The sequence below is a fragment of the Xylaria bambusicola genome, assembly GCF_022495145.1.
Source record: "Xylaria bambusicola strain CBS 139988 unplaced genomic scaffold F5B22scaffold_22, whole genome shotgun sequence".
NCBI lineage: Eukaryota > Fungi > Ascomycota > Sordariomycetes > Xylariales > Xylariaceae > Xylaria > Xylaria bambusicola.
Window position 1 is genome coordinate 341,476 of NW_025953575.1, and position 65,876 is coordinate 407,351.

General features: G+C 48.2%; 13 protein-coding genes across 13 annotated transcripts; 6 read left to right on the forward strand and 7 right to left on the reverse strand.

The window, feature by feature from the left end:
• The first annotated feature begins 3,765 nt into the window (after positions 1-3,765).
• F5B22DRAFT_195394 (uncharacterized protein) lies at positions 3,766-5,765 on the forward strand. The gene is made up of 4 exons (XM_047969549.1): positions 3,766-4,250; positions 4,324-4,525; positions 4,576-4,776; positions 4,845-5,765. The coding sequence occupies exons 1-4, from the start codon at positions 3,940-3,942 to the stop codon at positions 5,550-5,552; spliced, it is 1,422 nt and encodes a 473-aa protein (XP_047830579.1). The 5' UTR covers positions 3,766-3,939; the 3' UTR covers positions 5,553-5,765.
• Positions 5,766-6,559: 794 nt separating this feature from the next.
• F5B22DRAFT_195433 (major facilitator superfamily domain-containing protein) lies at positions 6,560-8,951 on the reverse strand. Its single transcript, XM_047969550.1, has 8 exons — positions 8,516-8,951; positions 8,243-8,435; positions 7,967-8,118; positions 7,888-7,904; positions 7,672-7,834; positions 7,385-7,618; positions 7,116-7,327; positions 6,560-7,063 (listed from the first exon to the last, which is right to left on the reverse strand). Exons 1-8 carry the CDS (start codon positions 8,672-8,674, stop codon positions 6,655-6,657), a joined length of 1,539 nt encoding a protein of 512 aa, XP_047830580.1. The 5' UTR covers positions 8,675-8,951; the 3' UTR covers positions 6,560-6,654.
• Positions 8,952-12,656: 3,705 nt separating this feature from the next.
• Positions 12,657-15,212, forward strand: F5B22DRAFT_195680 (cytochrome P450). The gene is made up of 4 exons (XM_047969553.1): positions 12,657-13,475; positions 13,532-14,257; positions 14,309-14,390; positions 14,453-15,212. The coding sequence occupies exons 1-4, from the start codon at positions 13,094-13,096 to the stop codon at positions 14,859-14,861; spliced, it is 1,599 nt and encodes a 532-aa protein (XP_047830581.1). The 5' UTR covers positions 12,657-13,093; the 3' UTR covers positions 14,862-15,212.
• Positions 14,932-16,590, reverse strand: F5B22DRAFT_195500 (uncharacterized protein). Its single transcript, XM_047969551.1, has 3 exons — positions 15,638-16,590; positions 15,449-15,547; positions 14,932-15,372 (listed from the first exon to the last, which is right to left on the reverse strand). The coding sequence occupies exons 1-3, from the start codon at positions 16,424-16,426 to the stop codon at positions 15,160-15,162; spliced, it is 1,101 nt and encodes a 366-aa protein (XP_047830582.1). The 5' UTR covers positions 16,427-16,590; the 3' UTR covers positions 14,932-15,159.
• Positions 16,591-17,184: 594 nt separating this feature from the next.
• F5B22DRAFT_195564 (uncharacterized protein) lies at positions 17,185-19,222 on the reverse strand. The gene is made up of 6 exons (XM_047969552.1): positions 18,696-19,222; positions 18,347-18,642; positions 18,129-18,196; positions 17,952-18,073; positions 17,334-17,810; positions 17,185-17,276 (listed from the first exon to the last, which is right to left on the reverse strand). The coding sequence occupies exons 1-5, from the start codon at positions 19,034-19,036 to the stop codon at positions 17,501-17,503; spliced, it is 1,137 nt and encodes a 378-aa protein (XP_047830583.1). The 5' UTR covers positions 19,037-19,222; the 3' UTR covers positions 17,185-17,276; positions 17,334-17,500.
• A 1,922-nt stretch (positions 19,223-21,144) lies between these two features.
• F5B22DRAFT_196141 (uncharacterized protein) lies at positions 21,145-23,710 on the reverse strand. The gene is made up of 6 exons (XM_047969554.1): positions 23,652-23,710; positions 23,559-23,591; positions 22,663-23,493; positions 22,475-22,543; positions 21,847-22,410; positions 21,145-21,738 (listed from the first exon to the last, which is right to left on the reverse strand). Exons 3-6 carry the CDS (start codon positions 23,435-23,437, stop codon positions 21,557-21,559), a joined length of 1,590 nt encoding a protein of 529 aa, XP_047830584.1. The 5' UTR covers positions 23,438-23,493; positions 23,559-23,591; positions 23,652-23,710; the 3' UTR covers positions 21,145-21,556.
• A 1,258-nt stretch (positions 23,711-24,968) lies between these two features.
• Positions 24,969-28,659, forward strand: F5B22DRAFT_196298 (uncharacterized protein). The gene is made up of 10 exons (XM_047969555.1): positions 24,969-25,281; positions 25,348-25,387; positions 25,435-25,921; positions 25,975-26,006; positions 26,066-26,381; positions 26,478-26,531; positions 26,796-26,985; positions 27,128-27,792; positions 27,859-28,016; positions 28,079-28,659. The coding sequence occupies exons 1-10, from the start codon at positions 25,145-25,147 to the stop codon at positions 28,103-28,105; spliced, it is 2,106 nt and encodes a 701-aa protein (XP_047830585.1). The 5' UTR covers positions 24,969-25,144; the 3' UTR covers positions 28,106-28,659.
• An 843-nt stretch (positions 28,660-29,502) lies between these two features.
• Positions 29,503-32,535, forward strand: F5B22DRAFT_196415 (condensin complex subunit 2/barren). The gene is made up of 4 exons (XM_047969556.1): positions 29,503-29,808; positions 29,910-30,513; positions 30,567-32,144; positions 32,223-32,535. The coding sequence occupies exons 1-4, from the start codon at positions 29,720-29,722 to the stop codon at positions 32,493-32,495; spliced, it is 2,544 nt and encodes an 847-aa protein (XP_047830586.1). The 5' UTR covers positions 29,503-29,719; the 3' UTR covers positions 32,496-32,535.
• Positions 32,536-34,914: 2,379 nt separating this feature from the next.
• On the reverse strand, positions 34,915-36,838 carry F5B22DRAFT_646858 (uncharacterized protein; the record flags this gene model as incomplete). The annotated part of the gene is made up of 6 exons (XM_047978786.1): positions 34,915-35,915; positions 35,973-36,206; positions 36,270-36,324; positions 36,400-36,576; positions 36,631-36,664; positions 36,723-36,838. The coding sequence occupies 6 exons, from the start codon at positions 36,836-36,838 to the stop codon at positions 34,915-34,917; spliced, it is 1,617 nt and encodes a 538-aa protein (XP_047830587.1).
• Positions 36,839-40,048: 3,210 nt separating this feature from the next.
• On the forward strand, positions 40,049-42,142 carry F5B22DRAFT_607877 (uncharacterized protein). Its single transcript, XM_047975031.1, has 3 exons — positions 40,049-40,679; positions 40,821-40,840; positions 41,604-42,142. Exons 1-3 carry the CDS (start codon positions 40,572-40,574, stop codon positions 41,761-41,763), a joined length of 288 nt encoding a protein of 95 aa, XP_047830588.1. The 5' UTR covers positions 40,049-40,571; the 3' UTR covers positions 41,764-42,142.
• An 818-nt stretch (positions 42,143-42,960) lies between these two features.
• On the reverse strand, positions 42,961-47,030 carry F5B22DRAFT_646860 (putative histidine kinase group protein; the record flags this gene model as incomplete). The annotated part of the gene is made up of 5 exons (XM_047978787.1): positions 42,961-43,371; positions 43,426-44,916; positions 44,977-46,070; positions 46,130-46,162; positions 46,214-47,030. The coding sequence occupies 5 exons, from the start codon at positions 47,028-47,030 to the stop codon at positions 42,961-42,963; spliced, it is 3,846 nt and encodes a 1,281-aa protein (XP_047830589.1).
• Positions 47,031-53,866: 6,836 nt separating this feature from the next.
• Positions 53,867-59,459, reverse strand: F5B22DRAFT_607888 (uncharacterized protein). The gene is made up of 3 exons (XM_047975032.1): positions 56,122-59,459; positions 55,493-56,074; positions 53,867-55,435 (listed from the first exon to the last, which is right to left on the reverse strand). Exons 1-3 carry the CDS (start codon positions 58,756-58,758, stop codon positions 54,527-54,529), a joined length of 4,128 nt encoding a protein of 1,375 aa, XP_047830590.1. The 5' UTR covers positions 58,759-59,459; the 3' UTR covers positions 53,867-54,526.
• A 1,118-nt stretch (positions 59,460-60,577) lies between these two features.
• On the forward strand, positions 60,578-65,293 carry F5B22DRAFT_607890 (uncharacterized protein). The gene is made up of 6 exons (XM_047975033.1): positions 60,578-60,950; positions 61,114-61,247; positions 61,321-61,662; positions 61,725-61,791; positions 61,845-63,201; positions 63,251-65,293. The coding sequence occupies exons 1-6, from the start codon at positions 60,887-60,889 to the stop codon at positions 64,566-64,568; spliced, it is 3,282 nt and encodes a 1,093-aa protein (XP_047830591.1). The 5' UTR covers positions 60,578-60,886; the 3' UTR covers positions 64,569-65,293.
• The last annotated feature ends 583 nt before the right edge of the window (positions 65,294-65,876 follow it).

Below are 65,876 nucleotides of genomic sequence, written 5' to 3' on the forward strand. Positions count from 1 at the left end.
GCGCCTCAATCTTGATGGAGCGGGGGGTTACCATAGTGGCTTTGCAAACAGGCATTGTGCACAAGCAATTGGTATGCATTCTGTCCATGGTGTACTTGTACATGTAGTCCCGAGATACTATAACTGCCTTCTCATACCGTGCCTGCTTTACTGCCTTAGGTAACCTAGGTATATCAACGACAGAGACAAAGATGCCAGTTCTGGGGAGCACGGCAGTTGAGACTCTCCCATGACACCCATCTGGATGGAGTGTGACTGCATCGGAACTTGTAGGCGCTCAGAGGGTCGAACGCAATGTCTTGCCCATTGATCCAACGAGAAGGTAAACGGCGAACATATGACGATTTTCGTGCAATCTGATTTGTGTGACCACACGTTTAAATCTAGTACAATACAGATGTGTGTGTGTGTGTGTGTGTGTGGCCTTGCGTGGTGAAGAGGACTCTATTCGAGCCACTACGAATAAATGCTTGTAGGTATGTACCTAGTCACCGAGGTACCTAAGTAAGCATCTTACAGCCAATCATAGCACTGGAATAATAGGCCTGACTACCCCAAACGGCAATACACCCACCACTAAACATGGCGTGCGTGCCTACCTAGGTATCTACCTACATACTTCCAATACCTTTAGGTAGGTAGGGGCTCTGTAGTCTAGCACAAAGTCCACTGAACGCTGGGCGCATCACGCAAACCATTGCAGTAGCAGCTATTGTCTCTCACGAGACAAGCACCTGCCTCGTCGTAAAATATATTCGCAGGAGAGTGAATATGATCTTGGCCGATACTGAACCCGAGGTATCACGAGCCGGGGAAGGTCTATATGCAGTGTTCCGAAGTACAATCGCAAAGCTGCAATTGCCCAGGACAAACATGGGGTGGCCAACGCGGGCCTCTTTTGGGGCCGACGAGAGGGACGAATTCCGGGCTTCCTCGTTGGCCGGCGGCTCCGACTCGGCGGCACAGAGCCTTCGTGCATCGACTGCACTATCACTATTCTCATTATAAAATAACAATTACCGTTGTCATTCTTCTTTTGAACGAGGCGCGATGATTGGTCTGAATATTGTGGTGGAGGAGTATGCGGTGTAGCAGACATCACGCATATGTAGTCCCTTGTGCATGTGTGTCTGCGCGTATATGCGCTCGCAGCTGGAGGGTTACAAGCCTCGATGGCTGGTGATAGGTATTAAGGAGACAGATCATTAGATGGTATATTGGAAACCCAATAGGTAATCAACTGTATCTCCTACTTGGTGGAGTGCCAGTAAAGACTAACCTAGATGCTGAGGAATTTGCTTTTACCCCATCATCATTGACCAGTCTGGGCGCTGTAGGTAATGCGAAGTCAGGGACTTAGCCTACCTACCTAGGTACCTATCTATCAATTACTGGTAGTGCTGAGATGGCGACATAGGGCCATCTACGTCTTAACATTATTATTTTCATGTTTCTGTTCACGCCTATTCCCTCTTTGAGTGTGGCGAGAGAAACGTGGGAAAACATGGTGAAAAACGACTCCCAATTTTCAGACAGCTAGGTGGTGCGTAGTGGGTTAGTTGTACAGCTGCACTGACGAGCGCAGACGAGCGCAAACAAACGAATGTGCGGAATGTCCCACGTGCGCCACGAGGCGTTTGTCTCTTGATACTGCAGCCCAGTACGTGTCACCGAAGATACAGGCTGTGTTTCTTTCTATCTTTCTTTCTATCTATCTATATGTCTGTCTGTCTCAGTTTGCATCTTTCTCGAACATCTTATCCTGGACTCGACGCCACTGTGCTCTACCGTGGTATATATCCCATGTCTCAAGTCTTGCGACACTGGTATCCCCATTCTTCAAGATGTCGTTCGTCCTTCAGTAGGTAAGTACCCAAGTAAGTAGGAAAGTTATGTAGGTAGTATGTAAGCATGGCCAAGAGCCACGGCCAGCCAAGTTGGTACAGACTCAAGTCACATGCGACTGAACGCAAGCTCCCTTGCATGGATTATACATAGCACCGTACACGTCGCCCTGGTATGGCTTTTTCTTCTTCATCATCAACATATACCCATCTATTCCCACGTGGACATGATGTGCTGTCCATCGTCACAAGCAAGTGACAGTCTTGATTCAACAGAAAAATACCTAAAAACGACTACTTTCTTGAGAGATGTTCAGAAAAATACTTTATGTAGGTACCTACATACATGGAGCTGACGAGGTCTGGACGCGTTTAGATATCGAGATGTATCATATCATATCCCCTTGAAGGGAACTCTTTACATCCTAAACCTGTACGTACAATATAATATAATATGTACGTACTTAACCTACTACAGCAAGGCCCTTGCCTGTATACCTCCTACCTGCATTATTATTACCTATACTTACCCAGATACGTCACCTTGTTTGAGCACTGCATGTAGGAGGTAGGATTCAGGTAGGATGTAGGTTGATTGGTTGGTAGGTAGGTACTCTCTCTCCTGTTGAGCTTCCACTCTGCCGTTCGATCCAAGGCTGTCGTTGCTGATCTGGTCCTGTCCACGCCCGCCTTCCGTGGTCTTCCGTGGTGAATGTCTCGGCGAGTGTCCGACACTTACTTGACCTACTGGCCTCACGCCAAACTCATCTGCCCGGTCTCACTCCCTCATTTCTGTTCGTCTCTGCTCGTCTCTGCACTGGTGCCGGTGCTGGTGGCATACCTAATCCTTGTGACTGCTGCGATCAACCAACTGTGTTTTTGTGTAACAAGATACCTCCATACCTACCTACCTACCTAGTAGGTAGTATGTGTGCGTGTATGTGTATGTATGTGTGTGTATGGATGTGTGTGTATGGATGTGTGTGTATGGATGTGTGTGTATGTATGTGTGTGTATGGATGTGTGTGTATGGATGTGTGTGTATGTATGTGGGTGTATGTATGTGGGTGTGTGTGTGTGTGTGTATGTGTGCGAGTAGACGCGTACCTAGCTCGCCCAGTGCAAAACCACCACCATCACCACACCACGCTTGAGCTTTGATATCTATCCCGAATATATATTCATCATTAGGCCATACCTCACCTATAGATTGATGACTTCTACCTCGAGATCGGGTCTATGCGTTACTACGACTACCACTGTTTGTTTGTCCCTATTGACATTGTCGTCGTCGTCATATCCTTCTCTTTGACCTAATTGTTTTCCTTCTCCTTACCCGCCTAGTCTCTGGCTACAAATCAACAGCCTTCTGACAGCCACTCTAAGCTCTCTTTTTCTTTGCAGGGGAGCAAGACGGCTGCTTGCATTCTCGACCTGCCTCGTTCTCGTCGTTCGCCATTTGAGTAATTTGGCTGAAGCACCTTGTAGGGACTCTGCATGCATCGTTTCTGCCTTCACCATACAATAACTCTGTTATCTCACGCGGTCCTGCCAATCGACAATCCGACTCTCTGCATGAGCCATCTCCCCGCCGCCGTCTTCTTCGGCAGTCTTCTCAAGCAACCAGCCAGCGTCGGCATCACCACATCAATCATTATAACCCCTACCTATTTTACTTTTCTTTCTGATACACCCCGGCATGACCCGTTTAGCTGCGCATCGCCCTACGGCCTGTATTTAACATGATACTAATCTTTCCTACTTTTCATCACTCTCGACAACATTGAAACAAGGCGCCACTCTTTCAGGATCTTATTCAGAGTGAGACGATCTGCGATTTCACGGCGGAATACTTGTTCGTGTACCAATCTCCACTGCACGCCTGGTACCTTCAGCCTCTACATTTCTTTTACCGTGGCAAATACAAAGCATAGCCTGTTCTACAACATCGCAAATTTTCTCGTACGCGATTATATCGAATTCGAATTAAGCTTCAGGCTGAGACGTTGGGCCCAAAAGCACCTCCTGCTTCTGGAACCGCATAGACGCACATGTGAACTGCCCATGAAGGACTCCATACTTCGAATATCTTGCCATGTCACCCGTAGCATCGAACAGCAGTTTTCACGATGAAAGCATTCCTCAAGGGGCGCCGCATCACTCAAGTCACCTAGAAATCATTGTTCTCTTCGAACGCCTAGGTGCGGCTCTCTCTTTGGTCGGAGTTATCTCTATATTCGTGGCTTTCGCTGTGTTCAAGCGACTTCGAACCGTCCCCAACACCTTCATCATCTTCGCATCTGTTGCCAACTTAGGGGCCAGTATCGCCTGCTTGATAGGGTACTCGGGTCTCCTCGCCGGCCCTTCTAGCCGTCTATGTCAAGCACAGGCCTTCATGTTCGAACTGTGAGCCCCCTTATACTTGATATGGACGGCATCTTATTGGGTAGCCAATGTGGCCGCAACTGACTTGACCCAGATTTATGCAATCAGATCCATGGTGGTCCTTTGCAATGGCTGTCAATGTGTACATGGTGTTCTTCTTTTCAGCAAATCCCAACAATTTCTTACGGTATTGGTATGCCTACTTCATTGTTTGCTACGGCATACCATTTATCCCGGCCCTGTGGCTGCTCTTGGTCCGCGATGGGAATGGCGGAAATGTGTATGGTGATGCTACGGTATATCTATTGTTCAAGTGATGCTTCCACATATGCTGACTATCTTGTAGATATGGTGCTGGATAGATAAAGATTGGTCCGACCTACGTATCTACACATACTACCTGCCAATATGGGTATGCATTGTCTTGTCGACGTTTATATATATAGCAGTTGGATATTATGTCTTTCAGCAACGTAACCAACTTCGAAATCTTTCGTTGAGCAACCCGACGCGCGACTCACCCCAAGCTCGGGATTCTGGAGAGAAGGTCAGTTCTTTACGCACATGCCACTCGATCTCTCACAACTTCATGGGCTGACTATAGTGCCTGAACAGAATCTTTTCGCGGATGCAGCAGTCATGGGCACCATCAATCGCGAGGTTCTTCAGGTGACGACGATAAACACTGAGAGCGAACGAGTCGCACGACCTCTTTCAGGAACAGCCCCCCTCAACTGGTTTAAGGGCTCAGTCGAGGAACAGTCCAACTTGGACCGGCAGGCAAGTGTCTCAACTCCAGCACCGATAGCCATGACGACAACGTGTATCTCGGCCGAACCACGCGCAAAGAAATCTGTATGGGGACATATGCGAGCTGGATTTGACAAGTGGTGCAGCAAGTTCAGTCACATGGATCCCGTGAAGCTAGCGTATCTACGCACTTCTTTTGTGTTCGCCGTTAGCGTGCTCATCACTTGGACTCCAAGCAGCATCAATCGCGTGCACGACATCGTTAACCCAAACGACTTCAATTATCCGCTCAACCTCGCAAGCGCCATTGTGCTACCCCTTCAGGGCCTCTGGAACGCCGTCATATTCTTCTCGACCAGCTGGCCGTCATTGAGGCAGGAAGTACGCGCTATGCTAGCTCAATTTAGAGGCGTCCCAAAGGGACAAAACACGGCTGATGCCGTTCGTGTTGAGCGTGAACGGGTCATCGAGTTAGAAAGAAGGGTCACTCGTCAACGAGATGATTCGAATAGCGAGATCAGTGTCACCACGACTATTGGCCTTGGTGGCGATGATCAAAGAATAATAGCATGAGATGCGTAAGAGCCTTCACAACAAGTCTTTAGAAGCGGGATGAGCCAACTTGTTAGCTGGAACTTATTAGTCCGTCTGTCTGTCTGTTTTGTCCTTAGAGATTGAATATGGCCAAGGTGCTGCGCGGTAGTAATATCCTGTTGTTTCGCAGTCACTTCTAGCCTACAATTTATAATTCTCTCTGTTTGCAGTAGCAAAACTACATGATTCAACTTGCGTTCTATACCAATGCTCAACATCTCGTATTCTTAAGAAAGTGTTGACGGATTACTGTGTGTCGGGGACGAATATTACATCGCAAATCATCTATCTGTTCTATAACCTAAATCATTGGAGGTCTCATACCGTAGTCACTAATATTACAATTCAATTACAACTCAATTCAGTAGTTATTCTAAGGTTGTCTAATTTCAACACTCTCATCTAAGCGTTTCCCAAGTCAAGAACCCACGAGCTCACCATACCTGTGAACGCGATATATGCTATCATCGCGCTCATCACAAGCAGACTTCGAAACCGTTCCTTCGTCAAGGGCTCTCGGGAATACGGCTGTACGCTCCTGATCTTGATAAACCGGAACTTGATCAGCACGAGAAGGATCGTGTTTGCGCTGCATAGGAAGAATAGCCCGAGTTCGGCCAGCCAAGCTAATGCGTAGATCAGCTCTGTGGCTAGACTTGCCGTAATTACGGGTGCCATGGTAGTATGGCTGAGGGAATGATGATGGTGTATCTTACTTGAATTTAAATTGGTATTAGAGAGTTTTAGGGGGTGTCTATGTGAGCATTGAGTCGAGGGGTTGTGAATAGCCTATGGTTTTATAGCTGAAGTGTTGGATGGCATTGTTTGACTCTACCAAATAAAGAGGGTGTGGGTTGTTTGAATACCTAGTGATTGTTATTATACGTTCAAAGAGCGGGCTTGTCTTAGCCTGCTCTTAGATGGCGATTCGAACAAAAAAAATTAGAGCATGAGCAATTCTCATCGCACGAATTGTCTGGCTGAGGTTTGGCCTTTGAAGTCTTCAATTCAGCTAAGCTTTGCCCAAGCTTCCGATGTTGGGTATAATGGTTATCTACGTAGTATAGTGTACACACATAGCTCAATACACATAGCGGAATGTCACTGCCCTATCACCCTGCGCAGACAGTTCTTCCGGCGTGAACTCGTTATGTCCGCCTTCCCTTACAATCTTTGCCCTCTTCTTATTGATACGCATATAATTCACGATAAGTATACCCGCCGCGACAAGGCCAACGCTCGCAAAAGCTAACTCCAGGGCGTGTCCAAGGATGTATCTCGGGGAATCCCTCTGCCTGTAAAAGTTCGACGCGAATGCCCCGCCTAGGTTGCCTGCCCCGATCTGAATCGCCATACCTGCACTGCGTTTATAGCTTCCAGCGAGATTATTAGATAGCCAGGTGATGTTTCCTGCAAATGCCGGGTAGATGCCAGCTGCGGCTATGAAGACACCAGCGTATACGACGCCGGGAGTGCCAGTGGAGATGCAGCTGGAACTAAGTCAGTTGCATTATGGAGATGGGAATGAGAATCGTGGCTTACAGGATGTATCCAACAAGTATGACAATCAGACATCCAATGACGAACGGACTTCTCTTGCCCACCCTATCGGAAAAGTATGCCACAACCACGGCCAAAATCGACGCAGTGACGTAGATCGGGACTGTGAGGAGCTGTGCCGTGGATGAAACGTAGCCTAGGTTCTTGATAATGCTGGGTAGGAAGAGACTAATTCCGTAGAGGGGACAGACGATCTAGAAAAGTGAGTCAGAGGGCTAATCTAGTTAAAGATAGTTAATACGATAACTCACTCCCCAATAAACAAAGATATTAACCCAGATTTGCCAGTCTTTGAATGCCGCCCAAACATATTTCCACTCGAAGTCTTCGGTTTCAGAAACCCGTACGTTACCTTCTTCCTTGCCTTCTGTATGACCTTGATACTTAAGTCGGAAAATGACAAAAGCTCGCTCTTCTTCAGTGAGAAATGTCGCCGTCTCTGGAAAGTCGTAGAGAAGGAAGAATGCGGCAACAGCAACGACAACCTGCTTTGTTCAGTGAAGTGATTAAGTTAGGAACTCGAACAGAATCTTCTTACCGTAGCGAGACCTTCGAGAATGAAAATCCAGCGCCAGCCCTCGAGGCCACCGAGCCCATCTAATTTTGCAATGGCAAAAGCCAACAACCCACTAAATGCCCCCGCAACCGATGCTGCTGAAAAGAACATTGCTTGTCGAAGCTGCAGCTCCTTTCGACAATACCTGTAGTCGATCATTTAGTCTGGAGCCCCGGTTATCGGGCTTCTCAAACGCACCACATCGTGAGATAATACTTGATATTTTCATTAGCCTTTTGAGTATGTCACGTGTCTAGGCAGGACTTGCAGAACTTACAGCACACCCAGGATATAATCCTGCTTCAGTAACACCAAGAAACAGCCGCGTACTGAGAAGACCTTGAAAGTTCTGCACGATCCCCATCAGCGTCAAGACAGCTCCCCATGCTACCATAATCGAAGGTAGCCATCTACTCGGACGAAGCTTTTCTGTTTACACGCTGGGATTAGCAATCGCGAGCGAATGGGGTAAGAAATTGACGCATATTTGGGAGGATGGAGGACGATTAAACAAGCCCCAGGGGGTTGGGATGAATTTCGCCGGGAGACTAACTTAGAAGGAGATTACTCGGCACCTCAAAGGCAGCATAAGCGAAGAAGAAGACAGTAAGGCATAAGTTGTATTGGTCATCCGTCATATTCAAGTCCTCTTGCAAGCCTTCGATCTTTGCGTTTCCGATATTTCCACGGTCGAGGAAGGAGAGCAGATATAATAAAGCCAGCATCGGTATCAGACGAATATCCATCTAGTGTAGGATGTGAGCGACGTTGTCACTAAGAGACAAGCTTCGACAAACTCAATCCCTTATAATCCATGTAAACTCACCTTCCTCAGAATCTTCTTTTCATCCAGATGCGCGAATGATTCATAAGTAACCCCAGGCGCAGTGGCCATGGCATCGATTTGGCCGATTACATCTTTCTCTGTCCGACCGCCAGCCTGATCAATCTCGATCACATCCGGCTTCTCAAGCGTAGCACTCATCGTAATATACAAGCAAAACTTCGGAGACAAGATTCTTGACGTTGAGATAAGAAAGGCAGAAATAAGATTGTACGAAGACGAGCTTTGTTATCTCTTGGTCTCCGGCACTTTATGATGAAGAGACCAGCCACGCCGCTTATCTGGTATAGGATTACAGCGCGCGCCATCATTGATTAGTCGCTGACCGTAACTTGTGATCCTCGGGAATCCTCCGCGCTCACCCCTCCCCCGCATTTGCTATACACTAGGCAGGCCGGAGTCGCTTGGCAGATGCGGGGAGAGCGGTGTTAGAGAAGCAGCTAAGCTTTCTTTGACCCTCTCGTGGGAGGGACGAATTCCCCAGACACTGAACCAAATCAGTAGGCTTCTGGAATTTATGACCATTAGTCATGACGTGAAATGCCACTAAAGTCAGCGGCAATGAGCCTCGATATTCTGCTCAGCTAGTATGCTGTGAAGGGGAATAAAGGAACCAAATAGTGTCACCTGACAGAGAATCTATCTGGAGTAGACTAGACTTAAAGCTGTGCTCAAATTGGTCAATTCTCCAATCCTTCAACGTAGGCCCTTGCTAGATGGCCGCAGGGACTCAAGCCGAAGGATGGTGATTGGTAGACTCAGCATCCCGGACCGACAATTGATCATGAACAAGAAGCAGCCGATATATGAAATTGTCCGTTTGGCCGTATGGCACACTGCTGCCAAACGAGAGATCTGGCAGGTAAACAATGATAGGCGGCTGCACCACTCACTCCATCCTCTTAGCTTGAATACCAGTGATGCCCGGTGAAGCCTATATACTATGATCTGCCGCTTTGCCTGTATGAAGGTTGCCTTGAGCCTCATTTAGCTCTGCAAACACATCAATATCCAGAGTTTTGGACGTGTTTTGAACCGTCAGGCGCTGTCATTGTAACAGCTTGTCTCTGGATCTGACGATTTAGTAAAGTTGAAACCCAGTCCTCTAATCCGACGATTATCCCCTGCAAATAGGTGTCTTTGAAATGACGATTATCCCGAACTGGCGGCACTCGATTCAGCCATACTACTCGGGCTAGGGCAATCTAAATTGCCTTTCTGAATTTCTGAAACCCGAGACCCGAGCGTTGCTGTCAGAATGATGCCCTTCGCTTCGCAATGCACATAGCCTACATGAACAGGAAGAAGGATATTCATGATAGTCGAGAAGGGAAGGTGAGACGAAGATAATCACGAAGGGACGGCGATGCGCTTGTTGTCTCCTCCGAGCCGGTTGTGCTGTCGCTACGGGATCAGACTGGTTTTGTCTTTTTTGTTGGCATATTTCTTTTCCTCGGCCCCTCTCGTCTTGAGCTTTTACCAGCCAATCAGCGCCCAACACACGGGTGCAACACTGCTTGCCTGGTTCTCGTCACGTACGAAGTAAGGCAGCCAGACGGGATTACTCATGACTAAGGCTGAAAATATATGAACTGCACACCACGACTGTCACTGCATTATCAACGGCGCGTTTTGAGGCGCTTTCAAGCCATACCTCTTCAGCTGACTAAATCCACAGTCCCTAATAGCGGTCGGTCGGTCGGTCGATCGTCTCGTCGGCCTCGCTGTCCTGGTGGATATGAACAACGTGATCTAGGACAGCTAGTTGCTCACATCAGGTTTCGGATCTCCCCACAAGAAAATGCTTTTCTTAGACATGACTCTAAAAAGGTATCGGGCTTCCCCAATACTTAGTGTGTAAGATCAGTCTCGATTATGAGCACTGAAGCTCAGCTGACGGAGGGCGATTTCGCAGGCTGCACTGGCGGGGCCGCTGGTTCCATGCCGTGAAGAATGTGAGGCATTTCCGGGACGGAGGCCGTTGACGAATCAAGGCACGGTATATGAGCGACGTATTATATATCATAGGTATGGTCGTCCTCTTCTTGATGCTTAGACGCTAGATATGAAAGAATACTTTGGCTCATGAACAGGAGGATGTTGATCGAGGTAACTTGTAGATAGCCACTGATCCCACGGATCTCACCGTTGGCAAGGGGGCTTCCCTACCTAGGTATCTACATGGTAAGTGCATATAGGTAGCACTGTGGGGATTTGGTGGGGTACACAGGCGTTGTAGGTACCTAGTAGGTACCTAGGGTACTGACGTAGGATACCTACACCCACTGTAGCTAAGTAAGTAGGCATGCAGCCTCAGGGCTCTACTGCTCAATGAATGGATACAGTATTATTTGGTAGGTAGTACAGATGTATTATGAATCAACCTATACATAGCATGGCCCTCACATGACTATTCATGTAGGTGCTAGGTAAGTACCTAGATAAGTACGGTAAGTAGGCAGAGGCCACACGCTGCCTGCGGTGCGGTGCTTGAGTGAGAACGAAATCGCGAGCATCGATATCACGGTGCCTCGGAACATTGAAGGCCACACTTTTTCTCTACAACGAGGGAAGAGATGACATCATTACCTATTTCCGTGTCCGAGTGAGAATAATGTACGATGATGGGGCACCGACATGTAAGGAGGTAGTCCTCGTCGTTCTTCAGCAAACATCAGTGAGTTGCAGGCTAGGGTAAAACGCCCTATTGTGCAGCCTATGTCAAGAAGAAGATCGTAACAGTAGAAGCCTTCCGTCTCAAGTATCTAGTCTCTGAACAGTATGGGAGAAACTCGCGATGCTGCTCAGTAAAACGGTGATCAATATCATCCCTCCCTCCTCCATGTTATAGTTGCCAAAAATCTTAAGCATGGGATAAAACATCGTTATATCCGTTAGAAGGATGTCAGAGCCCGGGGATGTTGGATCAATCGATATGAACGCCTTTTACGTGATCCAAGCTCATACTCCTTGGCTTGTCCCGTTCCGGAACACATTTTCTCGTCATGGTATAAAAATAAAAGTGTTTGTGTGTGGTCTCGGTCCTCAGTTCGGACTCCACGCTTTAAAGCTCAGGTCCGACGTAAGGGAGTGATCGGACCGGATACTCAATCCCTTGGTCTTCCTTGATAAGATGATGGCGACCAGTGTCGTTCGATAATCACGCTGAACCACCACGCATAATACTGTGTTAACTGCATTGGTTCACGCTCTCCGCCATTCGCGTGTTTGGATCGGAAACGCGCTTGCATCTACCGGTTTGTTCATACACGAGCTGCTCCTACGAGGATCTCGGAACCAACCTATAAGTGTATATACTGTACGGAGTATATTCTGTCAGAAAATGACTGCTTAGCGTGAGACATGCCTACAGCAATACATTCCCCTTCCCGCTCTCAGCTTACACTGCCAGAGAGCTATAGGCAACTATTAGGTAGATGTTCGCCATCATCGGATTTTGTGGGATCGAGGGCGCCCGTCTGACGCCCAACCTAAAACGCCACAGGCATCACTCGCCCTCGGCATATCGCGTCACGCGAACATGGCTTGCACTCAGCACAGTTCATCTGAACAACTCAACTGGCCAGCATCTGTCAAGCTGCTCCTGCGGTGATGGTGCCACGCCAGAACATCACCAACGTGTCTTCTGGCACGCCAATGGAAATGAAGGAAATTCCCGACCGTAACACACGGCGAGTCGGCACCTACCGGTAAGCAGCATATCTGAGAGAAATACTCGTAAAGGCCTATGCATAGGACACGTGAATCCAGTCAGATCCACGCGGATATCCCCACCGAAGCTCGATCCCTGTACCTACTTCCTCAGTTGTGCGAGGCTAAAGATCGCGAGCTGTGATCTCTAGCGTCACGTTGCACTACAGCACGATGAGCCGCAAGTAGTGAAACCTACGCTGCATGCCCCTTGTCTTACATCGACTGTCTTAGAATCCCCTGGGTGTCTGGGGAGAGCTTATGGGTGACGATACCGCTAGAGATGGAATCAGATCTCCATTCCACTGCCACTCAGCTGTTGGGAATATGTGTTTTTCCACACAGCTAAGCAGGCGTCGATAGTCTGACCACCACCGGCACGCCGTTGGGGAACTTCACACACCTCGGGCAAGCCCAAACTAAAGAACTGATATAGAACTACGAATGGCTAGATGGCAGTGGCTATATGGGGCCAGAAAGGCCGGCTGCCTGGTGAAGTACTGTCCGGAACAAGGGAAGCATCACCATCAGTAAGGGTGTTGCTCGCTAGGTGCGTGCTGGGTGGGAGCTTGTCTTGAGACGTTGTATCGACTTGCAAGTGTCGGTAAGACCAATAGTCTGCATCTTGGCATTAAGCTAGACAGATTCCCCCATAACAGTCGCGGTGTTGTGGCTGTGGTGCGACCTGAGGATATCCCTCACGAGCCCCTGGAGAGCTCAGGGTGCATAGGATTTATATCAGAGCCTTCCACCCGATGTTCGGGCTCATGATGTTCTGCCTCTTAATTACCCACGCGCCGGTTCCTTGCATAGTACCCCCCTCTTTGTGACCGGCCACGCGCTCTGAATATGGAGAACATACCCCTCCTAATACTGTACCTAGCGGTACCAAGTCTTCTCATATCTGTATTCCGCCAATTGCTGTCATGGAGAAAGAACGGAGGGAGGTCTGGCAAGGTATTCCCTGGCCCTCAACAGTTCCCGGTCATCGGTCGAGTCCATGACCTCGATAGGTTTTCCATGTGGAAGAAGTTCAAAGAATGGGCAGACATACACGGGCCCATTTACCGCACCAGTATGTTAGGCCAGCAATTCATCATCATCTCCGATGAGAAGATTGCCGAAGAGCTCCTCGTAAAGCGAGGGAACAAATATTCTGGTCGGCCGCAGATCCGCGCTCTCTTCGACCATAAGACTGGCCCTGGCTATGTTGCATTGATGGACCGTCATGGTAAGCTGCGCATTATATGACATTTCCAGCCTGCATACTAACAAAAAATTTTGCAGACTATTGGAAAGAACAGAGAAAATGGGTCCATGCTGCCATGGCCGACTTTCATCGGCACCACTTCTATGGAGTGATCGAGTCTGAAGTACGGCGGTTCCTCGCAGTTCTCTTAATCGACCCGGCCAATTTCCACGCTTACACGAGAGAGCACTGCGGGCGTATCATGAGCCGCCTCGCCTGGGATGACGCTACCCAAGGTAAAGAAAACGGTGAGAGTGCTGACTGCACGCTGGGTTGCATGTCTGTCTCCGGTCCAATAGTAAACACGATGACCCCTCTTTGGCACATACCATGGGCCCTGAATCCGTGGAAGAAATTCGAGCGCAAAAGAGAAGACACGCAGAGAGCATGGTGGCTCAACTCTTTCCAGATCGCCAAACAGAGATACTTGCAAGGTAATCTGCCCGAGAATACGTGGTCCTACCGATACTTTGCCGGCCTTCAACAAGGCGGCAACGCCACCCTCCAACAAGACGCGAAAGATGAAGAGTTCGCGAGCTGCATGCTCGGATTCCAGAACCTAGTTGGAGTCGTCACTATTGCCGGTCCTATGGAGTTCTTCCTCATGGCGATGTCCCTGAATCCTGAGTGGCAGAAGAAAGCGCAAGAGGAGATCGACAGAGTGTGCGGGGATAGGCTGCCAACAACCGCGGACTTTCCTGATCTCCCAACGGTGCGGGCATGTCTGAAAGAAACGCTTCGGTGGCGATCTGGCGTTCCTCTCGGTGAGTGTATAGCCCCAAGTGTCTGTTGCCGCAACACTAACTAGTCCCCAGGCGTCCCCCATCAATGCGAAGTTGATGATGAGTTCCGTGGCGAATCAATAAAGAAGGGCACAATCATCCTAGCATGCGAATGGTAAATAGAAACTATTGTCAATGTCATTCGCCCATCTAGCAAGCTAACGAGGAGTGATACAGGGCAATAAACCGCGTGCCGGAGAAGTACCCAGACCCCGAGAATTTTCGCCCTGAGCGGTACCTCGAGAAAGGCTGGCCGACGTATCAGGAGCCACTATCGAGATATCCAAACATGCGCGAGGGAGTCGGCATGCACACTTTCGGCTGGGGTCGCCGGACGTGCCTAGGCCAGCACATCGTCGACGACGAGATGTTTGTCTCGGGTGCCGGCGTACTCTGGGGCTTCAATCTCGACAGGAAGAGGTGTCCTAAGACCGGAGAAGTCATCGAGTTCGACACAGAGGCTACTAATGCCCATGTCATTCTGGAGCCACTGCCCTTCCCCTGCGACATACGGCCACGTAGCCCCGAGCGCGCTGCTCAGATCCTCAAATACTATCAAGACGCCAGAGAAGACCTACGAGTGTAACCAACATTACAAATTGAGTTAGTGAGCGTTGAAGAATCAGTGATCTTTATATATATTAACAGAATTGCTCAATACCGATGAAGCAGGAAGATTGCATTTGTCATGCCGCTATGATGTACTCGCTCGTTCGGATAAGCAAGCGGCGCAAGAATGGAGCAGGATGCAAGTTTGATATGATAGAGATAGAATATGATTGCACCATAGCGGGGGCTGGTTATTATATTGGATGACCATACTGTACTGATAGGTCACCACACAATGTGACTCGACACAGTTTCACCCATCCATCTTTCTTTTCTTACAATATAGCTAAGGCATTCGGCGGCGATGCTATTCCTGAGACGACGTTGAGGTTCTGAATGGTCAAGAAGAAGTTCCATCGGTTGCGGCTGTGCATGGCCGGTACCAACTCTTCAAGGTATAGAAACTCGACAATACTCATGCCCCAGCCTCCAATGAACACCTGATGCAGATTACGCATGGCGCCGTCGATCTCGGCGATGAAAGAACTCTGCCAGTAACAAGTTAGTCTAAGGTAACAACGGCCTCATATACTTGTCCGTCTGCTCATCTGTCTGTTTACTTACTGACTCAACGGCGGGATTGTCGGCCCCTATCAATGATAGTTTCTTCTCCCATAGCCACCGCAAGGTTCGGTCACTAGCTTCCAAACCGATATAAGGCCACTGCAACCGCTGGAGTCAGTAATTGCTCTCGCAGGTAAAAGTTTCGGTAGTAATTAGAATAGGGAGAAAATGACTCCAGAGGTTACATACGTTTTGAACGCGGAGCAGTGCTCGCTCAGTGATGTTGAGCGTATTGTACTGTCTAACCCAACCAGTGCGGATGATGAGCATATCCCCAGGCTGCGACCAGTCCTCTGGCATATTCTGCCAGTCTGCAACCTCGTCCAATTGACCGGGGTTGATTTGGAAGTCAGTGAACGGGTCAAATGTTTGATTGGTCGCGTCCATCCAGCCCGCAAAGTCGAACAGTACCGCACGCACCGCGATTCCCTTCTCAGCAGACACCTGAAGCCCGAGGGCCTCGGTAGGCTTTGGTCCTATCACGTCTTCGTAGTCGGCGATGAGATCGTTATACCACTGATATGTGTAGACGCTGTTGTTCGTAGAATAGGGGTAATGGCGAAGGCCATCAAATTGAGTCGATATCTGGGTATTCATGACCAGAACATCGTCTGTGTAGCCATCTTGAGGCATATAAAGATGGCTCAGAGGTTTCCGAGCAGCATTGGACGGCGGATCGGGAACGTCAAGCCTTAAATTCAGCGGAAATGCTAGCCCGTCCTGAATGGTCTGGGAAGCAGCGAGGATGGTGTCATTGGTGATGTGGTTGAGAGCGCCGAGCTGATCATCAGCGCCCCATACGCCCCATGCTGCTTTGGTTGGGTACGAAGAATTCAAGGGCAGTTGGTCGTACGACGGCCAATCAGCGTATAAGTCAACGCTACGATCAAATATGCGCGAGACTCGTTCGTACGGCCCCATGCTGGGATACGCAGCTGCTGCCACGGCCAACGAAAGGACAGCCCCAGCGTTCTTCATCTTGGCCACGTCGAAATTCAGGATATTGTTGATGCTGTATGGATGAAAGATATATCACCTGAGATTCGTCGAAAGTGCCTACTTTATATAATACTATCATAGCTGAGCATGAGTAGCCAAATTAGATCCAAGCCAGACTCAAGCGAACTTGTTCACTCATCCGAACAGCCGCTGTAGTCGTTCGGTGACACATCTTGGTTAATTCCGAATCAGACTTTGGACGGGGATCGGATGTAGATACTCATTAGCTAGTTAATGACGCTCTATTGCCGAAGGAGGTCATCGGATCTAATGCGGGTCGCAAGAGGTTTTGTCTACTTAGCACGCATCTACCCGCGTTGGCGATAGGCGGTAATGAATAGCTCGTGGGCCAAGCTCCGGCCATAAGCCGCTGTGAGCAGAGCCGCAGACCTGTAGCGGAGAGCGATCCGAAGGGGATGCAAGTCGGCTGACAAAACAATTACACACTTATCCATACCAGAAGGGAAGTGTGCTAGCATCAGCAAGCATAACAGTAAGTTGGCCGTCAGCAGACCGAGTCACTCCCCCGGGTGTAAGTACAAGGTAGCTTGGTTATGCCTTCACAACTGGGCCGATGATTACCTACCCGCGTCTGTAACGTTTAGCATGCCAATCTTTCTGGAGAAATGCGTTGGCATCGTCCATAGACGACAATTTGCGAGTTGAATCAGTCAGTCTACCCCGGACTGCTCTGGGCACTTACTTAACAGAGCCTAGGCAAGTAAGTACGAAAGCTACATCGAGTGCCTAGTGCACTCTATACGGCGTATAGTACTAGTGAGCAAGAGCGTTGTCAGGGAGTAGGCATCTTCATGTAATTATACCGTACCTATGATCCCAGCATTAGTTAAAGCTACCTAGGCTAGGTACATACATGTGGGCTGACTTTGACGCATCTGTTGACTCATCCGTATGGTGGTGCTGGCTGTACTCCGGAGTAGCTCGTTATCATTAAAAGGAATATCCGGCATACGAGCCCAGGTACCGAACACACGAGCCACGGCCCAACGGAATAAGAGATGGTGGAGGAGAGGGAGTGGAGAGGTTTTACGCCTATACGAGCCGCTGCCGTTTCCTCGACCCGTTTGAGTTCTTCGAGATGAGGTGTTCTTGGTGGATATTACCCACGACAACATCTTCGTCGTCGACCATTTCTCGGTTCATGTGCGCGAGGAAGCTCTCCTGTTCCTCGAAGAACCGCTTTAGCTTCTTCGTAGCGACTCTTCTACCTGCCGCAGAAAGGTCACGAATCTCTCGAAGCTGCATACGGATTCTCTCTTCAAGAATCTGCAGCCGATATTCGGCAAATTGGTTGTACAGCTCATTAATGTTGGATATGGGTCGTACAGTGGTCAGCACGGTGCTATAAACCCCGACGTCAGTAATCGCCGAATGGGGTCTCGAAAACGTAGCTGTCTTCTCCGATACACTTGTAAAATGGGGCCGTATTTCGATATAGAAGCGGTAGTGAAAAACACGAAGCAGTCCCTAAAAAATCACTTACTCATCCTTTTTGAGGGGATCACGCGGCCTAAACGAGGTCACCATTGTGATTCGCTCCGTTGTTCCAAGAGTCCGAAGAGCTTCGTGCTCAATGTATCGGCCTTGCAGCACGACAGCGCAGCCCTGTAGAGGAAGTCTTAGCTTGATGGGAAATACAGCGTCAGAGCATGTGACTTGCCATTTGCGGTCCTCTCACTTTCATGATATCGCCGTTGCCGGTGCGCAACGCTGTTTCACCCCCAATCACTGCGACCGCTGGAGTCAGTAACTACTCGTTCGGGTAAATTTCCGGGAGTTCTGTGCACTTCCCGAGACACGCTTGTGTCCCGGATAGGTAACTATTGCCTCCGGGAGTAACTAGAACAGAAAGAAAATGACTCCAGTGGTTATACATACTATCCGTGCAGTCACTAAGCATCGTCACGCAGACGAACGGATAACTGTCTGTGTGCCAGCCGACAATGGGCTTGTCGTCCTCCCAAGGACAGCCAGCGATACCCTCGTCGGCTTCGTAATTTGCCCTTTCGGCTACAGCCTCCAGTTCTTCCCTCTTCTCCTCTTCCGTTTTCACCGAGATGTTGATGTGTGCTATCTCCAGGTCCATCTCTGGGATCAGATCGATCCCGGCGATCTTTGACACGATTGCCAGGGTTTCTGGGTTCTTCCACACATCATATACAAAGGGGGCGTATCTATACTCTCAGGTAATGAGAATAGGGTTTAACCTCAACGCAGATACACTTACTTATTCGCAAAACCTCTCAGATAACAATGAGCAAGGTTACTGGAATATTGGCAGTTCTCGAATACCTCAGGAGAAAGGACTTCTCGCCTCATCTGCATAACAGCTTCCTCTGTAAAAAGCCGGAACGGCTCTGAGACAGCAATAGGCGAGACGCCCGTAGTTTCCGAGAACCCCAGCTCCTTCATCGTGTGCACCTTTGGCATTTCCTTAAACGCCAAGTGCCTAGCGGGTGTAAAGACATCGTGGTTGATATCTAAGACATGAGCCTGAGAGATTATTGGAGTGAAGTTTGGTTTTGTTTGCGCCGCCACGGGCTGGGACAGGTCTACTCTTGTCGCCATTGGGGTGATGACGATACCTAATAACTAGGATCAGCAAGCGTCTATAGATGGTCGTGATAGCTGCTGAATTAGATCGTTGAGATAATAACACCTGATGTAGAGTGTACTTGCCGCTCGATAATAGCGGCCGTTGGTCACAACTCGTTGAGCGGCCACGGATATCTATCAAGTCTTAAATATGTATGAGTGGTGCGCTAGAGCTAGGCCTTATCTCCGCCGGCCCTTTCACATTGAAGTGTGGAATAGTGTTGTATCACCACAAGTGTCTCGGCAGAATTTCCCGGTTCCTTCTCAAGATCCCTATCGCGTGGTTTGGAAATGATCCCAGTGTAATGATTGTCGACCCATTGGGGAGCATATGGTAAAGCAGCAATGAGTCTAACAGCAAATCGGCTACACAGCGCACCCAACCTAGTCTCGTTACTTAATCTGCATCTTTATCTATACCTTCACCTCTTCCCGTCCCGAGTGCGTATCGGGGCGGGGCGGCGGAGAGGTGTGGAGGAACGGCATTACAGCGTTCTCAGCCTAGGTAAAGCAGCACTGCCTGATATCTAGTAGTGACATTCGAGATTTTCCGCCGCCAGCGACGCGAGCTCCGCATGGTCTTGCGTCTTCGAAAGCACAGGGCGAAAAACGAATGCTAATTATCCTGTAGGTTAAAGAGGCGGTAGGTATAATGTCGATGCATCATCCCTGCCTCTGAACCGAGGCGAAGGGGCGGATTGGGACTCAATCGCGTACCGGTGACTACCTGCCAACGGCACAATCAGACACAAGGTCTTGGAGAGGCTATACATACCTTGCTGGGTATGGGAAAGTATTGATTCCGGAGTTCCTGGATGTATCATGGCTCGAAGCATACCCTGTTGCGGGACCGTCCGTCATCAGTTTTGTCATACCCCAGAATCCCATTGCCCCAAATAGCTAGCTATCTTGACATACCAATGGTGCCGAGGTAGCAGGAAACGCCAGGTATGCCTATTGGTTCACGTTTTGCGCTCCGCTATCTAACGTGTCGTTGATGTAAGTACCTAGATTAACTAGGTATGTGGTCGTTTATCTCCGTTATCGGAAGCGAAACCCAGAAATCATGCTTCCTGGGGAGCTATGAGTTGGGCAATGTGATTATAGATATTGAGGTTGTTGTGTGGAAAAATTAGCCCACTAAAAGGAATGCACCGTGAGGGGTATATGGCCACTCTCTCGTGCCTCAGGACATCACCAAGAGTAACATTCGCGGAGCCAACCCGGCTGGAGCTTAAAAGCCCACGATTATTATACATCCACGTATGAATACCACTAACCGGTTGATTCCCATATGCTGGGATGCCAAGTGATGTTATAATTTTTTATTCTCTGTTAAGGTTGGTAGCGTGGCAGACGTGTGCCTACTTAAATAGGATATGGTGATGATAATCAGATTGAGAGGATCTATGCTGTAACAACATGGTCGGAAAGCCTTGATTGGGCGCTTCTAGTCCCCGTACAGCAGGCTAAGAATATAAAGGCGGACGCCCACAGCACACTCTTCCTATAGGAGGCAACCAGGCACTAGGCAGGGTAAGCAAGCCGGATTGTAAATGTCACATATATCCCTTCTTAGTGCAAGGACGCCAACTTCACGGAAGATAAGGACAAGATCCACTACCTACTTATGCGACTCTTTCTCTCCTAGATCAACCAGAAAAGTAAGGTCACTGGTAGCGCCGTGCTGCTTGATGCTTAGGCTGCACTGCTATACGGAACTTGACCCTTGTCTATATCTTATACGAGAACTCCCGGAAGGATTTTGCGTGAATACTGACCTTATTGTGACAGATTAAACCCAGTAACATGGGGGGCAAGGGAGTGTACTGCGTTACATACAGAATGGGATCTCCGCTACCGGCTGGAGTATCCCGTCTTAGTTTGGTTTGGCTGAGTGAAGATGGCATGACTGGGGATTTACTTTCTTTCTAGTATAACTAGCTTGATTTGAGAAATGGGAAATACCCGAAGATGGTTACAACACAACGTTAACTAGAGAAAGTTGGCCCAACTGTCCTTGTCAGTTGTTAGAAAACAGTGCAGAATTTACTAGTCACAGATACAAGGGAACCTCGCACAAGGGCATGAATACCTTCAGGTCAAACTGTATTTCATTGAAAGGGTCCTAGTATTACACGCAGAGCAATTCCCACTTGCAAAGATATCCCTCTGGCCAACCTGCCGAACAACTTCTCCTGTTTTTGTTGCAAAACATTGGATCATGATATAGCTATTATGACAGCACTAATAGGAGAATGAGAGGTCTCTTTGAGCTTCCGCAGCTCTTGTGTGATCATATCAAAGTATCTTTGGTGATTTCCACCTTTTGCTTTTTCTTCTCCTTATTTTGTTGCATGCAAAAGCACAGTCATTACACTTGACTGTACCTGCTGAATCGAGCTGCGAACGATAAGCCGCCAGCATCCATGATGGTCACGCCTGCTTCCATCCCATATCGTTTTCAATCTTATTGTTTTCTAGCTTTTCTCCTTACTTCTTTCGGCAAGTTAAGTTCTGCACATTAGCAGGGTTCGAAGAGGCTCCAGTGACAATAGTGACACCTGCACTGTCAACGGTTTCTTTGATCTTGCCATCGATGTGGTCGATCCACCATTTCTGCATGTCGGTTCCGTTGCCCTTAAGTCGATCATACTCCTTGGGGCTGATCCAAACTGTATACATCTTAAGGGTTAACATTTTCACTGATTGAGAATTCCGGGGAATATAAAGATTTTCGGAGTAGGAAGGTGAAGTATTTATGGGCCAAAAGAATGACTCACGTTCTTTGAGAACATCTTCAAGTTCACCGGCAATCCGAACATTAAAATTTGGGGCACCACACACCCAAAGGCGATATTTGTCCTTGCGGCACTCGTCCTTAATTAGCAGGAAGATTTTGTGGCGCATCATTGCTCTGATCTCGAACTCTGTTCTGCCAAATTCATGTTGATCAGCTTTCAGCTTTTTTCCTAGGTCCCGCAAGCTATGCAATTCCTTGACTACAGCTTCCATTAGGGTCATTCGGAAATCCTGTTGGTGTGCCTCCAAAACGCTCTGTTGGACTGTTGGAGATATTTTGCTGCCCGAGGGCTTCAGGGCCTTGGGCTCATCCATTCCAGCGGCTCGTAACTCTGTCCAGGCAGTCCACGGAGCCAGAGTTTCTCTCCAGCCGAACTGGGCGGCGCTGAGATCAAGGACATATTGTTCGTCTGACATCAGCGTGAGCTTGAGGACAGTGTGTCTATAGAGACAAACGTTGAGGGCTCTTCCCGCTGTCATCTGGCAGATTGGAGTAATAACGTTTCTCGGTTGGACGTGGACCAGTTCAACATTTTTACAGACCGCTGTTTTAAATGGAGGTATTAGCTGAGGGACTAACGTTCATTTCACAATTGAACAAGGACTTACGCTTAAAGATGGTTTTGATGAGGAAGAACAAGGAGAGCGTGACCTCTTCAGACTGTGCCCAATAAAGCACTTCAATATCCAGAGTTAGTACCGTTCATGCAGGTCAAGAGTTACAAGAATAGGATATATAAGGTCTCCCACCACTTCGGTTAGGGCAAAGAAAGGGGCAGATGATTTTGCAAACTCACGAGCAAGGCGCATCTCCTTATTATCAGCTACACCTTTAGGGAATGGGACGAAAAGACGTCGACCGGTAATGCCAACTCGGTCCCAATTGTTATCGAGAAGATATACCATGCCGTCCTTCTTGTACACTTTACCAAGCGCATAAATATACGTTGCCTCCTGCATCGCTCTAAACATATTGTCCATCAACGATGCAGCACGTAGGACCATTCTGCGGCAGTCACAGGTTTTCTTGTGAGCTTTGTAATCGTTTTCAAGACACATCTTGTTGCAGTAGGCCGTCTTCTCCAGGATGTGTCCATCGTCACTGAGGGAGCAATCGGAACATCTCATATTTGCGTCTGGTCTGCCACAGGCGGCACAGGCTCTGGGACTCACTCTTGCAGCGATTCGAGCATTTGAAGCAGGACCAGCGGGCTTTCTCTTCTCAAATGGGTATGTCTCGGTCTTCATGCCATAAGCAAACCATCTGTGGTATCTAAGTTGGCGTGCCTTGAAGCTCTTATCCTTACGTGGGATGGGCTTCTGGGCTGCCAAGTGGGCGAGCTGTTGGCGGAAGTAAGTGACGGTGGAAACGCCCTTGATAAAAGCCTTCTGAGCATGGTTAAGAAGATATTGATAGTCTGAGTCCTTCGACGGCGGACCGTTGATGAACTCTTCCAATGCTGCAGTGAGTTTGTTTCCAGCGTTCACACTATCAGTCACGGAACTGCCCTCTGGGTCTGCGAGCGAGGAGAACAGCTTCTCGACCGGATCCATTTCTAGCTTTTCTTCCATTGCGTAGTTATGTTTGCGTAGGTTTCTTTTACCTTCAGGTGCGTACGTGACGTATTCTCATGCTATAGTGAGCGTCCTGTATAGAAACACAATGTGATTAGGACAAAGGTGGTAGACATACCGAAAATTTGGGGTGATACTGGGACAAAACCGCCTGTAGTGAAGTCGATCAGCTTTCAGTCACTACCTAATATCGAATAGACAAATGTCTCACCACGGTGCTGTTATTTGATAGGGTTAGACCTTGGATTGTACACAGCAGGCGAAACGCAGTGTCTTTCAACACTTTGTAGAAAGACAGAGAGTGTGAAGACTGGGTTATCCGATGTTAGAAAATAGACAGGGAAGTGCGGGGGTTGGGTAGTTGGATAGTAGAAGAGAAGTGTTTGACTTAAACAGAGAAGGAGCGACGGCGGGTAGATTAACGACCAGCCCGGCACAACGCGTTCTTACGCGTTCTGTCCACCAGATTTTGGGGGCTTGCATTCAAGTACCGGTACATGGCAAATCCATTGGTTACATGGCATTGACGCAAAAGGGTCTGCAATTCAATGGTAGTTATTGTGGCAAGCCGTGTACTCGCAACCGGAGTCATGCTATGCCATTCATTACCTTCCCCATTGACACTGTTTGCTTCACAATACCTATGTATTTCGAATATGCGTGCGCTACACCTCAAGTCAATGGCCGTGAATAGGAGAGGAGGTAGGGACGGACATTGAGAATATTTTTGAAATGTTTCGAGCAGTCCCCATGCTTGGTCCTAGTTGGGAATGGCATCAAGATTCCCAAGATTATCCACCCCTTGAACAGTCAAATTTTGCTTCCAACTGGGTCAAAGTAGTCAGATTTACGTATGAATAACTGTTTGATTAAGGGATATATATTCTTCACCTGATGAATCTCCTAGAAGCGTGCTGTAGTTTCTTATCTGATATTTAGTTACCGGGCTCTACCTCAACATCCAGCAGGTAAGGATAACTAGCATATAATTAAGTTAAAACACGATACTTGAACTAGACAAAACAATAATGAGGAACAGGTGTGATAGCAAATATATCTACCGAGTCTCTACTTAAATTTCTCATTATTGCATGCACCCTAAATGAGGTTTAAGTTGAGGAGATGCACTAGCAGTGCTGTACATACCATTAGGCCCGGATCTCTTGCTCTTGCGAAGAGAGGCCTTTTTTCTTCCCTACTCACGAAGAAATTAGGATGAAACGAACAGCCGTGTACAATCTTCCATTTTAGCACTTACAGTCTTACATTCCTAGCCTACACCTCAACTGAGATGGCACCTGCTTGAGAACAAAGACATTGACCTGGCACGCATCAGAAACGGACGTAATAGGATACGAACGACTGGCAAATCTGCTGTTCCGCTGCTGTTGTGGCATCTGAAGTTAAAAGGCCTTGCCAGATTTAGATACCCTAGGCAGCCGCACGTATCGAAGTTCGCAATATTAAGACCTATAATTGGCCCGGATGATCGGATGGTCCCATACAAGATTACCTCATACCTCAATGTGCCCGTTCCGTTTCCTTACCAGATCAAGCTCGCTTCGGCTCATTATGAAATGACTCTACCTGCTGCACCCTCACCCTCCTTGACGCCGAGTGGCTTGTATGGCTTTCCCTTTTACCCATCTTTCCTGATGCAGACAAGGGTACACTAGTGATTGCCAAGTAGTTGAGCCTACTAAGATGTCGACTCCATACAAAGAGTCCCAACCCATCCCTAGCTATGTGGGTATCAACCCTGCAACGCAACGGCCTCGGCCGCCGCCAAATCGACGTCGCGATAAGCCACAGTTGAGTTGTAATCTGTGTCGTCGTCGGAAGTATGTCTGTCTCGGAGTAGATGATGATTAACTGGCGCGCCGATGACTGACTGGCCCTCTTGATAGATTGAAATGTGATCGCAATCACCCCTGTTCAACTTGTGAGGTATGCAGCAGACTTACGAAATCCTCTTATGGCATTAACAGAAATAGAAACGTGGAATTGGGTCATCTTGCACCTATGTTGCCAACAACGCCCCATCAACACCCCAGGCTGGTGTTCAAGATAGATTGAGACACCTGGAGCATCTTGTGGTCTCCTACATGAACCAGAATGAAGGGGCAGATCCTTTTGCAATGGCGGGGCCTTCTCCTAGCATTCAGGAGCCTGACAACTCCCCTGCTCCAACTGATGTTGGTAGCTTGAAAACAAATAGCGTGGAAACCAAATACCAGGATCAAACGCATTGGAACTCTATTTTGGACGCTATCACTGAACTCAAGGAGGACTTGGGCGAGTCGGATGACCCTAAACCCATCTCAGTTACACCCGACTTTATATCAACTAACTCTCTGGACTCTCCCTTGCTGTATGGCTGTAGGCGTTGCGGCAAAGATGAGATTCTGGCGGCCGTGCCACCAAAAGACCTGGCCGACTGCCTTGTTTCTGAGTGCTTTGAATTGCTTGAGCTTTCCTCGTGTCAGTCTAACCCTATAGCCATCCAGGATCACAGGTACTAATTTCTTCAAAAGGTGCCATAAACAAGAGGGAGTTTCTCAAACAGGTAATTCAATCAAGCTTCGTACATTCGTAAACAATGAAACTACGCTAATAGTACTATAGTATGCCTCATTCTGGGAACGTCCCCAGGACGCGCCGGTTATGTGGCTTGGTTTACTGTTCAGCATTCTTTCCATTGCTATTAACCTTCGAGAATTCGATTCTGAATTAATACGGTCTACCTCGCACATAGACTACGTCTCGCTCAGTACCAGCTATCGTGAGAAAACTGTACAGTGTTTGGTACTAGGACACTACACGAGGTGCGGTCCCTATGTAATAGAGACTCTACTCCATCATTTTGCAGCAGAGTTCATGCGAAGGCGCGATGTCAATAATGAAGCATGGCTTATCTTAAGCACAACGGTGCATCTCGCCAGTACGTCATATCGCCTCCCACTTTTTATAACATAAGGATACAAAATTGAACCCCGTTCCCTTCCACCTGCAACTACCAGACTAACTCGTAGTTTAGTGCGTATGGGATATCATAGAGACCCCATGCATTTCAAATCTCTCTCGCCATTTGGTACGATTCCTAATGCCCACACTCGGTCCAGCACTGACGTAGGTAGAGGGTGAATCTAGGCGTCGTCTTTGGGCAATGCTTTTTCATTTGGGGTCCGTATATCAACCTTATGCGCTCAGATACCCTGTAGCTCCTTGATGCGAGACAACATCACTGACAACAGTACAGTAAGATGCCATGTGTATGCAGCTAGTCGATTGGCGGCCGAAGCATTGACCTTGACCACTTCAATTTGAGCTAACGGGGGTTGTGGCTGGATAACAGATATTGCGACGGCTGGGCAACTAGGATTGCCACGCCTGATCAACGATGCATTTGTTGACACGGCCGAACCTCGGAACCTCTTCGACAGTGACTTTGACGTCAATACGACTGAACTACCGCCTTCACGTCCTGACAGCGACCCCACCCCTATGTTGATGATCTTGGCAAAGCTGAGAATGGGACGCATGTAGTATGATATCCTTGGTACCATCCTCCTAATCCATCGCTCGTGGAGATTATAGTTTCCTCCTGGGACAACAAGATTATACAGCTTCTTAATGCCGCCCCTAATTTGCATCATAGAGTACCTGCTGATGCCAGCGAAACAATAGTACTGCCGTTACCGAGGTCGTCACGAGCACGCACCCGCCCACTTACGCTCATGTTCTACAAGTTGACCGACAACTTGAAGAAATTTATACAAATATCCCAGAGTATTGTAGGATAAAAGTCGAACCAGATTCCATCCGAGACCCGCCTCAAGTACTCCTCCAGCGCGTATTCATGCAGATGACTCATTACAAGGCTCAATTGATTCTCCATTGGCGCTATTTAGCTCTAGCTCACAAGGATGACCGATATTCATACTCGACCAAAACAACCGTATCAGCAGCGCTCAAGATCCTGAAACTGCACCGGTCTATCTACGAAGGACTTAAAACTGGTGGGCGCCTCTACTCAGTCAGATGGCGCGTGACTTGTTTCTTCAACCATGATTATCTCCTAGCTATGAGCATCTTATGCTTTTACCTAAAGCAGAATGTCGACAAGATCAGCGTTTCTGAACTCAGCGAGGTTCAGCAAACCCTGCGGCAATCGAAAGCCATACTACTAGGCCCTCGAACACCAATGTCGGCCGAATTAGAACGAGCCGCTGCGGCCATCGAATCAGCCCTGTCTGGTATTCTTGGCCCCGAGTCGGATGAAAGCTCATGTGGAAGTCAGGTATTAACTCCTGCAGAAAGCACTGAGCCGAATGAGTCTTCTAACTCCCAGGGTGTGTTTTCCTATAATTTAGTCGAATCCATATTGCACTCCGCTCAGCAGATTGCTAATATAGCAGGTCACTTAGATCCTTTCGTTGGCTCAGTGCTGCCATTTTTCGACCCAATGTTTGAAGGGGCACCTATGCTACAAGGAGCGTTGTTTCCTTCACATATAAATGATATGGGAGCGTTTGTCAACTCGGTCCTGGCCGGTTCGATCGATCCTTGGGTTGAGGTAAATAAATGCCGGCAGACACCAAGAACGTATGATTCCTGTTGGCTGACTGTCCGTCGAAGGCTCCTAACTTTGAATCATTCTTCTAATGCCTTCCCAATCTTAAAGATAATGTACGGTGTTCTTATTCGCGTCATTGCAGGGTGAGTACGGATGGGGGTATATCTGTCGCACTTTGTCAAAACGACGCCATAAGAGCTAGACGTACAAATCTAACAGCAGTATATACATTATCCACCTGAGTGCGATAATATCCATCTTCTTATTGCTGGCATCACTTTGAGACACAGCAAATTACCTCTCTTACAACTTAGAAGCTCATCGCCCTGCACCAACTCGATTTATGCTACCTTACACTAGTAGAACTCTCTGGGCAGCGGCATGAAGGCTTCTGATGCGACAATGACAGCTTTGATTGTTTAATTAGCTGGGAAATACTAACCACGGTCTCATTGTATGGTACTAACGGTGTGCCATTCATTGACTGAGATGATCAGGAGATATGGTTAAAAGAGATATTCAAGGACAACTACAGACAGTATCAAGATATTACCACATAGAAATGTTACAAGTAAATAGGTAATGCATAGAAGGAACCTTTTGAAGGCGGAACAAGGAGCAGGCCAATAGGCGCCATATAAGCATCTATTTAACACCACTGTATGAAATGTGAAGTTTCATGAATTTCGAGCCACCACTCCCAATCTCATGACACATGGATTTGAAGTCCATCTTTCTCTTTGTCTCATTGTGCACTTTTGGGCCCTAACTTGATGTGTAACTGAGATGATTGGACATGATGGGGAACCCAGTTAGTCCTAGCAATAGCTCTATAATGTCCATGATTCAGAGTTTAAAGTTACGGGTCAGCCGGCACATTTTAAGTTTCATCTATCGGCACAGACATACTTACTGATGAGTTACCTAGTTCTAATTGTTATCCGCACTTCACCTTGCGATGTGACGACTTGGAAATGAACTGCTAATGATTAGTGATGACCTATAGTAGGCTGAGACGACCCTTAGCATCACCATAATCCGGTGCTGACCGCGACGCCATCGCGAGCATTGGCTTTTACCTGGCCAATTCCAAAGGCCACTTACATATGGCACGGCGATACGCGACTAAGACTATGTCCGAATGCTATTCATAGTATGCCGATCGATGTGCTTCTCACCAAGGGAGTAGACGCCAATTTCAATATGGGATTGGTGGTGTAAAGAGATCTGAGGCTGACGGGGCTTCTCGACTCTTTCCCCTCTTCATTCTCGGTGCTATCACGCTGTCCTTACCTACCTCAGTGATGGATTCCAACCCATTGTTATACCAAAATCTGCACTCGTACATAAATGGTAGATATTTATCGGGACATCATTCATGTGAAGCACAAGGTTTGGTGAGGGGAGTACCTATGTATATACCTAAGTAGTTACGCACTTAGAAATGCGGGGTTTCTGTGGCTAGGAAAATGGGGCTTACGCAGCTCTCTCGTCTCTGATCAAGGGTCTGATAGGGCTCATAGTGGGAGATTGAGGGGAGATTACCCTAAAAGGGGATAGCGTGGTTGGCATTGTTTACTTGCAACGACAAGCCAGCCAGCCAGTCAGTCATTTAAGTCAAGTCTGCAGCCATGCGCCCGACGCGACCAACTTCGACCTGCACCAGCATTATCGTAACATAAGTTAATTCGCCTCATCCAAACATGCCTCGTGTCGCCCAGGTGCCTCGCGCGAGTGCCGGCACTCGAATAGCTTCCGGCTCGTCTGGTTCTCCCTTCAAATCGCCTCTCAAGTAAGTCGCATCTTGTATTTACATGTGTTCCCTGGCCACCGACCCAGCAACCCCTGCCAAATATGCAGCCGAAGCAAATTCTGACTGCTACCGCAATTTAGGATCCCGCTCAACGACGACGCTCAAGAGAAGAAAGGCCGTTTTCACTCTCGAAAGGCCCGCCACGAAAAACAGATCAACGAGCTACAGCAGGCAGCCACCACGCCTGCGAAGAAAGCTGGTTTCAGACTGGCCGACCTGGATAGTGCGTCTCCCCGCTCGAACCCGCGGACACCGCGACGTGGCGGGGAGGACTACGATGACGACGACGATGACGATGTCGTCGTGGTCGGCAGCGGCGTGACGCCTATGAAGCGCGTGCCCATCTTGGCCAACTTCGAGGAGTGGATGAAAATGGCCACCGACAACAAGATTAACGCCACCAACTCGTGGAATTTTGCGCTTATCGATTATTTCCACGACATGTCCTTACTGAAGGATGGGGATGGGGTCAACTTTCAACGGGCCAGTTGCACGCTCGATGGCTGCGTCAAGATCTATACCAGTAGAGTCGACAGTGTCGCTACAGAGACGGGCAAGCTGTTGAGCGGCTTGGCAGACAGTAATTCGAAAAAGAAAAGCAAAGACGATGAAGGAGATGGAGAAGAAAGCGAGGAGGAGGTCGACGAAGATGGCAATATCGTACGAAAAAAAACCAAAAAAAGAGTACGTTCAATTTTTACCTGGACTCACAGGTAACCTTGTTAACAGCAAGATAGCAACGGTCATCAGAAGCGACCCTGGCGCCATCATTTGCTTCTTTACAGCTCAAGAAGTTCGACATGGAATTTGCAGTGGACCCCTTGTTCAAGAAAGCGTCTGCAGACTTCGATGAAGGTGGAGCCAAAGGTCTCCTATTGAATCACCTCATGATCGACGGCCAAGGGCGCATTGTCTTTGATAGCAGTGATGACTCAAATGACAAGTCAGCAGACGGCATCAAGCCTCGGCGGAGGGAAGATGTAACCGCTGAAGAGGAGGATGAATTGGAAGAAGAAGAAGGAGATACGATCACGGGTCAGCCAGCTACGATCGAAGAGGACGAAGATGTCGAGATTGACATTAGCGCCCTTGGGCTCAAATTTTTCCCTGACTTAAGCCAGTTAGATGAGCAAGATATCTGCCCGTCGTTGAAAACCTTCGATCTCGGGGATCCTTCCGGATCACTAGATATCCCGTTCCTGCGGGCTCCAGAAGGTGACGAGGGGAACGATGACGAAGATACCCTTGAAGGAGCCGGTAATAAATCTGGTATGTTCATTGACGAAGATAATCCAATGGGATTTGACGACATGACCGCTATTGGTGGATTCGATGTCGCTGAGGTTGCTTTCGGCGAAGGCGGCGAGGCTTGGGCACGAGAAGCTGCTTTAGAGCCCCAAACGCGCCCGTATGATATCGGACTTGATGATGGAATGGCCGGGGGCGAAGGCATGGAGGGGTTGGACGATGAGAATGCCGATTACATCGTATCCATGAAGCACAATAAGCACAGTGACAAAGCCCATGAGGATATTCTTGGCTATTTCGACCAGGCTCTTCAAAAGAATTGGGCTGGGCCAGAGCACTGGCGGATACGGAAGATCAAAGATGCCAACAAACCAGAAACGACCACTCGACAACGCAAAGAAAAGGAACCGTTTGAAATTGACTTTACGGCGATGCTTGATGGCAAATTAGCCGAGACAATATTCACACAAGCATCCAGTAACTCGGCCATTTCCCTACCCAAGAAAGACTGGAAGTCCAAGACTCGCAATCTGCTGCCTGATGACAAGCATTTCAACTCGAAGCAACTTCTTAGCCTCTTTCTTAAGCCTAAAGCTCGACTGAGCAGTAAACGCAACCGCTTCAATAGCAGAATAGGCACTTCTGGCCATGCAGCTCAATCGGGCAATGTGCACGCAGCCGACATGGATGAAGCCTTTTGGGCTCAGAAAGAGCCGCTTCAAAGTCGGGAGGAGGACACGGTTCTGCCGCAGGGCGACTACGACGCCAACTTCTTTGACGACGAAATGCCACTCCCTGGCGGTGGTTTGTTGGATGATGATAACGACGAGTTCGCCGATGCTAGAGACCACTTCTCCCCTAGTGCGGAGGCCCCCCCTACAGAAGCGCTCGGTATCACGACAATGCTTGGTGGTATGACAACGGGTGGCTTCGGTACGCAGCTAGTTACGTCTACGCGCAGGTTAAGACCAGAATACGTGCAATATGCTCGCGTGGCCAAGAAAGTGGATGTCAGGAGACTCAAAGAAGAGCTTTGGAAGGGCCTAGGATACTCTGAGACCCAAGATGTAAGTTGTATATCCGTCAGCTCTCACAGTGGAGTCGCTCTATCATTTTTGTCGTTTTACTAAAACCTTTTTAAATAGGATCCCAACCGGTCCAGGCTGCCAACCCCTCCAACAGAAGAGGATGTCCAGCCGAAACCAAAAGAGGACGCTCCACTCAAGTTCACCGAGGTTATGAACGATCTCAAGTCTGTTTATCCCAAGGCTGTTATGGATGACATCTCAACGAGCTTCTGCTTCATCTGCTTGTTGCATCTAGCCAACGAAAAAGGTCTCTCCATAGAAAAGACGCCGGATCTTCTCGAACTCGAGATTCGGAAAGACTGGAATGCAGAGATTACCGAGGCTGTATGATATACCAACCTCACAATACAGTATGTAGTTACGTGTTACATGAGTGTTTTTGAACTTGTCCAGAGAGCAGATTATCTGGCTACGAGCCGATGGCTTCAATGCAGCTGGCACAGCAATGTTGTTTTCTGGGTACGAGATATGGTTTGTTACGATGATCAGGGAGGTTTGGCAGGAGAGCGGTATTGTGCCACAAGTGAACACGGATGGGGGCAAGAGTTTCCACACGATACATAGAGAAATACCAAGCCCACGAAGCGATTTGTTTCAATGCCGAGGCCAACATTTGGCTGCACATGGGCCTCTGCACTGTGAGAAACCGTTAGTAAACGAGCCCACCACCGGACAAGCACCTCTATTGGATCCCAGACTCCCACTTGTTCAGGCCACTTACTCAGGACTGAGGCTTGGACAACAACAAATTCGGATCGTCGATGACCTGCCTAGGTTACGTCATATCTGGCGGTCCGGCTGTGTGAAAAGTTGGCTACATGGCACTTGTGGTTTACCGAATCCTTACTTATGTGACATGAATGGGACTAACATGGCTCGCATTGTAAGTGGCGGCCTAGACGATATCCAGTAGACACCCGACACCTCGACACCGTATCCCAATCAAAAGGAGTGTCAGTGTAATGATACAGGACGTTGAAATCTCGATGCAGAACGGATGTATCTGTACCTGAATCAATTCATATACCTACAATTAGGGGAGAAAAGCCTTAGCAGTCGTAGATTGAAGGATGGATAATTCGCCTCTCTGTCTACAGTTGATATCTAGATATCTACTTGAAAATGTACATGTATTCTATCTATCCATTCAGTTAGGTCCATGACGGTATGCTCGTCCTAGTCCCGATGACATGTATATACATACCTGATATGTAAGTAAGTCCACACCAGCCTTCTTTCCTGCGTGCGAAGGCGATTTCTCGCATCTCGATGCAATCAATCTAGGTACAGCCGAGTACCTAGTTTCGACACATGTCGATCGATGATGTGCACCTCGCCTATGGCACATACATTGACCGACCCAACACAACGCTCGCCCCGTTGCTATTATTACACCGGACACTACAGGTTCTGTACATACATACAGTACATACCTTCTCTACTTACTTATGTCACGCCATCAAATCCCATGGATGCACAAACCGCGCAACTATTAACTCGTGCTGCGCGCCCCCCCCTCTGCGTACTACCTATCGCTACCCTATCCCAGATATGCATAAGTCAGCCAGTACGTTGCGGGCCGCAATGATTACCTACCTAGGTACATGTACTGACAAACGTACATCCTCTTAAAGGTATGTATGTACATGGTATCCCACAAGCTCATGGTAAGTTGAACCGACACGTGTAGAAGTAGGTAGTCGGCCCTGACTAATAGTAGTCAAATATCTATGCGCCCCCAAGCCTGTCCCGCATATCCGCACCTACATACCATACATACATACATACATACATAGGTACTTACCTACATAGAACTAGGTTAGGTAGGTAGTATGCATACACGCCTTCCCTCCTTTCCATTCAATTTTTTCGGCGGGCCCCGAAATCAAATGCTGCCACTGCATTGGCATCCGCTGATTCTCTCTCTCTCCACCCTCCCCCCTTTCGCGATCTCGATAGGAACCAGTGTCACGTAAGTAGATGCTTGGAACGGTGGGTGCATCAGATGACGACCCGATGTTGCAGGCGAAGCAGTCATAGGAGGAATTGGGTGCCGTCTATGCTACCAGTTCTGAACTAAGCACATCGGTAAAAGTAAGCTCGATATAGGTAGGGCGTTTGATAGGTAGGGATTTGGGAACAAAAACGGGAGGTGAATTGAATCCAATGCTACCTCGTGGCACTTTACCCTACCCTACGTACTGCGACTATCAATTACATACCTCGCTGGGTGTTGACATGTCTTCTGGAATCTCCCTCGTATCACGCACGTTCAACAGACGGGCCGTGAGTGAATTTAGGATTTTCATTTATTATTTTTGCTAGATATGATTTGTATCAGCGGCTTCGACCGACAATGGCCACGCCGCGGCACTTAGTATACTATCTAGCCATGTCCATTTGCTCGTACAAATTGTCCGACGCAGCCTATACCTGAATCTATTGATGTTCTACCTAGGCTGGTACCGAGGGTATCTCCAATCAAAAACTCTTAAACCCAGTAGCCTTTCCCAGTAAATGAATAATAGATAAACAAATAAACATGATATGCAACTCATCCGTCATTACTCGTAAAAAGGTGAGCCATCGGACGCCCAAATAGGAGGGAGAAGCATCAGACTGAGCCTGAAGTTGTAACTATCATCGACACATTCAAAGTGTCGAGAGGCATGCAGGCGCCAATACCAAGAGTATGGTGGTAGCGCACGACTGACCGACTGTAATGGCTCGCGCAATCCCGAACAAGGAATCATGGGCGCCTGTCAACAATTTCTCGGGCCCTTAGGAGCGCGGAGATACCATCAAGCCCAGCATCACCGTTGCCTGACTGCCTTGTCATAGTTGCCAAGCCCGCATCTTGAGGTAGATTCACCGCAGCCTCGTGCAATATCTCACCTAGCGGGCCAGGGGGCCCAGAGGGTCGATTGGTACGATGCCCTGAAATAGGCCCTGGCATACCACTAGTGTAGTGTGGTGCATGATGGAAACCGCCTGCTATACGGCTAGGTTGCGTGTGTTGCTTTTGCGTCCGCTGCAAGGGTAGTGATGCCTGAGGTGTCATGTGCCCATTCAGGGGATGCGAGGGACCTGATTGGACATATGAGGGAGCCGGCGATTCTGGCTTCGTCGATAAAAGCGCGTGAATAGGCAAAGAGGCATCGCTAGGTGTTCTTGGCGGATAAGGGGAGGTCGATGAATTGCTCCCATGTGAGGATTGCTCGTGTTTTAATGAAGGAGGCTGTGAGTTGGTTGTGGACCCAGAAGACCTGGAACTTCTCGACGGCCTATTGGCATGGAAGGATTGTGTGGGATAAATACTGGGAACGCCAACTTCGGGTGACTGAGAAATCATTGGTGACGCGGTTCTCGAATCAAGCCACGGTGCACTGGTACTGGGAATATCTCCCGGCTGATACTGGCCTTCCCAGACCATGCGGTGGTTGACAGAATGTATCGAACCATTACGAGAGTGAGGACTCGATAGCCCCCGCCGCCGCCCACCATTAGCTTCCTCTTGACACAAAAGCAATGGAGAAGTCAATGAATCGTCCACATGGCTGGTACCGGTTGACAACGAGGCTATTGAGCCCAGCCTTTGCTGGCGTGAAGGAGGAGGTTCACTTCCGTGCTGGCTTTCCGAGCCACTACCGGTACCGCTGGTTGTTCCACCAGGACCAATTGACACACCACTGGTACTACTTCCACGAGTGCTCTCGGCATCTGTCTTCAGCCTCTTGGCAACGTCTTTCTCTGGTTCAAAATTAGCAGTCTACTCAACCTATGATGATAACAAGTACAGCTTAATACCTTGAGATTGAGCAGCTTGTCTCTTTCGAAACTCGAGGAGGTATTCATTGTACTTCTTGCATTCGGGTGTTTTCTTGTACTCAGCCAGGGCTTGGTTATATTTCTCTTTTGCCTCGTTCGCTTGTTTCTCAAACGGTTCTTTCTCAGCACGGCCTAGATTCTGCCAATTCTCACCCACCAACTTCGCAATTTCTGTAAATGTGAGGTTTTGTCCCTTCAGATCCTCTCGCATTTCTGAACACGGTCAGTGCTCGCTCCTAGCAATTGAGTATATGATGTTGAGGTAAATCAACTCACTATTGGAAAAAAGCACGTAGGCTGACGGCGGCCGTTCGGGTGCATGCTCGTCGGGCTATTGTTCCAGTTAATTTCGCTCTAGTTCCGTAGCGGGGGGATGCAAGGCGTGTCTCAGTGCAACAAAACGAACCTTTGGATGCCTCCTGTATTTCCTTTTTACGACGATCGGCCCGGTTTTAACATCTGGTCTATCGGTGTCGGTACGGTTCGAGTCATGTCTAACATCCTCAATACTAGTGCGAGTTGGTGAGGTTAGAGAGGCGTCCGGGGCAATGCCTCTATAATTGGCTATACGTCGCTGAAGCTTCTTCGCCGAGTTAGCGCAATTGACACTATGGAGGGGGGATATTAGATCACTCACTCTCCGATGGCCGAGCTTTACGCCCAGAGCGTCACTGGCGCCTGAGTTAGCATCAAAAAGACATTGGGCAAAACGGATAATAGAGGGCGTACAGATCGGATTCAGTAATGTCTAATATTGTCTCCCAGGAATCAAACCCCTGATCAATGAAGGGGCCGAGGTACTGAGTGATGCCCAACTCGCCGAAAACTGATTCGAGGAAATTCATATAGCTGACTGGTCCGCGGTTTCACGGCAAGATCGCTAGGAACATTTGGTACGAGCGCAGCAGAGCCAGGTGTGGTGGCTAAGAGTGGCGGCGGCGTGGGACGTGATAAAGGTGCTTCACGGGTGCTCTGACAGGATGGGTGACGAAGCTCGTCCGTGTAAGGTGTAATAGGTTAATTTAAGCAATTGCTATAATCCAGGCACAATTGCCAAGCCCCTTTTCGCCAGGCGATAGGTCTAATAACCTGTCAGCTAGAGGCGAAGGTATCGCTGTGCTGCTGAGCCGAGGGCGTTGTTGTAGGTGCGGCGTGGCAGCGGGTCTGCTGAGGTGAAAGGGGACGGAAGCCGAGTCTGAGAGCCCGTTGTTATAAGGCGCGCAGATCGGGTCGGTAATTAGGACAGCGCGCGTCGAGACTTGTCTCCGATGGCAAGTCTTAGGTGTGGGGACTGAATATGGCGAACTTGTCGAGAGTATTCATATGGTCAATCCAGGTCGGCAACAATGGTAGCCTGGCTGGGGAAGATGCTGAAATGGTGTCGCATTTGAGAATAGGAAGCCGGTATGTAGGGTTTTCCCGTGCAGACGTCTATGGCAATGTTAAAGGGGATTCCATCTAGGAATTTAGCATCGCATGGGGGCAGCGTTGCTGTTCGATCCGCCAGCGTAAATGAGATCCCCGAATGTGTGGGTGCAACGACTCGAGCAGTCAAGGATCGAGCTAGATCGGGACTTGGTTCGTCAAGTACCTGCCTACACATGAATTGTACAGATACTTGTGTACACTCGCAGCGCAACAGCGAAATGGTGGCGTACTTACACTTACTTAAGTATAGGAAGTATAGGAAGTAGTACCTACTTCTGGGCCGCCAGTACACGACACAACACTGCCACTTGTGGGCAGAGACAAATAGACAGAACAAGAACAGACAGCAGACAGTAGATAAACAGCAGGACGACAACAGAACGACAGCAGAACGACACAGACACGGCCGCCGCCGGACTGCTAGCCAGCGTTGGCGCGGGAGGAGCAGCCAGGAACAGCCAGGAATCACTCGCCAAGGAGACGAATAGACAGGGAGCGACAAGGAGAGACGCACCTCTAAAAACTAGCGCCATCTTAGTACTGTGAGAAAATTACCATTATTGCACGGCTAGCTGGCGAGCTGGCGAGCTGGCGAGTTGGCGAGACTGCATGCGGCAGACTAGCACGACCAGAGCACTACCTACTGTACTATACATTGCTAGTATATGTATGTGGTACCTCATGCGCTGTTAGAGGCCGCGACAGACTAGGTAACCGAATTATCTCCAATTGGGTGGGCGACCAGGAAAGGTCTAATTCTGCCCCATCGCCCCACCCCTACCTCACAGACACCTCGGGCGTGCTTCTATGATTCTAGCGCCGCACTAGCGACTACCATCCTGCTGGTTTTATAGGAGCAACCGGTCGACTCCTGGTAATACGATGGATGCGGTGACAGCAGTAGCACCAGGGAATTCCCATTACCGATATCTGGTAGTGAGAGTGATACTTCCGCCGAGGAGATACTTTTGGCACTATGTGCCCTCACCACGTACTACGAAGTATGTACTCGAGTAGGTAGTCCCTAAAGATACGTAGGCCGAGTCAGTCGTTGGGAGACAGATTCCTTCGTCGTCTCGGCCGTTTCCAGACTAACTCTAGAATAACGTAGTCTGGCTTCAGAACATAGTGGAAGAACTACACGAGTCATCCAGCTTGTCATTCGAAGACAAGTTCCACGTTCTAATTAGACATTCAGCGTGAGGAAACGGTTCAGAGTCTTATAAGACTCTGTATATCGTCGTGTTTCCCCACAAGCACCAACGCCTCCTACGTAGCTCTTCAAACCACAATGCTAGCAGGCATTCTCATGGTGGGCCGAGCCGGTCATGTTGAAATTAATATGGGATTCAGCTCTCTGCCCGCCTGCCATAAGATGGTGTTCGAGCCTCTCCAGACTACTGTCCAGAGTTCTGATCTTGCGCGACTGAGATGGCTTACGGGACATATATAGTCTTAGTAGCAATGCTAGTAACGATAAGAGGACACCCCGCTGACAACTATCTGCAATAGAAATGTCGAACTCGTCGGAAGAGAGGCTATTAGGGTCGGAAGTAGAACGCCAGTGGCAGATAACAATGACAAGTACCAGTACCTTGGAAGGATAGGACGGAAGAAGTGCTGTCAGTAGGCTGTTTTCGCCAGCCTCGAAGTAGCGCTTGAATAAAACCAATTGTGAGTCTCGAGCTAATGAAGCGCGTGCCGTCATGAGGCCTGCGGGGAGTGGTCTGATGTATGGAGTCGACGACAGGAATGGCAGCGAATGAGAGCGAGGTCTAGCGGGCAACCGGGGTATCGCCATCGACTTTTCAGCCTAGGATCGAAAGACTTGGCAGGGCGAGCCGTATTTGGCCGCCATCCCTCTCGGACCACAGTGCTGTACGAGTGGAATGGGAATGCAATGGCGCCAGTCATATACATAGTAATGGGCATTTGGAAAGTTGAATGCCAATTGCCCTGTCGTCATCACGGTCCATCATCGAGATCTGGGATGGTAATGGAATAGCTGGGGAGAAATCGATTGCGCCGCCGGCCGTACGACGACAACGGTGGCACAACTGAGGATACCTACAGTCGTACCTAACTAGGTAGCCTCTCGAGGTAGCCTCTCAAGGTGAGCCGGCCAAAGAGCACAGACAGCATCCTTAAGTACAGAAAACAGTTACCTAAAGGTAGAGAGAGTAAGTATGGCCAGGAGGCGACCAGAAGGCGACATACATGTAGGTGGGTAGTACTTAGGAAAGGCTAGGTGAGTAGTGAGCAGCCAAGTCTTATCGATAGATTTGTTTCTCTATGCACACCCCATTCCACATCTTCAATCCACCTCACACCATCCTTGCTTTAGGGGATACTTTCATGGATGTACTAGAGTAATGCCACTACAGAAGACATAAAGGAGATACTTGTAGCCAGCCAATATAGTTGAAATATATATCGCACTGACGTGTTGACTAGGTAAGTATTGGTATACATAGTAGGTAGGCAGAGAAGCTGGGTAGATACTGGGCTTCAAGTCAGTAGATAGGTACCTACCTACCTACATACTTAAGTACATACCTAAGTAATGAGTAAGCCACCTACTGTACTTACCCACTTGAAGTACATAGGTACGTACATACATACCTATCTCTAGTACTACCGGAAAGTGAGGTCGATCAAGGGGGCGAACCTGACCCACGAGGCAAGGCTTGATCACACAGCATCGGATTTACCAGCAACTGCATCAGAGAACTGCATCCCCTCAGCTTTAACCATCTCGATCCCGTTGATCCCGTACCGGGAGTACTTAGTCTCACCCTCATCTCATCCCGTGTTACATAGGTATTTGCCCACTGCCCAGCCAAGCCAATTCCCCGGCCTACCTACATACTGAGTACTAGTAGTAGGTAGCAGTAGGTACCTAGTGAGTATGTAGGTACTGACTGGCGAGGAGAGGTGCCGATAATTGCCCATCTTAGCCCCATCTCACCACTGATAGTCTTGCTCTTTCTGATGCATACTTAAGTAGGTATCTATCTAGGTATCTACTGAGGCTACCTACCACAACGCATTGCTGCCCATTACCAAAATATCCCGTACCGCTCCCGGTACCCCATACATCGAAGTCAACCACCAACTCTCCTTTCACGTCGTGCACGGTACAAGCTCGCCATGTCCAGCACCACCAACGGAGCCGGCTCCACTTCGACCCCAGACCCGAGCAAGCAAGATGCTCATCACTTGCCCAGCGCGGCGGCGACCCAGGCCGAGATGGCCCAGGTATGTTCAGACAATTGTCAATTGTAGTCAGCCATATGTTGGGAACCCAGAGATGAAACCGCATCCAATCCCCACGAACCTCGTGATCGTCGACGTGCTGCTACTGACCGTAGGCTAATGCGACTCTCCCTACTGTTCTAGGCCTTTAGAGACCTCGCAAGGTATGGCATTGTTCTTGGTCGTGCAGAGTCGTGTAAACTCCCGTCGGGCCTAGGCTTAGGTCTTTTTTCGGCTTTTTTGTTTTCTATCTGTCCCCCCTTCCCTTTGCCGGCTGGGCCTCGCCACCTCCGATCCTTCCTTCCCTGTCGCATTTTCTGCATCCCCCCTGAATGCATTTTGAGCCAAAACGTCCATCAACAGGTGATGCGAAATTCACAATATCGGCGTCCACGATAGCAAGGCGCCATAGACAGCTACGGAGCTACTATGTACTCTTGCGCACATGTTCGAGACCTCACGGCCCATCCCGAAGCCAGACCCATGCCAATCAAATCCTGCTCATGGCATTTTCCTCATTCCCATTCCGCATTCGCCTCTTGCTATCTCGCCAATTGAGAATGCCTTTAACCTGTCTCGCCTGTCTTTGAGGAACCTAGCCATGGGTAGCTGCAAGCTTACCTCGGCCGCAAGGCCCATGCCCTATGCGCGTTGACATCTAGCAAGCAACTAGATCAGCCCTGGGTGCATCTAGGCCTCGTGAGAAGTTCTTCATGCTATGATCCTACCCTTACCCCCAAACATGTGGATACATGCCTATTTTCGAGGGTCTGGATTCTTTTCTTAGCCTGTACACCGAGGACATGTCATCAGCCTCTTCTCGTCACACTATCTACCCATGTACAATGCTATACCATCATGCCAATTGTTATCTAATGGAGCATACGGTTTGATCGGTGAGTTGCTAACCGGCGTTTCACCTCCTAGGGGCGAGCAACAAGCCTCTATCCTTGAAGCCAACCTCGCCAGTATCGAGAGCAAGCTCGACGCTCTTTTAGCGTCTATCGAGACGGGAGCTGATACAGGCAAGATACAAGGAGTTGAAGACAAGAGCTCAGAAGAGGACCAATCCTCTCAGAAGAAGTAAACGCCAGCATTACCAGCGCAAGACCAGCTGCAACCATTACTCGTTAGGTGGAGACTCGTCTTCTATCAGATAGTAGTGGAAAGCCGATTTGCATTCTTTGTTAGCCTAGGCAAATAGTTAAACTGTATGCTATTGGTTCAGGAACGATGTGCTTTGGGTAGCGTCAAGTTCTTATTAGATTTGTAAGGGGCGCTTTATATCAGGAAACATAGATCGGCCAAAGACAGGGAGAATGGTGCATATTGGAAGTTTACCCACCCATCAGAGATTTTATCGTTTCCATAACAAATAGACGCCGTCCAGGACCCTCAAGCCGTAAGCCAAATCGTCAAGAGAAGGCGTGCTCAAACATCAATAAAGGACCGTCGTGACATGTAACATTTACTGATTCCCCAATCATTCACAAGGTGCACAAAGTGACCTCTAGAACTTGAATGCGGATTTGCTAGCACGCTTAGAACAATGAGGTGTTAGATCTTCACAGGTTTAGAAAACAGATGCAAAGTGACTTTACAAGGACATAATATTTTTTACTAGTATAAGAACACAACTACCCAAAATCCGAGGTCGGTAAAAGCTGTCGCAGTCCTTGCATCTTGAAACAAAAACTTCGAGATCGCAAAATACTATATAAACCCTCCAGTGCGAACTTCCATTCCAAGTATAAAATATCCCAATATGACGAGCAAGAACAGTTCCTAATATCAAGCCTATAATGCCACGCTCCCTAGGAGGAAAGGATTCTCATAAACAACACTAAGGTGTATGTAGGCTGTCGCAAAAAGAGGGGAAAAGCAAGGCTACGCATGTCAGTTCTGTCAACACAAGACCGAAACGCCAAATGAACTCCTGCTGTGCGATGGCTGCCCTAAAGTGGGTATATGCATTCCAAAATTGCTCAAAAGCTGTCACAGCAACGCATGAAAGCGTAATGATAAGTAGGACGTCGAGCTCAACAACAATTCTTTAAAACGATGGGAGCTAGCGAATCAGGGCTTGCAAAGGGCGTCTGTGAGAAGCTAGCTCCCTCGGGGTATCGAAGAACTAGTTAGGACACATCAAATAATCGACATGATACCGACGCTCATTAGGACCATCTTTGCAAAGGTGACGGGCAGCATGCTTTCCGACGATTCGGAATTAATTTATACTGTTAGCCCGTAGCACAAGCTATATAAAGGAGCCTAGTTAGTCGCTTCAACTAGGTGGTTCAGAGAGGGTTGAACGTGCCCTTTGCAACGGGTCACCCTGGCTTGAAGCCACCAGGGATGGGCTTGATCCAGGAGCAGTAGCTGTCATGGCACGAGCCTCTAGAGTGGGTCGCGCAATGTGAGGCGACTTCTGGTCACCATTGATTTTGCTATGAGAGGAAAGCTCTCTTTCCCGATTCTTCTCGAGCAACGCGCCCCCAAGGGTTGCACATTTGAGAATGGTCTGTATCAAGTGATTTTGCTGCAGAGGTTTTGACAGATACTCGTCCATCTGAGCTTGAATGCATCGCTCTCGATCTCCCATCATAGCGTGGGCAGTGAGGGCAATGATTGGGGTTCGCTGAGCCCCAGCGCTTCGCTCATAGTCGCGAATCTTGCCAGTCGCTTCGAAACCGCCCTATTGTAATGGTCAGCAAGGGAAAAAGAGAGTATCAGCGTTCAGGGGATATACCATAATGGGCATTTGAACATCCATCAATATAACATCAAACTTCTTTCTTTGTACAGCTTCAACGGCTTCCAAGCCGTTCCCAACAACAGTTACCACGTGGTGGTACTTCTCGAGAATTTTGACTGCCAAACGCTGATTAACGCGATTATCTTCGGCAAGTAGAATTTCGAATGACCGGGTATTGTCAGAGAATGATGGAGTCGCACGGTTCTCAAGAGCCGGAACCATGCCATTTCCAAGGTCAATTGGCTCGCATGGTGTCGTCATGTAGGACGTGATACCAAGGTCGAGACAAGATTTCAAGGTAATATGGACAATAGGTGCAAGGAGCACGATGGGAAGGTATCTGAAGTCCTCAATAGAGCGCAGCTTCCGGGCCGTTTCGATAGATTCCACTATGATCACGTCGTATGGCGGGTTATCAGAGCCTGTTGTGGCCGGGTTCTTTTCTTGATTAACAACCACAGGTACGAGGCCCAATCTTCGCAGCATAACGGAAATTTCTTTCCCATACCCCGACAATCCTTTGTCAATGAAAAGCACCTGGTGCCCCTTGTACGGCTTAAGCATCTTCTCAATGGATCCGAGTCCGCCGCCAGCCAGTTTCACAACACAGGTGAAGAAAAATTTGCTCCCCTTACCAAACTCGCTCCTCACCCAGAGGTCACCTCCCATGAGGGTCACCAGCCTCTTCGAGATAGATAACCCGAGTCCAGTACCACCGAACTTGCGCGTCATTGATCCATCAGCTTGTTGGAAGGTATCGAAGATCAGGTCAAGCTTGTCTTGCGGTATTCCTATACCAGTATCTGACACGATGAACTCGATGGCATATTCGTTTGGATTCTTCGGTTGCAGGCCCTTGGATTCTTGGATAGTCAAGCTTACTTCGCCGTGCTCAGTGAACTTGATAGCATTTCCTACCAGATTTAGGATGATCTGTCGTAGGCGAAATGAGTCTCCCACAACATAGTCGGGAACAGAGCTATCGACTCGGTACGTAAGGTCTAGGAACTTTTCGTTCGCTTTGACCGCCAGTGTTTTCAGAGCGCCAAAGACGGTTCCTCGTAGCGTGTACGGAATCTCCTCTATAACCATTCTGCGAGCCTCGATCTTAGATAAGTCCAGGATATCGTCAATAATAGTCAATAAACTGTTGGCGAGCTGATTGACAATGTTCAGCATCTCCCGTTGGTACTGTGTCAAATCGGTGTCGAGAGTTAGTTGTGTCATTCCAATAATACCGTTCATGGGTGTACGGATTTCATGTGACATGTTAGCTAAAAATTCAGACTTTGTCTTATTCGCTTGCTCGGCTGCCTCTCGTGCTTGGGTATTCCTCTGGATACTGTCTCGCAGGTTGTAAACCATTTGATTGATCTTGCGTTTTAGTTCATCCATTTCGCCAGAAGCCTCTACGTCGACAAGCTTCGTGAAATTACCGTCAGTAGCTGCATTGGTGATGTCCCCAAAAGCGCGAACCTGGGTAGTCTATACAAAAGGTAATTAGTTATAGTTACCAAAGTGGAAATTTAACGGATGATTACTGACCAAATTAGTCGCCATAGTGTTGACGTCTGCGGTAATTTCTTTCCATCGTCCCTTCAAGCCACCAACATCGGCTTGACCGCCCATCTTACCATCTACACCCACGTCCCTAGCTACTCGCTGTACTTCATTACAGAATACGGAGAGGCGGTCAACCATGTTGTTTATGGTCTCTTTTAGAACGAGAATTTCACCTTTGGCTTGGACGTCGATCTTCTGGCTCATGTTGCCATCGGCAATGGCTTGGGTGACTGTCGAGATACCTCGTACTTGTGAAGTCAAGTTCAAGGCCATTGTGTTAACATTCTCAGTGAGATCTCTCCATTTCCCCTCGACTCCATCAACCCGAGCTTGGCCACCCAGAGTTCCATCCGTGCCGACCTCTCGGGCAACCTTGCTCACTTCAAAGGCAAAGGTTCCGAGTCGGTCGACCATGGAGTTTATAGTGAGCTTAAGTTCTAAGATCTCGCCTCTGACTTCGACACCGATCTTCTTAGTCAGGTCTCCACGGGCGACGGCTGCAGTAACCCTAGATATCTCTCTGACTTGGGTCGTCAAATTCATAGCCATACCATTGACGTTATCCGTCAGATCTCGCCATGTGCCTTGGACATCATTGACAGAAGCTTGCCCACCCAAGCGTCCTTCTGTACCTACTTCTCGGGCAATCTTGCTAACCTCTCGCGCAAACTGTTGTAGTTGTTCAACCATAGAATTGATGGTTGATTTGAGCTCGAAGATTTCGCCTTTGCACTCAGCTTGTACCTTTTGCGTCAAATCACCTTTAGCAACTGCCGTAGTGACTTTTGCAATGTCGCGGACTTGGGTTGTGAGGTTGTTTGCCATAGCATTCACGTTAACCGTCAACTCGTTCCACATGCCTTGGACACCCATGACATCTGCTTGGCCACCCAACATACCCTCAGTGCCGACATCACGCGCGACTCGTGTTACTTCTGATGCGAACGTGCGCAATTGTCCTACCATAGTGTTGATTGTTTGTTGAAGTTGGAGGATTTCGCCCTTAGCAGGTCTCTCAATTTTCTTCGTTAAATCACCATGAGCGACAGCAGTCGTTACAGAGGCAATTTCGCGCACTATTAGATTTGTTAGTCGAAACTAACAACATAGACTACCATACGCAAGAGAGACATACCTTGATCGGTCAAGTTCTGCGCCATCACGTTGACTGAGAAAAAGGTTAGCATTACTTCCTCGTTACAACGATTTGGGCGCATACCATTGTCAGTAAGTTCTTTCCAAGTACCGTCTACGCCTTCAATCTTAGCTTGGCCGCCAAGAATCCCATCGGTGCCTACTTCACGAGCAACACGAGATACCTCACTAGCGAATACCTGCAGCTGGTCCATCATAGTGTTGATGGTCCTCTTGAAAGTAGTAATTTCCGGGTCCATTTCGACGGAATTCATTCTCACTTTCTTGCTAAGGTCACCTCGCGCGACAGCAGTGACGATTTCGCCAATTTCGCGGAGGGCCTTCTGGAAAGCTTCATTGGCCTTCTGGTGTTTCCACAGCTCTCTCTCTAGTGTTGCCACGCGTTCCTTTTCAATCATCTGGAGTGCCCGTTCTTGCAATTTTCTTTGTTCCACCAGTTGAGCATTCACATTGGTCAACTCTTGGCGTTGATTGTCGAGTAATTTGGATTGATCATTGATGTGTTCCTGTAATCCCTCTAGGGCTTCATCCGTAAGTGGAATGGCCTTGATGATACGATCGTCTGTGAACCCATTCCGGCTAGTTGGGAACTTTGTTCGGATCGCCGACCTCGAATCCTCATCGAACGGAGAACCAGCCGTCTCATTCGGAGTATCAGGATAGTTTGGAGCATTTGCAGCACTAGCCTTGGCTTCGAGTTGTTGAACCCGAACGATAAGGGCCGAAAGCTCTCGTTCCAGTTCTTCCTTAGCAGCGGTATCAGGGCCTGGGAGATTTATATCTGAGTTGGTGCCGATGGGAACAGGACAGGAATCGTTCGATGCGACGGCCAAGTTTTTGACGATGGCAGCGACCGCTGCCAAGGTCTGATCATCAGCCATGTTTGAAACGAATCCAAGATCCAGCAAGTTGTCGTGTGGTAAGACGCAAGATCAAATTTAAATGACTAGTAATGTACGTGGGAGCAGCGATCAACAGGACGCTGAATGAGCCCTATGAAAGCCACATAGAGCCGGCAAAAAGGCAAGAATCTCGATGAAAGAATATTCCAGTACTGTTGTAATTCGTATGCGCGAAAAGGGGCCCTATCTATCAAAATGCCGTTGCATATCTGCCCTACCGAGCAAGTAGATGGACAAAACGAAGACTAGTGAATATCGAGTGGTCCAAGCGGATGAGGACAGCAGGAGCACAGCAAACGGTCGAGTCGGATATAAAGCGAAGGAACAAAAGCGGTATTGGCGAAAGGGAGCGGCTCCGCTAGATATGGATAGATATGATCGTGTTTGGGCTCGGAGGGCTTGTATTCGGAGAGAATGAATATCAGCAAGGAACAATGCAGACCAACTCTACTGTCCCTTCACCCAAACCTAACGAGGCCTTGGCAGTGGCTAGGAAACCTAAGGCACATCGACTGTCAGAATCAGGTCTTTGTACAGAAGCAACAATGACAGTCGTCAGCAGCGAGCGGTAACAGTGGCGCTCGTGGTGTTGAAGAACGGTGCAGGCGGTTCACCAGCAAGCAAATGCAGCAACGGGCAGAACGGGCAGCAGACAAACAGACAAGCGAGCAGGCCAGGCGGAAATGGGAGAGGGACTCGTCCGGGTGGGAGGACTTCTGGGAGGAGAAAGGCGGGTTGCTGATCGCTGGTCCGTGTCGTCAATCTTCAGTGGCTAATGCGCACTGCTGCTCCCAGCCAGCCAGCCAGTCCAGGTGTTGTAGCGACCCTTCTAGCGCAAGGAACGTGCTGTGATTGGGCATCTGCAGCCAGGGAGGAGGCAGGCCAACCGGGGAGACGGGCTGGGGCGGATGATTAGATTCGGCCACTTAGGTCGAGCTCGCCGAGATCCCTCTCGACTCTCACTGTGTGCACTATTTTACTGAACTGGGGGTCAAGTGTGCATCTCTACGTGCCAGTAAGTAGAGCAGCGCGGGGTCCGTCCAACATGACCGTTTCCTCGCCCGTTCTTTTCATTGCATGTACTCCCAAGTACCTACGTAAGCACAGTGGGTACCTAGTAAACAAGCAGGTATACCTATATCCACACTCCCTGCCAAAAGACCCCAAGGTACCAATAGGTATGGATCCTCATGTTAAGACTTTACATAAGTAGTACACATGCGTGTGTGTGTATATATAGTATGTGGTATTGCAATTCTCATATTACACATGCCTCAGACTGATACCTTGTTCTTGCTATACTACACTTTCAACCTACGAATGGGTACCTACATACCTATGTAGGTAGGTACCAGAGGTAAGAAGTACATGCACATAGAAGGGACCTACTTAGGTAAATATCCACTCAACCTATCGAATTCCAGGTTACCTGTAGTACTAATATCGCAATCCACCCTTATATGCTGTATGTGCACATATTGGCATCACAATTGCCTATCTCACTACTAGCTTCGCACTAATAGAGACCCTACATACAGGATGCACATTCAATACGCCATAGTCCGTATAAGTACTTACATGTACAGCAGAGGGAGCACTGAAAGGTACTCAGGTATGCCTGATTGGGCAGCTGCTTCGCCAAGATGGTAGACTACATAGTACAGCGCAAGTCTAGTGCCACACTAGAGCAGTACTAGAGTACCTATCCTAACCTGACAAAGCGGTGGCTAATACCTAAGCACCCACGGTACCTAGGTACATAAATAAGCCAAGATGCTTACCACTCAGTGCTCGCCCACAGACTACAGTAGGTAGAACACAAACCTGGAATATCAAGCAGGCGTGAAGAGAAAGACAGTGCATGGAGATGCTGTTAATGTACTTAGTTATAGATGACAGTACCTAGGTAGTATATGAGTACTATTCACGTACATAGGGCCTACTGTGTCAGTTGTAGATGGACACTCCTTGAGATCTGCTCAGGTGGCCTGAAATCTGAATCTGATTAGCGATGGTTTTGGACGCCATCTATGGGGCCTGCCCCTCTTCTTCGTCGTTTAACACGTAAAGCCATACCGTCACCTCTTATCTAACAGTACTTCACGTTAGAAAGATATCATCTTGCAATAATACATCAGCCTGGCTGGAGCAAATGAAAATAGGAAACATTGTTAACATTCAACGAAAAGGTACAGAACAAGAAGCGGTATTACACCCTCATTGGGAGTCACAAGATCTCCTGTCGGCTCCCGGTCCTAGTAGGAGGCACCCCATTGGCCCCAGTCAAGATGTGTTGGTGTCCTACTTACAATAGTAACAAGAGTTTTGAGTACGTGTAACCGACACTGATTCATCTACTTAGTTTCGCATGAGCGCCGCTGTAACGTAAAAACGAGTCCTATGACCTTGTACTATTCGTCCGACTATCTCAGGGACAAAGTCCGTCCGAGATAAGGGGCAACGTTGTGTATGAGCATCGTATTTTGAAGTCGCGTACATGAAGTGAAGACTAGTGGAAGACCCGGTCCAAGTGACTGCCCCCTTTTTCTCCATCGAACTTTTTTTTTTTTTTTTTGAACGGAAGAAAATCGTCCAGCAAGTGGATTCACTACTTAGTATTCTGTGTCGCCCATGCCCCTCTTGATCAGTAGGTACGTACACATCGTTTGGCCCTGCCTCCATCTCATGTTTCCAGTGTTGAGGTCATGGGCCTCGAAAGTGCCCATTCCCGTGGTGTAGATAAAATGTGTACAGGAATGGCAGCTCTACCTATAACTCCACGTGCTCCCTTTTGCAGCGACATTTAAGTTGATGGCTGACAGCTTGCAATAGTTAACCTAGCGTACTTATGTACTTTCCCGCAATGCCCTATGATGTCATACCACATGGTTAAGCGTTAAAGCAATAATGCCACGCTGTTGGTATGTGCGGGTGCTGTAGTGGAATTAAATACATATTATGTATATACTATAAGTAGTGCCTACTGGAAATAGTATTGCTTCGAAGCCGGGCTTGACTCTGTTGAGAAGCGTGCCCGGTTGACTGGCTCGCGGCAAGCATTATTCCCTTGCAAGTCCACGGACCTACCTCGCCTACTTACGATGGTTCTAGATGGTGTACAAGCGCTAGGGATATCGCTTCTGATCGCTCGAAAGCCAATACCTATTTAGGCTAAGGTCATTGGCCTCCCTTTCCACCCATCCTGACCTTTTCTAGTCGTTGCTGCGAGTAGGGACCTACCTAGTGCGATAACGCTGTTCTGCGCTGTGCTGCCTACAGATGTGCAACCGAGTATCAGCCGAATCGTCCCGCCATTCGTAGGATTGCAAGGAATTCCCACATGTACCTAAAATCGCAGGACCCTTAAATGAGCAGGGATGTTCGGGTTCAGGAGGGGTATCGGATACCTACCTACTATGTATGTTTAACAGTAATTATCCCCCACTTAATACCAAGATAAGTTACCTAAACACACTACAGATACGAGCCTTGCCGCCTAAGTACACCACTAAGTGCTGAGGACAGCAAAGACAGCCAATTGCATTATCACTCTGGGTATTTAACCTAGCTTGAAATTTTCATAACACGACGATAGGGATTGTATGCTACTCAGAACTGATATCTACAGTAGGTAGGTACTTGCCAGGTCAATCTTCATCAAGCACAACAACACATACCTAGTACGTCGTACATAGTACTTAGGTTTTTGCAGGCCTGCGTTTCCGCTCATGCGGTCCAAAAGTAACTTCGTTGATAATGAGATCGAAGTCCTGAGCGATAGCAGAGTGTAAGTAGCCCTGGGTATGAACCGACAAGCGCGAGTCAGAAACAGCACACAACTAAGTAGGTAGGTATCAAGCTAGGTAAGGTGTTCCCGAAATCCGCTGTCCGAAGAAGACCCTTATTTTTCCAACGCGGCACAACAACAGAGCTTTAGAATCGGCCTTTTTTTTTTCCAAGTCGGCCGGCACAGCGAACATAACCAATCTTGATATACAGGAGCCAATGAGGTTCATAGACGCACAGTCTATATATACTGTGCTATTTGGGCAAGTACTACATGTAGTACTTCGTAGGTGCCTCATAGCCTCACAACACCAGCAGCTGAACCATTATACTTATGATGTGCCTAAGTCTTTACCTGCCAGGCGCATACCTACATACATGAAGTATTCTTATTCTCATTAGAAAATTTAGAGGTACACCCTAGAAATATACATAAGTAGACATAGAAACGGCCCCAAGGCTAGAATACGCCTCAGCTGTCGAGGTTGAGAGAAACAGGCCAGAACCAAGATATGACAAGATATAGAGTCAATGCAGGCCGACAGATCGAGAACTAGAATCGATATGCAAGTTCTTTAATTCGGCCGCACAGACTGCCACCGGTACAACGTACGTGTACAATCTTGTCTTAATTCATCCCTCGGCTCTAGAGTCCCCTAACAGACCCTAATAAGTAGCACCTTACTACAAAAATGCCCCAATTGTACACCCCATGTACCTAGAGATACCAGAACACAGCCTCATTTGCTTTTCTACTACCTAGGTAGTTATTGGCTTTCTTTTCTTAGTGATTTTATGCAGTCAAATACGTGATATCAACCGCTCTAGGAGAAGAAGAGGACTGAAGAGGGGCTACACAGTAAAGCAGCTGCTCTAGGGTGAGGTTTATGTATGTATTGAGGAACACTGTTAATAAGGGGAGCATTTACAAACAACATAATGATCAGCGAAATCATCCCAAGATCAAAACAGATCACCCCCACAATGCAACACAGTACAGTCACGACATACGAACCGGTCTACTACTAGTACATCGTACTTACTTTATACTACCTTAGGGCCGCCCTTCTCTCCAAAGGGGAGGAATCATGTACAGGTCGAGCCGGTACGCTACAGGTTGGTTTGCAGTGCAGAGAACGCCGGCCCGGGATCCTCACATCCTCCTCCGCCGCCGCGGTTGCCCGGAATCGACCCCCTCGGCCCTCTCCCTCCTTGCTTACATAGGCTTACATAGGTATGCCTTTGCCGATCCTGTTTCAGGATGAAAGAAACACTTTTTGGGAGCTTTGGTGGAACTCTTTCAGCTTAAAGTGATACCTACCGGTACTTTCTGGCTTAGGTGTTCACTCACATGGCATCTGCCGTTAACTGACCTGTCAGCTTTGTTGGGTTCGGGGCTGTAGAGGGCTGACTGGGCAAAAGTCTCGAAGAATCGGTTTTTTCGCCACCCGATCTACAATCTTTAGCCCAGACTAGTAGTCGTACTACCAACTAGATGTTGTACCGTAGCTTACTTGCCCACACTTCCGGCCGAAACAAACCTACCGGTAAAGCAGCTCTAAAGTGAGGTACTTTACGCATGTGACTTGATTATTCAGCACTTTCCGCAACATCTTTGATGTGTATCGAGATCTCACGGTGCCTAATGTAATACCTACAGATCAAGCCAGACCAGACATTGCCCACAGGTACAGTACTAGATTCAAGCAATCTTATCTACATACAGATGTAGATTGGATCTAGCCCAATCTTCGGAAGAGCTAATCTTCAGGTATTGCCCTGGGATCAGAAACTGTATCTGTAAAACCTTGAGACCCCTTTTTTCTCTATCGCTCCACCGAGCACCGCTCATTAATTGACTAGTGTAGGTAGGCTGAATATATAATGTACTTGCCACCAAAGTAATGCCTCCGATGAAGTGTAAGTCTAGATTCATATGTAAGCGACGACAGAAGTGAGAATACTTCAGTTAAAATGTGGATGTAGCTTAGGCATACGTTTGTAAGGGTCCAGTACCCGAGCGACCAAGCCAGCTACCGGTACTGGGGTAATTACGTAAAAAGAAGGAAAAGAAAAGAACAAAAAGAAAAGCGAAAAGAGAAAAGAGAAAAAAGAAGTAAAATTTTTAAGTGAGCTCTAATATTGTCGACGAGACTGAGCGACTGCACGATGGCGTTAGTCTCATACAGCACACCTCACGCACGAAAACATTGTATCATAAATCTTCCTATATGACTATCATACGAATCACCTCGCCCAAGAGATCTATCACATATACTCATCTCTTCGTGCGCAGCCAGGCATAGACCTGCACCAATATTATCTGCACATAGCCCAAAACATGTTCGGCTCTCCCAGAATACGTTAGTTATACAAAGCTGGCTGGCAAGAAATCATGGCGAGGAACAAGGCTGGAAAAAGAATCGGATCCTACTCATATAGGTGTGGCACAATACAAATAGCAAAAAGCAAACTTGTAGAAAGCAGTGGTATATTGGCATTAGTCTTATCGATGCACTTTTCGGTCATGGTGTAGTTTAGGAGACTTACAATACAGACGAGACAATCGCTCACCCGCCTACCGTCATCAATATCATCAAGTAAATAGTAAGTTGATCGCAGGCATCTTAGTGTCGTTGAGGTAAGATGGGCTGTAGTTCTATGGGTTTTCTTCATGCCCTTACAGTATGCCACCTGAGTTGCCTTATGCTAGCTTGGTAGCCTTGGTAGATCAGTGATATAATCCCAACTACAGACATAAGACCCCGAAAATAGTATCCAGGTCATGCCATGCATAGTATGAGATTTGAAAGTGGAGGGGATGTGCCACCCCTTTGTGAGACGGGTGGGAAAGGTCTAATCCAATTGCACGAAATTTATCATTGCAAATCAGTAGTAGAGTTAATGGGAGAGTGCCTTATCTATACTGCCTCCCATGCTAGAGTAGGTAGCTAGAACTATCACGTTCTCGGCTACGGGGCAGAGAACTTCCCAAGTGTTAAAAGAATAGTAGATAGATTCGATTACTACCAGTCAATTGTAAAACACCAAAAATCACGATAACACTAATTTGACAATAATGGAAAGAAAGAAAAGTGAGTAAGAGTTAAAAGCATGTTGGCACAGCGAGTAGCATATCTTCCCACATCCGAACCCCGTAGGATGATTAAGCAAGAGCTCAAGCCGTTGGTCTCATATACAAGGTACTATTAACCTTTGCAGGCTACGGTTTCTCCTCCAACAATAACAATGCAGTATGTCGTGTAAAAACAATCATCATGTTACTATCAAGGTTCCTAATGTAGATGAAACACCGCCCCTCGGATAAACCTCAAAAGCATGCTATATTCATATCGCCAACAAAAATACCACGCAATGGTTCAATGATCGGAAGTCTATAACACACCTAAAATTCGCGAAGAGATTTCCATAGACAAGATGTAATTTCGAGTGGGGGTATCGGATAGTTAATTGGAAGGGATAATGAAAGAAAAAGCTTTATAAGCCCACCGCGCCGATCAACGACGCTGATCTCGCCTTCAAGTAAAGCCTTGGGAACAGACACGCCAGGAGGGATAAAGAAATACAGATCTTTGAGCCGCAAAGTTATAGCTTAATCCTGCCCACCAATCTTGAGATTTCGGAAGATCGAGCTCAGATACTCGCTTACCGCTTTATGCAGCTTTGACTTAACGTCGTGGAATGCCACCTCGACCAAAGCTCGCCCCAGTGTTCCAGCCTTGACTGACGCTCTGCTTTACGATCATTGCCGCCGCAGCCGCCGCAGCCATTCGTTCTTTCTGTCGGTGCCTCTCTTTGAGATAGCCGGCTGCTTCTGGGCGCATACGTAGAATCCGGAGTATCATGTCATCAGATGGGTCAGCCTGAGCTTCCTTTCGCTTCTCTTCCTTGGCACGGCGCATTGTACCAAGGTTTCGACTCATCATGATGCTTTTGCCTCTACGAATGGTGCCCATGCTTGCAAAAGCCGGCCCTGCAGCCGCACCACCAAAAGTCGGGGGTGCTGACAGACGGTTCGAGTTCATCTGGCCTTGAAGTTGCTGTTGTTGCCGCTGAGCAGTTGCCGCTGCCATGCGCTCAGATGTCCTGATAAGGTTCTCGGTGGGGTCAAAGTAAAAAAAGTTAAGCGAATTGAGCTCATGATACTTATGCGATTTGAGAACCTCGGCGGGTACACCCAAGACCTCTCCATTCTCGTCTTGCGCGTTGAAGAAACTATAGAGCAATTTCAACCATTTGAAAACTACATCGAGCTCTCGCTGGCCCAATGGACGTTGGGAAGAAGGTTTATCAGACAAGGGCGGCACAACGAGGGCCTCAATTGCCATAAGAACCTCTTTCCATAGGCGTGTCATTACCGCTACCATTGTCGCATCGGTTAAAGTCTGTTTCATCGTGGCAAAGTTGTCATTAAAATATGCGAAAAGAGATTGGAGGGCATTTTCGACATCGGCATCAGTAATCACAGGAAGTGTCGAGCTCCGTTTGAAGAACGAGTTCACCTGGGAAGCCAAGTTGCGGCCTAGAAGACTACGCAGGGCTTCGTATGATAATGATGCGTTAATCTGTCTCGATAGCTATAATTTATTAGTTAGGTGACAGACACGCTGAAGATTCTCAGAGAGATGTCATACCTTATCAGTGATTTTGCGAACCATATCACGCTCAGTTCTCTTCAGATGTCGAAAAGCCTTGCCAAAATAGAACTGGATGTCGTCGCGTTCTCCTTCCATACTCACTCGAAGGAGAATTCTACCTTGAGTGTCAAGATCAAGCCAGAACTCTCTTGGTAAATAGTCACTGAAATGGATTGGGTCCAGCTTCAGAGAAGTTCTGCCCACAAAATCGTGGTCACCAAAGGTATCGTAATCCCAGATTGTTGCAACAATGTTGAGCGCGCCAGTCACTGTCACATCCACAGATTCGTCCCACCGAGGGCTCAGTGTCCTCATAATAATTCGTGTTTTGTGCAGGCGTTTCTGGTATTCATCCACAAGAACGACATAAGGATCGCTAGTCCCGTTTGGATCGCATGCCTTGATCTCTTCGGCTTCAACGATCTTGATAGTAAAAACGTATTTCGCTGGTCGTCTGACCTGTCTTTTAGGCCCATCCACTTTCTCTAATATCGCGGCACACGCATCGACATTCATGGTTCTCTCGAGCTTATCCAATTCCTGCATGGCCCATTCGATGTTGTTCAATTTGACCAGAGACTATAACGGGTTAGAATCGTACTTGTCAGCGAGAAAAAGTACTATACCTCTGGATAGAATTGAAAAGGCTCCATCTTCTCTTTATTGTTCCATGCGTCTTTCGCATATTGCATAAATCTGCTCTGCGTTGTCTGGGCTCCTCCAGCTGCTTCCTGTTCATTAGGTCTAGGTGTATCCATCTCCTTAACAAAACGTTGGTCCACGATTTCGCAGTAACGAGCGATACTGTTAGCAAAGATTTTTGACAAAGCTGTCATGAAACGAGCATGATGGACATCGTTATCCCATTCCAACTGGAATACTTGGTCGGCTGTCTGGTGGAACATCTGAAACATGTCAATCACTGAATGACTGTGGCGGTCAGCATCTCTGGAAATTTGATCAGATCCTTGGCCGCGAACTTGGAACTGGTCATGCTTCAATGCCTGTTCCACGAATTCTTCAGCCCGCTCCTCTGCATTTTGAATCCACCGCCATACAAAATCTACGAGAAGCTCTTCAACGTCAAACGTGAAGGGTTGGTTGGGAAGTGATGACCGGTGGATGCGCCGAATTTCAACAAGATCCTTGTAAAGATCAAAACCATCTTGTAGAGGAAGCTCGTCTCCCTTGTCTCGTGCAACTTGCACGATCCTCTTAACTAGCTCATGAGCATCGTTTTCAAAGCTTGGAAATATAGTTTCGGCAAGAACGGTCAAGGGGTTGACTCCCATGATTACCGGATTACTCCTGTAGCGCTTTTGGATCTTTTCGCAAAGTTTGACAACTGAATTTCCGAGGTTCTTCACGTGACTGAAATTCCAATCTTGTTGATCCGGAGGTATCTCAGCATCCAAAAACCCGCGATAAGCAGCAGCAGCTTGTTCTGCCATGCCGTCTTGAAGCATCTTAGTATATTCCATTGCCTCCTCTTCTTTCTGGGAGAAGCTGGGATCATCAAAGATGTGAGTCTGCAACACGTGAACTGATGGGCCCGCCGAAGGGGGCTTTGACTGGTAGCAATGCATAAGAATATCATAAAGTTCTCTTAGAAGCGCATCATGAAGATTATATAGTGTCTGCTTATACGTCGCAAAATCGGTAATAGTCCATCTACCTCGATCAATGCTTGCGAGGCTCTCACTAAATAGATATATGTGTGGGGGTCTTTTGAGTTCCTTTTCAGGTGGCGGACTCTTGACTAATTCAAATGCAGTATCCAGATCTATAGTTGTGAATAGCGTGTCTGTGAATCTGCGGGCGGCCACTTCCAGGAAGACCACGAGGCGGGTGAACTGAGGTATTCGCCAGCGAACACAGAGTTCTGTCAAAAGCTCCATAGATTGCTTCGAAAATGGGCCATTCTGTTCGTCTCCATCACTATGCATGGCATCGAACTCCAAGGCATAATTGGCGATGACTTTCAAGAACTCCCGGGGGTCAGAAGGGATGAAAGAATAATGCGTCTCATCAACAGCCCTAATACCAGTATCTTCAAGTGTCATGGAGCTCAGGCTGAGCCTATGATCCATGCCATACATTGAGTTCCTGTTTGGGTTGGATAATGCCCGACCCAGATCCGCGTACGACTGGTCCTCCCCGTATCCGGCGCTGGGACTCCCTGGCAAGGGCTTCTCAGAAGCCGCACTAGCGCCTGAAGACTTTTTGGCAAGTTCTGGTTTAGCCGTAAGAATTTCCATCATCATACTCGACAGGAAGGGAGCTTCGGCCTTTTTCCAATCTTGATATGCCTCCTCAACATCGAAGTCCTGACTCTGTAAAACGCCAGGCATGTTGGCATTTAATCGATGTTGGTATGCTTTTAGATCCTTAAGAGCAGCTTCCTCGGTCCAATTGGGCCGTTGGGTGTCTAAATGGCTTTGAACATCGGAATGTGCAAGCCCAAATATTTTGGCAACAGCCTGGACCATGGGCATATCCTTGACGTCGTAGGATAGGGGAACGATGACTTCAATATGCTTGCCTGCGTCCTGGCTCGTGTCAATAAAGAGATTCTGGTCGTTTGTAAGGAGCTTATTTTCCAGAGTGCTCAGTCTGCTCATGAGTTCGGGTTTGTCTTTGTCACTCCCCTGGGCTCGCAGAATGTGAGTGACAAGCCTCACGAAGAGAGCTACATGTCTATCGACAAGAAGCTTCCACGAATCATCCCCTGGGGTATGCCCGAGGCTGCAAGCTTTGGTGGCGGCAGAATAGAAAATCAAAACCAAGGGCTCAACCTTCCGCTCCTTATCGATGCTTTTCTTGAAACCGGTCTCTGTAAAGGCAGTGTAGGCCTGGGCAAAAGTCTTCTTAACAGCGGCGTCATTGTATCCAGGGAGAGTCTCGGAGCCCCTGATGACGCCCTCCATCCGCTTCAGCAGAGGGGTATGGAAGGAATGAGGAAGCTTGACGCTGGTCGAGTTCCCTGGTACGAACTCCTTTACCAGGTCGCCGATATTGGAGGTATGAGTTCGAGGAGGGGGTTTCGGCGCAGGAACCCATTGCTTTCGCTTCGTCTTGGGCTGGACGAGGTAGTGAAGGTAAGCGACACGGAGAGCGTACGAGTAGGCATCGTCGTGGCTCACGGGGGCAGGCCGCGCAGACGAGGCGGCGCGGCTCCTCCTCCCGCTGTTGCTCCGTACACTTTGGATGCTGTCGATACGTCGGTTGATGTAGGACTTCCTAGATGCCGATGACGACGACATAGTGTGGCGTGTGGACAAGATAGGTGGTCAGGTACCAATGCTGGGTGCGGCGTGTGTGGTATGCGCGGCAAGCATAGCAGCCCAGACGAATTTGGCGGAACTAAAGTGGGTAGGCAAACAAGACGGTCTGGTCTGTACCTGACCCTGAGCCGTGGAAAGCAACTACCTAGGTAGTCAGGATAAAAGGGCAACTGAGAAGAGAAGAGGCTACTAATTAGGTGATTATCTATCTGGGGAGAAGAGGCGACGCCCGTGGGCCATTCAATCTACCAGTGCGACAGTGTTTGAGCGGCCGTACCACGATTGTAGCTTCGACAAGACAGAAAGGGCGACAGCGGCAGTTGGTGGTAGCGTTGTCTGTCTCGAAACAGAGTTACGAATGGCGTTGGGCGCTTAAGAGATTCTGGCGCGGCTCTGGACGTCATCGGCTGTACCATACATAGTACGTGGGTGGGTATTAGGATCCAGGGGCAGTAGAGGCGGGGTGAGTTAGGTACAGGGGGTTATTGTGTTCTGTAGTGGGGACCTCCAGGGACGAACATGCCCTTAACCTACCTAGGTACCATACCTAGGTACATACTTACATACATACATACATACATACCTACGAAGTAATAGGTACCTACAGTTTGGCAGGTACCTGCGATCGGTATGTGGGTGAGGATAGGAGAGGAAGAAAGGAAGGCTTGAAACGTACTACGGCTGCCCTTGCATCACATGATGCTGTGTGATACTACCCAAGAGGAAGGGCAGATTCTACAGTAGGTATTGTAGGTAGGTATAAAGAAATATGTAGGTTAGCATTGTCAGCACCGGGTGTTGTTAGTGGATGTCCATGTGATTCATCAAGTACCAACACGAACAATCATCCGCACCGAATTCGTGATAAATTGCGCCACAACGACTGCCTACCTAAGTAAGTACTCTAGGTAGGTCGACAGCAACCTGGGGGCAAAAGGCAGAACTCAAACTTGTCCAACATGTCGAAGCCGAGATGTTATTACCCCGTATCCGTGATGGGCTTACTAAATGCCTACCTACATGTACTCTTTGCAACGTGGAATTTCTGCAGCAAACAGGAACCTACTTGATCTACTAGCAGACAATAGCAGAGTTTTGCAAGTAGCTATGTAGATACCTTGACAGAACCTTCTCCCTTCTTACCCTTCTTACCTAGTAGGAGGTTCCGGTAGGAGAGATGGCGCATTAGGTCTTTGTCTGCTTTAGCCTACCTATCAACTGAATAATAAGTATTTATAACTTGTACCTTCGAGAAGAAAGAGTAAAAATAGCCATGTTCCTTACTTGAGAAGCCATGGCTATGGACCTACTGTCCTCTTCGACTTCGCTCTACTGGGTAAGTAAGTACTTACTGAAACTTACCTATGGAACAACCCTACTAGGTAGGTATGTAAGTAAGTGCCTATGTAGGCGACTACTACTCAACCTTGTTAAAAGCCACGCTCACAATGCCACCATTTACGGTAGTACGATACTTCTACACCTACATGGTGCCTACCTATTAGGCAGAAACGATTGGACCCATTGGAAGAGGACGGGAAGGACAATTACCTAGGTAGTTACTTGAAGCAGGTCCAACCTTTACAGTGTATACATTCTCAGTACTTATTTAAGTATGTATGTGCCTAGGTATGCTCGGTATGATATAGGTATCTGTAGGTATGTATGTATGTACTAGGTAGGTAGTAGTCATAATCAAACAGGATCTAAGTACTCAAGAATTGAAGTAGTAGGTAGGTATATAGATACTTAGTATTCACTAACGTGGGTGCCTTCGAGTCGTTCGTTCAAGGGTTCCTTTGGCAAAAGGCTTGGCTTCATATTTAGCTTGGTCGCCCGCAGCCAATAATCGCCAGAAACACATCCCCCATCCCCTCAAACGATCGATCCCGCATGCATAACACATACATCGCTCAACTCCCACAGCGCCCGTCGTCATATCGTCCTCCAACTTCGTATATGCTACGGAATAGTGCCCTTACGTTATTTATCACCTCTACGCCCACTGCTGCCGCCCTTGAACCACGCCGAGACTGCTTGATTCTCTTTGATCCGTGACGGTCGCGACCCTCTGGTCCGTGACCACCTCGTCGTCCTCGTCGCCGCTATGGGTATCGTGAGCAGCCGCCTTGACGATGGCGCACCTATTTACCTGAGGGACCAAAATCGCCGTATGTTCATCTTTTCCCTGCCGTTCGCCAGCATGCCTGCATGCCAACCTACGCGGAATGCATGCGCATTCCTAGTCCTTGCACCTCTATGCTTACTGTTTGCTGAACGCTGTTCGGTGCTCGCTGCTTATTACTCGTTACTCGACCTTCTAATTGCTGCTAGTATCCATATCCTCCCTCAGCATCACATGTCCTCGTAGGCGCACTTCGACCATTGTCACCCCTAACTCCTTCCCCGCTACTCGCGCCGCCGTGACGCGTACGCCGAACGATGGGGTTCTTGTCGAGTTTGTGCAGGTTCGTCGCAAGCTTGGGAAATCCTTTTGAATGCAATGGAGACAGTAGGCAATCTAATCATACGTGCTTATAGGATCCCGAATCCTCACCTACGCCAAGCTTTCTCCTCAAGCTGAACAATGACGACGAACTAGTCTTCAACTTCACCTTCATAGTTCGTCAAGACGAAGGCAGCAACAACGATACACAGATCAATGGCCTGACATATGTTTATGCCTCTACAAGCCGAGAAGTCGAGAATCTAGTCACACGAGAGTTCCACGCAGACCCAAATCTCCACAAGAATGCCAATGTCGAGCTCGTTGGTGATTTTAACACTGGTGGGAGTTCTTCTGTATCATTTGAGTGGTCGTGGAAATGGAAACCTCCCAGGCCTGTAGAAGACAGAGGTGGTGGTTGGAGAAATGCCTGTAGTGTATGCTTTGCCCCTTGGTGGTTTAGCATAGCGCGCATCTGCATGTACTAACCCCTTGACAGTTTGTAGAGTACGACGCCAGAGCTCACCAACTACGCCCGCTCGCTACTTTCTCTTTCTGGGTTGCTAGTGAGCTACCATCAACTATCTGTTCTCCGCCGAGGTGCTGACTTGAACACCAGATACCCCAATCCTTGCAAGCCAGCCAGCCTCTCCATCTCCATTCCAACTAGCAGTTCCACCAAAGATTCGAGTGCCATCGGCGCAATCGGCCGATTCCCGTATCAGCGAACAGGAGGAACCAAGCTCCCCGCTCAGTGTTCCATATGACTCGCAGAGTCACCCATCTGCTGCCACCCAACCTCGAAGGGAATCGGTTAAGCTCGATATTGCTTGTCCTCGACCAGGCGAAGACATGACCGTAGGGGACGATGGCCCAGTATTCAGAGCGACTATTAAGGCATTGGAGCAAAAAACCGGCATTATGAGGACGCAAATGAAGAAAGTGCTGAAAAAGGCCGAACAGGCGTATGCGACCCAAATCGAAGCCAACGATGCCTATGTGGGTTTTCTAGACGCCCTTCGAGAGGCTTCTGCCAGCAATGCCAATGCAGTACTGCCTGCCATCGAGCATTACTTCGACAAGATTGCACGAGAAATCCTTGTTTATGAGAAACAGAACGTCAATAACCTACAAAAGATCATAATCGAACCGATTAGCAAGCTGTATACATATGATATTAAACAGGCCGAATCCAAGAAGCGCGAATTTGAGGAGGACAGCAAGGAGTACTACGCATATGTCGCCCGATATCTCGGTCAACGACAAGACTCGGTGAAAACTAAGAAGCTTGCCGAGAGCGATAGCAAATACCAGACAAAACGAAGAAACTTTGAAATCAAACGGTTCGATTATTCCTCGTTTGTACAGGATCTTCATGGTGGTCGAAAAGAACAAGAAGTCCTGTCTCATCTCACGAGATACGCTGACACACAGGCGAAGAGCTTCATGTCAACAGCGCAGAAAATTGACGGCATGTTGCCGCATTTGAAGGCTCTTACTTCCGAGGTTCAGGGGGCAGATAAAGAGTATCAGTATCAGCGACGTGAAAGAGAAGAGAAGCGGCGTCTATTAGAGAAGAGCAATCTCGGGCCTAACGAACCAGAGAGTGTGGTCGCAGCCTCAGCCACATTGACGTCCAATAACACCAACGGTATTCAGCATACCTCGGATTCCGAGCTTGGCCGTGCGGACAGTACCAGTTCTCAACTTAAACTTACGCCGACGGGCAATTCGGCATCAATAACAGCAGCATCAGGGGCGGCTGAGCTTTCAAGATCGCCAGGCAGTCTCGCTTACCATCCTATGAACAGTCCCGTACAAAGTTCCAAGTTCAAGGGTATCCGAGATCTGGAGGAAAGAGATCTCTCGCAGCTGACCATCGTTGAAAAGAACTCAACGCAACGTAAAGAGGGTCTACTATGGGCCTCAAATCGAACTCATGTTGACTTATCGTTGAATAAGCAAGGCTGGCACAAGTAAGTGTTGTCCTTGCATCATTTAAGACCTCTACTAACCAATCGACAGATTTTGGGTAGTTTTGGACCAAGGCAAGCTGTCCGAATATAGTAATTGGAAGCAGAAACTCGATCTACACATGGATCCAATAGACCTACGTATGGCATCCGTGCGAGAAGCTCGCAATGCTGAGCGACGGTTTTGCTTCGAGGTAATAACGCCTAAATATAAAAGGGTGTACCAAGCTACTTCAGGAGAGGACATGAATAGCTGGATTCTGTCCATTAATAACGCTTTACAAAGCGCCATGGAGGGGCATGTGCTGGAAGAAAAACCGACAACGTCGAGTGAAACAAGTAGTCTCAAGCGAGACATTGGCTCCATCTTGACCGGCAAAAGTTCCTCCTTAAATCACGGCTCGTATGGGCATCATAGCTCCGGCAGTTCTGCGCCTCCGTCTCGCCGCATCACAGTTGGAGCCCGACCCCTTGCATCAAGACCAGCAGGCAGTAATTATGATGAGAGCCCTGATAAGCTACTTCAAAGCATCCGCGAGAGTGACCAAGGCAACTGTTGGTGCGCGGACTGTGGCAGCGGTTCTAAGGTTGAGTGGGTATCCATTAACCTCGGTATTATCCTCTGCATTGAGTGTAGCGGCATTCATCGCTCACTCGGGACACATATCAGCAAAGTTCGCTCACTGACTCTCGATATCACATCGTTCACAATTGATATCATCGAACTGTTACTTCTTGTCGGGAACCGAGTGTCGAATATGGTTTGGGAAGCCAAGCTGGACTCAAATTTAAAGCCTGGGCCCCAGGCTACGCGTGAGCAACGTCTGAGGTTCATTACAGCTAAATATGTCGAACGGGCGTATGTTGAGCCCATTTCGGCAACCTTGTCCCGGTATGCGACAGCTGACGAAACACTCCTCGCCGCTATCAAGCGCAACGAAGTTCAACAAGTTATCCAGGCGCTCGCCCTAAGGGCTAATCCAAACGTCCTAGATAAAGTCCGGAATACTCATCCTGTCTTCTTGGCACTAGCAGCAGCTGACCCAGCTCCTCCATCGCCTGGTGTGACTCCTACCGTGCGTGCCGAACCCGAAACACGTACTATTCCTTTCGCTGTGGCTGAGATGTTGATTCAAAATGGCGCCGAAATCCCGGCACAGATGCCGGGATTCGCCCTCAGTCGCAACGCACAATTATATGTCAATGAAAAACGTGGTCGTACTGCTGCTATCGAAGCTTCTGGTCTGTCGATAACCAATAACTTTGGCCCCAGCTCCAGTGAGCGCCTTCAGCGCGATAAAGACACGCGATTGCAAAAGCGTATCAGTGCAGGTGGACGCTTGGCCAAATCACCAATTCCCGAACGATAGAAACGGCGGAAGCCCAATAGCTCCTTCTTATCGTCTTCACCATCTAGAAATTCGCTTCTTTCCCCGCGAAAACCGCAAGATTGCAGCTCCAACTCCTCTTCATCCACCTCCGAACGATAGAACCGGCGGTCGGATCGCATCTTTTTTCAGATACCCCCCTTCTTGACTATTTCAGCGCCACGGTGCCTTCCAATATTATGTCCCTTCGGACAGCACTTTACATCATCAGCGCCAGACACCACGACGGAATCAGTGGTAATCATTGCTTCATGAACTCTTTGATGACTACATATACATATATATATATATATATATAACACGACAGGGGAAATATTACTTTGTTTTGGAATTAGGCGCCTCTGGATTCCTATCTATCATGTGGCATCGAGCATATTTGGTGTTGGTGGTGCAAACGTGTGCATGTTGCCATACGCTTCCGCACTTGTAATTCGGGTTGGTTCTGAGGCCATCGGGAGGCTTTTTTTACAGGTTCTTTTTAAACACTATCAGGTTCTACATGTATCAACTTTGGAGGTACACTTCTAAATGAGAAGGATGACGGACGGCCGGGGTCTCTCAACACTACTTCACTCAATGGTCGAAGTATACAGTGTATTGATAGCCTCATGTAATTACCCATGTATAATAGTTCCCGTCGAAGGAATTCGAAGGTAGGCCAATTAGCCTACCATGTATGATTTGAAATGTCATCATTTTGAAGAAAAGTGTCTGCCTCGGTGGCCTTCTGAATGGCATGATGACAAGTGACCTCTATAGACATTGGTGGGCAGTTCTCGGGTATGTACGACTTCTCAATAATGAGACAAAGTAGGGGAAATTTGTTTTAAAAAAAAAAAAAAAGGAGGGGAAACGAAAGAAAGAGAAGGGGAGGGGAGGCTTTCTAGTATATTGACTCCGGTAAGTCTAAAGCTAAGGACGACAAAAATTGGGAATCAGCATTGTGACAGGTGGTCATCATCTCGCTCTAGGCGTCTTCTTACTCCTCAGCCTGTTGACCCCACGATTCGACATTCACATTGGAAGACAATAATTATATATACTGTCCAAGGATGTCTAGGTGCGTCTTCTATATATCCATGATCTACTATGCAAGCTAGTCTCTCTCTATCTAAGGACGGTGAAAGGCCACGACCATCAGATCTATACAAGCTGGAAACCAGGTACCTCCTCGCTCTTTATATGGCATATCCTCTAGGTAACCTTTTCCAGCACCACGGCCACAAGTTACGACCTTTTTTGCCCCGTGTTTGAGTGCCTGGTATATGCCTCGAGGCCTTGTATCTCATC

Coding starts and splice junctions, on each gene's coding strand:
- F5B22DRAFT_195394 (XM_047969549.1), top strand. CDS start 3,940: ATGTCACCCGTAGCATCGAACAGCAGTTTTCACGATGAAAGCATTCCT. Junction 4,526..4,575: donor ATGTGTATGGTGATGCTACG/GTATATCTATTG, acceptor ACTATCTTGTAG/ATATGGTGCTGGATAGATAA. Junction 4,777..4,844: donor CTCGGGATTCTGGAGAGAAG/GTCAGTTCTTTA, acceptor GTGCCTGAACAG/AATCTTTTCGCGGATGCAGC.
- F5B22DRAFT_195433 (XM_047969550.1), bottom strand. CDS start 8,674: ATGAGTGCTACGCTTGAGAAGCCGGATGTGATCGAGATTGATCAGGCT. Junction 7,328..7,384: donor ATATCTTTGTTTATTGGGGA/GTGAGTTATCGT, acceptor TCACTTTTCTAG/ATCGTCTGTCCCCTCTACGG. Junction 7,064..7,115: donor ATACTTGTTGGATACATCCT/GTAAGCCACGAT, acceptor ACTTAGTTCCAG/CTGCATCTCCACTGGCACTC.
- F5B22DRAFT_195680 (XM_047969553.1), top strand. CDS start 13,094: ATGGAGAACATACCCCTCCTAATACTGTACCTAGCGGTACCAAGTCTT. Junction 14,258..14,308: donor GCGATCTGGCGTTCCTCTCG/GTGAGTGTATAG, acceptor ACTAGTCCCCAG/GCGTCCCCCATCAATGCGAA. Junction 14,391..14,452: donor ATCATCCTAGCATGCGAATG/GTAAATAGAAAC, acceptor GGAGTGATACAG/GGCAATAAACCGCGTGCCGG.
- F5B22DRAFT_195500 (XM_047969551.1), bottom strand. CDS start 16,426: ATGAAGAACGCTGGGGCTGTCCTTTCGTTGGCCGTGGCAGCAGCTGCG. Junction 15,548..15,637: donor CACTGCTCCGCGTTCAAAAC/GTATGTAACCTC, acceptor CAGCGGTTGCAG/TGGCCTTATATCGGTTTGGA. Junction 15,373..15,448: donor ACAATCCCGCCGTTGAGTCA/GTAAGTAAACAG, acceptor TGTTACTGGCAG/AGTTCTTTCATCGCCGAGAT.
- F5B22DRAFT_195564 (XM_047969552.1), bottom strand. CDS start 19,036: ATGGCGACAAGAGTAGACCTGTCCCAGCCCGTGGCGGCGCAAACAAAA. Junction 18,197..18,346: donor GCTTAGTGACTGCACGGATA/GTATGTATAACC, acceptor CAGCGGTCGCAG/TGATTGGGGGTGAAACAGCG. Junction 17,811..17,951: donor GATCCCCTCAAAAAGGATGA/GTAAGTGATTTT, acceptor CGGGGTTTATAG/CACCGTGCTGACCACTGTAC.
- F5B22DRAFT_196141 (XM_047969554.1), bottom strand. CDS start 23,437: ATGGAAGAAAAGCTAGAAATGGATCCGGTCGAGAAGCTGTTCTCCTCG. Junction 22,544..22,662: donor TAAGGAGATGCGCCTTGCTC/GTGAGTTTGCAA, acceptor TGGATATTGAAG/TGCTTTATTGGGCACAGTCT. Junction 22,411..22,474: donor CATCAAAACCATCTTTAAGC/GTAAGTCCTTGT, acceptor CATTTAAAACAG/CGGTCTGTAAAAATGTTGAA.
- F5B22DRAFT_196298 (XM_047969555.1), top strand. CDS start 25,145: ATGTCGACTCCATACAAAGAGTCCCAACCCATCCCTAGCTATGTGGGT. Junction 26,007..26,065: donor AGAGGGAGTTTCTCAAACAG/GTAATTCAATCA, acceptor ATAGTACTATAG/TATGCCTCATTCTGGGAACG. Junction 26,382..26,477: donor CACAACGGTGCATCTCGCCA/GTACGTCATATC, acceptor CTCGTAGTTTAG/TGCGTATGGGATATCATAGA.
- F5B22DRAFT_196415 (XM_047969556.1), top strand. CDS start 29,720: ATGCCTCGTGTCGCCCAGGTGCCTCGCGCGAGTGCCGGCACTCGAATA. Junction 29,809..29,909: donor CCCTTCAAATCGCCTCTCAA/GTAAGTCGCATC, acceptor ACCGCAATTTAG/GATCCCGCTCAACGACGACG. Junction 30,514..30,566: donor GAAAAAAAACCAAAAAAAGA/GTACGTTCAATT, acceptor ACAGCAAGATAG/CAACGGTCATCAGAAGCGAC.
- F5B22DRAFT_607877 (XM_047975031.1), top strand. CDS start 40,572: ATGTCCAGCACCACCAACGGAGCCGGCTCCACTTCGACCCCAGACCCG. Junction 40,680..40,820: donor CCCAGGCCGAGATGGCCCAG/GTATGTTCAGAC, acceptor CTACTGTTCTAG/GCCTTTAGAGACCTCGCAAG. Junction 40,841..41,603: donor GCCTTTAGAGACCTCGCAAG/GTATGGCATTGT, acceptor TTCACCTCCTAG/GGGCGAGCAACAAGCCTCTA.
- F5B22DRAFT_607888 (XM_047975032.1), bottom strand. CDS start 58,758: ATGTCGTCGTCATCGGCATCTAGGAAGTCCTACATCAACCGACGTATC. Junction 56,075..56,121: donor CTTTTCAATTCTATCCAGAG/GTATAGTACTTT, acceptor AACCCGTTATAG/TCTCTGGTCAAATTGAACAA. Junction 55,436..55,492: donor TTCGCAAAATCACTGATAAG/GTATGACATCTC, acceptor AATAAATTATAG/CTATCGAGACAGATTAACGC.
- F5B22DRAFT_607890 (XM_047975033.1), top strand. CDS start 60,887: ATGGGTATCGTGAGCAGCCGCCTTGACGATGGCGCACCTATTTACCTG. Junction 61,248..61,320: donor TTCTTGTCGAGTTTGTGCAG/GTTCGTCGCAAG, acceptor ACGTGCTTATAG/GATCCCGAATCCTCACCTAC. Junction 61,663..61,724: donor GTTGGAGAAATGCCTGTAGT/GTATGCTTTGCC, acceptor ACCCCTTGACAG/TTTGTAGAGTACGACGCCAG.